The sequence below is a fragment of the Ananas comosus genome, linkage group 4 (genome assembly GCF_001540865.1).
Source record: "Ananas comosus cultivar F153 linkage group 4, ASM154086v1, whole genome shotgun sequence".
NCBI classification, from domain to species: domain Eukaryota; kingdom Viridiplantae; phylum Streptophyta; class Magnoliopsida; order Poales; family Bromeliaceae; genus Ananas; species Ananas comosus.
This window is the reverse complement of record NC_033624.1, coordinates 11,761,426-11,823,411: the sequence shown is the minus strand read 5'-3', so window position 1 is coordinate 11,823,411 and position 61,986 is coordinate 11,761,426. Positions and strand designations below refer to the sequence as shown.

Here is a 61,986-nt window from a genome sequence, read left to right as displayed (position 1 = left end):
GGTCCAGGTCCAGGTCCCGGCTTTTGAGTTCGATCCGTTGCCGAGTTTCCCCACTTTGGAATCGTGGGGCGTCATGTAATTAATTACCTACAAGGTAATTTTTTATTTTAAAGAAAAAAAGGGGTGTTTTAGCGGCGGTGTGATCGGGATCGGACGGATGCGGCGGCGGCGGCGGCGGCGGCGGTGAACAGCGCATGATCTGGAACTGTGTCATCATGTGGTGTACATGCGGAGTAGCTATTTTGTCAAATTTTGTTTTTTTGTTATTTTTATTTTCTTTAATTTCTGCGTTGTAGTTGTACTCTTTTTATGAGTTGCTTGAGAAATTCCCCGTGCTTATATCTGAGAGAGGAGAATGTTTTCTTTTTTAGCAAAAATAAAATAGAGCTTAAAAACTTCCCAAAAATTTCCAATTAAAAAAAAAAAAAAAACAGAGCCACCAAACTTTGATAAAATACAATATTTTAGTTAGAAGATAATTTATTTTATTGGAAAAAATAGTAATTTCCACACAAAATTAATCTGAGTAAATTTTTTTTAAATATAAAGTTTTTAAAAATCTGTTAAAATCCTCAAGTGGGGCCCGGGCAGTTGTGAGGACCTGGGGCGTCCGTTGACTGCGGTAGTCAACAGTCCTCTGCTGCCTCGATGTCTGCGCTTAAACTCGACTACTTAAGTCGTCGGTCGCTTGGTGGTGGGACCCACGACCCAGGCGTATTCCAGTAAACAGATATTTTAAACACATGACGTCACGCTTGCGGGAGAATGACGTTGGAAATTTTTTTTTTTACTATTCAATTTTATTTTTAAGTTGTTTGATTCCAACAACTTAAAAGTATTTTGGCTTCAAAATTTGAATATATGTTTTATTTTTACGAATTTAGTTAGTATATTTCATGCAGTTTTTCTAACTAGTTAGTTTAAAATTTGACGTTAAAATTATATTCACTGATTCAAATCAAACAAGTTAAAAAATTAGATAATAAAATTAAAATTTTGATAGGGTAGTTGACTCAGAATAGACCGTAGTTTAGATAAATTTTGTATGTTTTTACGGTAGCTTTTTCAAGGAAGTTAATACTGCTTGGATTTTGTATAATGCTTCTCTTTGTGGAGTTAGTCTTGTACATTGTAGTCAAATAATTAGCATTAACATATTCTTTAAAATTCTATAAGGTGCAAAATTTATGAGCAAGTACTTATAAAAAAATGTATTTTGATACAAAACTTTATTTTACGTTTTTCTTTAAAAAAAAAAAGTATGTGAGGCAAAATGATCATTTGCAAAAGTAGTTTATAAAAGGCCTTTATCAAAACAGGTGCGCTAATAGAACTAGTTAAAAAGTAAAAAAAATATATAAAGATATGTATTCTTTTATATAACTTTATGGCCAGACCACATAAATTATATCGCAACTAATGATGTGATTCATTTTACAGAGACTAAGGTTTAGTTTGGCATTGAGGCCTATCTAACGCTATTAGATAGAATGGAGTTGAGAAAAAAATATATAGGGATGTGTTTCTGTGTTCTCCGTTGGGACCGTATAAAATATATTGTAACCGATTCATCGCGATATGTGGAACGCAATATTAGATATGGAAACAAACATGCTATTTTTCCAATGCACTTTCTCACCGCACGTAACACAATATCCCTGCAATCCCAAATGAAGCCTAATTGGTTTAGATTATGAATTGGTTTTCTTTTTTTTTTAGTTCTAAATTGCTAAATTCTTTATTTCAAGATGGAGAAGTGTTGGATTTGAAAGGCTAGAGCTGATATCATGTTGGGTGGATCCTGCAAGCTGGGCCACTAAAAGCCCAATCCAATATAATAAGTGGGACAATGTTTATGTAGCCCAATAGGGCTTTTTTTTTTTTTTAATATTTCAAGTGCAAAGTGAATGTCAAGGTTAAATTGTTGCCAACACTGAGATTGATTGTCTTAGGACTAGTACTTTAAAAACGCCTTGTAATTTTATTTTCCTCTAATACATTAAATTGCAGTTGCAACCGTTATTGAAAAAGCATGTGGCATGCACTGTTACATGCTTCTCTCGTGATTATTACAATCATAATTTTATAATAGAAAATAAGAGAATAGAAAGCACTTTTGAAATTTCGGACATTCTAGGCCTAATTTGGTAATGCGTGGCTAAAAGTACCATTTTTATACTACGAAGGATCCAAAAAATTCAGAAGCTTTTACAATCTTTTCTTTCTTTATACTATAAAATTACGGTTATGACCGCCACAAAAATATTGTTAACGGATGCAATTGTAATTTTAAAGTACCGTATGAGAAAAATTATAAGCAGCTTCAAATATTCTTGATGTCGGATCGTTAGCGCTAACCATTAATCCCAAAAGTTCGAGCTGTAAGAAATACGCAACCAATTCACTTAAACCATATAGATACAGCGCCCATAGATCTCGATTATCACTCGGTCCAACCAGCCTCACGTCACTTCGAATATGGCGCCGCCCAACCTAGCCTCACGCCATTTCGGACATGAGTCTACCCATATGGACTCCCATCATAGGGCAGGATTCTGGCCCATTTAAGCCAAAACTTGAAACCTTTGATAATATAAAAATAGTGTTTATAGTCACCACATTATAAAACTAAATCTATTAGTATAAAAAATAGTGTTTTTAGCCACCATATTACCAAACTAGGTTTTAGAGTTGTATAATACAAAATACATAATATCATATTTTAATAATTTTTTTGTGAAATAATATTAATTTGTAATTGTTAGACCGGTAGAAACAGGTGAAAAAAGTACTAGAGAGTTAGCCTAGGCTTTGTGGTGAATCGCAGTATATTTATTTTTCAAATAAATTTTTGATACTCCAAAACTCAGACAACGAATCGCAATTCGGACAAAATTTAGACTCACAGTTACAAGGCTTTTTTATTTTTATTTTTATTTTTCTTATTGTTTTTTTTGGGGGGAGGTGAAAGGAGAGAGTCAAGTATGAAGAATTTTTGGTCCGATTCAGATCTGATCAAAGATGGGGCGAACCCAACACCGATTTTGGATCCAAAACCTTAGCCCAAACAACATCCGGATAGGCCTTAGACTAATAGATTATTATCATTCCAGTATCCAATTTTTGAATGAGCATGTTTGAATGTATGAATATTTTATTCGATATATATTTTTTATTTATGCGAAAAGTATATTGTAATTGAAGGACTAGAAGTATAATAAATAATAAGTTCTCCATAAAAATTTACTAGGTTTAGCATGCATCAACGAACATCCCTGCTTGTTATGCTATCATACATGTATCTTGGTCAAAGTATTGACCTTCCGACATGTGCTTTCCATGTTTCTTTTGATGCTTATAATATATATATATATATCTGTGTGTGTAGAGCTACTATACTATCGAAAGTATAGAGAATCTAATGCTTTCAACTTTTTGACTATTGGATCAAAAAGTATACGGTTGGGATGATTGCGGTCCCCCAAGAATTGAGTAGTATCCCGAGGGTTGAGTGATCCCCACAGGTTAATAGTATTAATCTAAAAGTTAAAAATGATTAAAGGGGTTGATCTAAGTGTTAAAAAATCGAAAGCACCGGATCCTCTATACTTCCGACAGCATAGTAGTTCTACTATATATATATATATATATATATATATATATATATATAGAGTTAGGCTCCTATGCTTTCGAAAGTACGGGGGTCTCCGTACTTGTAAGTTGTTTTCGATGATGGGACGTCCGATTCGGCGATCGGTTCCGTTAGACATAATCTACGCTATTTGAATTATTTAGAAATCAAATTTCATAATTTTTTGATTTCGTTTGCCTAATGAACAAATAGCCTCAAAATAAATGGCTGAAAATAAAAATCGCATAAAAAACAATAATAAAGGACTCAAATTTCAAATCGAAAGCACGGAGGTCCCGATACTTTCGAAGTATAATAGACGCACTATATATATATATATATATATATATATAAAAGAAGGATAGCTTGCTACGTTTCTTCTACACATCTAATTTAGTGGAGTTGTCAAGTTGCTTAATCCGTGGGTGTCTTCCATGTTTTGACGTGAATAGCTTAGACCGCAACCAAGCGATCGAACGGTGGGGGAATTTAGGACTAGTTCTGATACCATCTTATTTAAAAGATTGATATATATGACAGAAATGGATAACTCAATAAGCAATGGATGGGAAAAAATTGAACCCACGAGCTCTTCGTACTGAGGGACATAGGACTGACACTGATGCCATGTTGTCTAGACAATCGCTTTATTGGAAACAGTTCAGGAATCGTTTTAATATCATCGAGATTTTAAATCAATTAAACATGAACTTGTCGGATCGTTGACATTAATTATTAATTCGAAAGCTCGAACTGTTATAAAAATATAACAAATTCACTTAAAGTATATAGACACAGCGCCCACGAGTCTCAATTGTGATTCGACCTAGCCAGCCTCACTCCATTCGAACATGACTCGGCCTAACTCGACTTCCCACCATTTCGAACGTAATTCGACCAAACTCAACCTTTCATCACATGACAGGATGCTAGCCCCTTTACGCCAACAGACTTAACGGTTCAAATGGGCAAATTCAAAACCTCACTAGTTGGGATTACAAGTCAATTAAGTTATTTTAGTGTTAGGGAATGAATTGCAGGGTAAAGAAGTTTGGATAGAAGCAACTTAATCTTGCTTGCACGTTTGTAGTTTCTCAAACTTACTTCGCACGTTCTATTTATTGTTTTTTTTTTTTAAGATATACATTTTTTTTTTTTTGTAGGACCTCTTTAAGACGCAATTTTTTAGCTTCACCCCCGCAAACATCGACATAAGTTTCTAATTACACTAAATCATAAAATTGATCAGCAATTTTTGAATCAATACACAAGGATTTAACCAAATTAAGTCGGTAAGTTTTCATGCACGCACTTTAGTAATTTGGCCGTGATAATGAAGACATGTTTAAAAACAAAATTAACTCAATGTAGCTGTTATGAGGAATTAAGCTATAATATTTTAGAAGCACCAACTCCTTGGTGCTTCTAAGTTTCTAGCCTTTAGATCTACTTCTTGATTACTAATAGCCTTTGGATCAAACATAATTCCACCTACCACCACCTACCACCATCATCCCAACCCTACATTTCTCCATCCAAAGGCTAAAAACTCAAATGCACCACTCTGATGGTGCTTTTGGGAGTATTCTAGCTCAACTCCTGTTATGAGCTGGACCTAAGGCGAGGCAATGTTACAGTAAAGCTAATCTATGATATAATAATAATTATTATTATATGGGATAGAGTAATGTTTGATGTGGTTAATAAACCTTATATTGGTCCACATATAGTTGAATTTGTATGAAATAAAAGAAAAAAAATGCATTACTACATTTTATTTAGCATGAAAAATAGATGATTCATTGCAGGTTCTCTGCACATAAAGCATTGGAAAAATCTTTAAACTTGGTGGTAAGGCACTACATCAGGCACGAAGTAGGAGATTTTCGGTTCTGAGCCTTAGCTGGCGAGAAATAGAACTTGTTTATTTTTTAGGATTTTGGAATTTAATTTCGTGACTTTGAGAAAGTTATATACATTTATGCTTATTTTGGTACTGAGATTATTCAAATTCCCACTCACAATTATACATAAATCTATCTTTTTAACTTAGATTTGATGGGGTGCGAAGTCGAGTTCGTGAACCTCGCAAACTCTTTGGTGTTAGCAAATACTTTGTCTCTGTTACACTACAAACTTTAGATTTGTAAAGGATTTTGAAAGCAACAAAATTATAGCTTTGCTTTCTTATAATATATAAATATACATATATATAGAGTCCAGTTATCGTATAGTATTAAGCACTTGGGATTATCGAGTCTTTCGCTATTAGATCTGTCTCTTTGATCATTTTCATCCGTTAAATCATATTATTTAACCAACTATCCGCTCAACCCTAGAGGATCACTATTATTTTTACCGGAGACTACTATGATTCTAATCGCATATCTCTTTATTCAAGAGCCGAAAATCTAATAGCATAACATACTTGTATTAATAATAATATAATAGCCTAATTCTCTCTCTCTCTCTCTCTCTATATATATATAGAGAGAGAGTTTGACTACTATATAATCGATAGTATCAAGCTCTTGATACTATCAAGATTTCTGCTGTTAGATCTACTCTTTAATCATTTCACTTGTTAAATTATACTATTTAACCAACCACCCGTCAACTCTAGGGGACCACTATCATTCTAATTGGGGACCACTATTATCCTAACCATACATTATTATTTCATTTAATGGCCAAAAATGGTCGGTACTATCGATAGTTGCAGCATAATTCTCTCTCTCCTCTATATATATATATGGGGAAACTTCAAAACCACCCCCCCCTGTGATTTTACATTTTTATTTTAATACCTTGTGATTTAAAGTGTATCAAGTTAGTACCCTGTGGTTTCTCACTTTCTCACTTTAGTACCCTGTGGTTTAAAGTGTATCAAGTTAGTACCCTGTGGTTTTATTTTCGTATCAAGTTAGTACCCTGTGATTTTTAAACCACAAGGTACTAAAGTAAGAACGTGCGAAACCACAGGGTCTCCTACCCGGATTTTGACACGTGCCCCTACCAATTATAACCTTCCAATTGGGCCCGGCTCTTTTCACACTTGTAAAGGAGAGTACGTGATCTACAAAGCGGAGTTACTCATCCAACCCTTCATTTCCCTTTCAACGGTCATGATGGTGCGGCTTGCGATACAAGAAACGAATATAGTAAAGAGGCCGGGAATCTATCGTGAGAAATGTATTAGCCAATTTGGAAAATAATCCCTTCAATTTTATGTTTTTTTGTTAACACCCTGTTACTGTTTAGTTGATTAACTTATGCTCTTGTTTTTTTCAGATTGAAATAGGAATTTCGTTCAAATTAACGGCCCCAAACAGAGACACTATTAGTTTTTTCTCTTAACAAATTGCTTTATTTAATAAAAATAACTTAAACCCAAATGATCAAAAAAATAGAAAAATATCACTAAAAGAAAAAAAGGGTAAACTTCAATTTACATGACTGTAGTTTAGCGTATTTTCATCTGTCACCCCCTTATTCAAAAAATTATATTTAATTATTTTGTAATTAAATATATTTTCAGTTAACAATCCCTGATTCAAAAAATAATACTTAATTATCATATAGTTCTATTTATGCTAAATGTTTTAATATTAGGATCAATTTATATACTTGAACTATCTTGTGGTTTTAATTTTTTTTGATTGTTTATCTTTTTTGAATAAAATGGCATAATTGTTAAGTGTATTTTTTAATTATAAAATAAAAAAAATACAAATATGCTAAATGATAGGGGTCAAATTAGAATTTACCCCAAGGGCCTTTTTTACATTGTAACTCAAAAAACGTGAAAACCCTAAATCTGGAAATCTCTAGACGCGAGCGCAGATAAAGTCCACCGTCGCGCAGGAAAAATTCTAGAATACAACGAGTATATTAGTGGCGTGGTATAATAAATTAATAAAAAATTTTCTTTTAGAGATATATGTTCCATCATGATTATAAAAAAATATTTTTATTATACTTTTATTTAAAAAGAAAAAGATGATTGACTTGGTATTGATGACGTGGTGCAAGTGTGATAGTAGTATAAAATTCCTTCTCGCGGGGAGGAGGATACAGTAACTGATTAAATACCTCCAAACATCGCCAAATTTACGCCCCAATGCCCCTCTCCGCTCCTCCCCCACCTGATTCGGGCCTTTATTAATCCTCTCACATAGAGAGATAGAGAGAGAGAGAGGAAGGGTGGAAGAGAGAGAAAGTAGAGAGAGAGAGAGAAAGAGGGTGTCGCGGAACCGAAGGTATCTCTCCCTCCCCAAACCGATCCCCGCACCTTTTGTTTACATGTAATCGCACTGTTTTAGGGTTTTGTTGGGGAGATTCGATGCGGGTTTCGACGGATCTCGGATCGAATTCTCGCTCGATTTCGGCGTTTCTTGGATTTGAGCTTGCCTCGATCGGTCCGGGCGCGGGAATTTGATCTTTTGGGGGAGTTTTTGGGATCTTTAATGGTGGATGATGCTGTGAAGGGAGGTCGTTGGATTCGAGGGCTTCGATTTGAAGTTCTTGTTCCGGATTTGTGTTGTGTTGAATCGGTTTGATTGGGGGATCGGTGCTTTGGGGATTCTTGAGGTATTTTTTTTGTGCATATGATCGGTAATGTGGGTGAATGGGTTTGTTCTTTATGTTGGTGTTGCGGCTTGAGGTCTAAGAAAGAGGCGATGAAGTATAGATTTGATCTTAGAAGCAACTTTGATGGAAAATCGTAGGATTTGAGGATCTATAGCTGCACAATACGAGAAGTATAATTAATGGGAAGCATTAATGGGAATGATGCGAATAATGGCATTGATTAACGTGGTAAAGAAACGGCATATTTGCCCGCGACCAAATGAGAATTTTTCTTGATTCACCTTTTGTGAACGCGCTAATAATAAAAGTGGGATATATAAGAGCCTCTTAGGCAGCTAGGCTGTATCGGTTTGGCATTCACTTTTCCAAATTAATCGAAGGAAGAAAATAGTAGCACAAAGAGTCCAAGAGAATGTTACAAAACAGAGTTTGGTTCCATGCTGTGATTAAGTATCTTGTTAGCACTTCCCTTTCTGAACCATCTAAAAGTATATAAACGGGCAGTTTAAGATACTATCCAAGGAGAGTTTGTAATTAGCCAAAGATTGATTTGTTGAGATAGTAAGAGATCGTAATTAGCCCAAAGATTGATTTCTTTGCAAAATAATGAGTGACAGCATTATATTGCAGTAAGAAGGGCAAATATTGATTAGGAGAAACATGCCAAAAGAATGAGGAGATGGAACTTTCTCTAAGCCCGAGGAAGGCTCTTTTAACTTTCGTGGCCAATTAGGCTTCTATGTGTTTATATCTTTTCAAATTGACAACTCCTAATAAACTTGCTCTGGTGTTTCAAAATGTTTGGATGAATCAATTAAATCGAAGCACTATCATGGACAATCTTATATTTGATATCATATCTTGGAACCATTATGTTAGTTTGAAATGTTTGTAGCGTTTATTGTCTGTCACTGTACTGTTAAACTTACTTTTTTTTTTTTTCAGATATATGAATGAGAAACCATCGTACATGTATTTATTAAGGTTTCTTGACTTCTCGCTAATTAATGTCAGGTTGGAATTTTTCATTTTGCAGATTTGGTGCTTCCTTCAGGCTCCAAGTTGTAGCTGAATTGGGGATAAACCCACTTGATCAGAGTTTTCTCTTGTGTCATTTAGCTTTGAACTTCTCTTCACAATGTGTATTATCGGCAAATATTGAACTGGAACTTTTATATTGTACTAATATATGTAATGCAACAGTGAAGTGGTACTATCATTTATTTCAACTTCTAAACTTTGTTGGTACTCTGATATTGTGTATGTGAACCAAGATTAACTTGGCCCTTCATGCTTTCTCGCTGAATTTGTGACAGCAATTTTGGAAATCGGTTGATCTTTATTCAATATTACGTGGGACGGAGGATCAGCTTGTGACATTTTTCTTGGGTTCTTGATCATCCAAAAGTTTGGTTATACTGGTTGTTTTCTCATCAATGGAGAGCTTAGCGCAATTGGAAGCCTTGTGTGAAAGGCTTTACACTTCTCAAGACTCAGCTGAACGAGCACACGCAGAAAATACCTTGAAATGCTTTTCTGCAAACTCTGATTACATTGTGCAATGCCAATACATTTTGGACAATGCGATGAACCCCTATGCTTTGATGCTGGCTAGTTCAAGTTTGTTGAAGCAAGTGACAGACCGCAGTCTTTCTTTACAATTGCGGCTTGATATCCGTAATATTCTATTTCTAGTTGTAGAAAGTAGCGTTGGATTTTATGTAAATCAATGCTTAGATTTTTGCCAATGTAGTTCGTTCATATATGCATATATACACATACATATAAATAGGTATATGCACCGTTCCTCCTATATATTTGGTTATTTGTTAATTTACATGCTATATTTTTCATTTCATAGTCTAGTAGCTTGTGCACTTTGTTCTCTTTATATTTTATGTTGCGTTGATGTAAATATTGTAGATAGTATGAACTATACATTATTGCTGTCTAATTCAATATCTTTAGACTTAAAATAGTTGGAATTTTAGCTGTTTGTTTTTATTCCTCTTGTCGATATTATAAAGTGTGAGCAGATTATGCCAACAATATTTTATTTCACCTAAATCTGCTCTTACGTTGCACGCCTGCGCCTATTTTTGTTTTCATTGATCCTTTCATCATTTAAATGAGAATCTCTTGCAGGAAAGCATCTTTTCAGTTCTTTTTCTATCTTCTAAATTGACCTATTTGTGATCTGTATGAAGGGAATTATGTGATAAATTATCTAGCTACGAGAGGGCCTGAATTGCAGAACTTTGTAACTGGATCTCTAATTCAGCTATTATGTCGAATTACAAAATTTGGGTGGTTTGATGATGACAGATTTAAAGATGTTGTGAAGGAGGCAATCAGCTTCTTGAGTCAGGTTAGCTCGATCTTTAACAATCAAGATTCTTTATGCTTTGTATTTTCAAATCTGTGTACATCTTGCGTCTATGAAGAATGCAAAATAATAAAGGTTTCCACTTTATTATATATTTACTCTATCTAGGTAATTCAAGTGTTTTTTTTTTATAACGTCTCTTTTACTATTTTTACATATGCATGTCATTCTCAAATATGAATAACTCATAATTGTAATTTTGCATAATTCATTCATTAACTGGCTATTCCGTAGTGTAGAACGAATACGGAAAAGCTTATAGTTCTGCTTTATTACCTCCTCCTTTTGTAAACCTATATTTTAACCAGCCAATTTTAAACTCTTGTAGTCATATCTTTGCTCTACACTTCATTGCTTTCAGCCGTAAAATAGATGTCTTCTTTTCTAGCTTCCTGCCTCCTGTCTTATCAACCAATGAGTGATTCTCTTCACTTTGCGCTTAAAAGGCTTGGTTCAACAATGCTTGGGTTAGGATGAGATGATTTGATCCTCACCGGTAAGGAGGTTTCATGTTTCTCTTGTTCACAGCCAAGTGTAGTAATGTGCTGGAACTTTTGATTGTATTAAGTTCAAGAGAGGAAATTGATGAAAGTCAAGTGAAAAGGCTTTAGGATCTGAAACTGAAACAAATTGCCTTGCAATGCACTGGGTGACCTGGATCCATCTTAGAGTAGCAAGTTGTTCTATGCTCAAATTTCTGGCGGTTCACTCTATAGCATTCCTAATTTCAGTTCAGAAATTGCACCATTTTTGCTTCCCGAGTTCAAGAGGTTCTTGATGAATCTCGTTCTGTATTATAAGAACCTGCCTAAGTTAACATGACTTGTCTTATCATTATGGTAAAATCGTAAGGAACTAGTTGAATTGAAAGCCGAGGTTTTAGAATCTTTTTCAAACTCACTGTGAACTTCTTCTTCTAGATCTTTCAGTCAAGGATTTAAGTGCCGCGGCACGGGGTCTTGTTGGAAACTTGCTGGCATGGTGCGTGCCGGGCTCTGCCGGTGTGTGCCGGTAACAAAAAATACATGGGTGCCGATACATAATGACATAAAATATTTTTTTTTTTACAAATAAAATATTCTAAACTGTTTATTATGTATCGCTATCAAATCTATTGAATTTTATTGAGAAAATTACTTACTAATTCAAAAAATAGAGGGTTTCAAGCCGTGTCATTGGCATGGGGGTTGTATCGTGCCGATATCTTGTTGGCACGATACAGCATAGTAGATACGGTCCGTGCCGATAGACACTTCAATCCTTATTTTCAGGTATAAAGTATAATGTGGCTCTTATGTTTTTTTTTCCCTTATGTTTTTCTCTTCTTGTTGCCAAATTCTTTTCCTTTTTTTGGTTTCAGTAGTTGCGTGTTTATCTTTAGTTTTCATGTATATTTTATTGCTACCAGGAGGTCTTCTATGCCCTCTTTATCTTCTCCTTTTTTTTGGAATAAATTGCACTTGTCCCCAAACTTCAACCAACCTTTACTTTTGTTCTCAAACTTGTAAGTTGGACATTCGGCAGCCCAAACTTTTGAAAGTATTTCACTTTACTCCTTTTCCTCATTTAGACATTTACTATTAGAGAAAGAATAATTGTCTATGGTGGGTGGATCCGTGTGTCCACGCACCACACTTCTATTGGTCACCGATCCAATCTCATATGTAGTTCTGTACCACCCTCTCAGTTGTAGCCTTGTCTCCGGTTAGAAATTGAGCATGGTAGGGATGGATGGAGGGCCATGCAATAGGTGTAGGGAATAAATTCCTCTAAGACCAGGAGAAAAATGATGCACTTCAAAAAATTTGGTGTCAAATGTCCAACCTAAGAGTTCAAGGACCGGAGTGGAAACAGTGAAACCTTAATATAAGTTCAGGGGCTAGTAGTGCACTGTAATCCCTTTTTTGGCTTGTATGTGTTTTACTTACTATTATATCACCATTTTTTTCCTGCTTGATCTGGAAGTGGTCTTAAAATTGCTTATTCCATGAGGGATTGTTAAATTTGAACTCTACTTGGTGAATTCTAGTTATCGTTGTACTATTGCAAAACTTTGGATTATCATCATCGTCACGGTATTATCAAGGATTAGTGTGCCTGATATCTTTAACATGCTGATAAATAGGAGGTATAACATCAAACTTTGTGTGATAGAATAAACATGAAAATGCATGACTACAGGGAAAGCTAATTATGGCTTTGTAAAACCAAACTATAGTTTGTGAGATATATCTGTCAGCTTCATGTATGAACTGTCTTGTACCCATAACCTGTCTTTTATTGATAAAAAAAAATGTTTCTTATATGACTATTGAATGCCCATGCATGTTTCTATTTGTTTCTTAATGTTCTGTTTGGACAGAGAAAAAAAGAAAGGGAGAAAAAAGGAAGTTGGGAGAGAAGATCGAGTTCTTTCAATTTGACTTGAACTTTAGGGTAGAAAGGAAGAGAAGAGGAGAAAAATTTGAGCCCCATTATATTTCCTCTCTGAATGTGAAGAGAAAGGAAGAAAATAAAATAACAGTATGAAAGCTCATTTTTTTCTTCTTTTCTCTTCGATATTGGTAAGGATCTTGATAATGCCATTGAGTGTGGGTCAATCTGAGTCTGAATTAAGTGTGGTTATGTCAGTTCCTTTCTAGTCTCCATTTCTAATAGATTGTGTAATAAATAGCAATTGGATGTCTAGAATAATTGGTATTTTGATGATTTCTTGCCCTGTTTTTTGTACATTGCCCTATATTTTGTACAATTTGCCTTCCAGAACTAACTCTATGGTGGCTTTGCAGTTTTTTATTATGTAAGAGATCAAACGGTAATATTTGTGCTAACTTTTATGTCTTTGTTGATTTCATTATCAGGCAAGTCCAAATCATTATTCCATTGGTTTGAAGATATTAAATCAGCTGGTATCTGAAATGAACCAGGTTAGCCTTACTGAAATATCATGAGTTCAATTTACTTTACCTCTTGGAGGCGCTTGATATTATTATTATCAGATAAATGTAGTGCATCTTGTGTGCACACGCACCATTGTCCACATGTGCTTGCCTGGGTGTGTAGGTGTGTGTTTGTGGGGAGGCATGTGCATTGGGATGGCTGTGGGGTCATGAGTTATGAATTATTTGTTTATTTATTTTAATGGATCAGGCTGTATATTACATATAGGGTCAGACAAATTACGTGCAATTTTTAGCTTGTAGTTTTCCTCTAGCTTGAACTTATGTTATTCATTATAATGCTTGTCAATTAACGCATCACTTGTCAATTAACGCATCACTTACATGGTCTTTCACTTGCCAGCCAAATCCAGGAATGCCTTTGACACTCCATCGGAAGGTTGCTTGCAGTTTCAGGGATCAGTCGCTTTACCAGATCTTCCAAATTTCTCTAACTTCACTGCATCAACTTAAAAGTGATGGGACTATGCAAGGTTTTGTATATGGTCTACTATGTTAGATTGTTACACTTTAGGGCCTTTAGGGCATCTTTCCTGATGATCATTGCAATATTATTATATATGCTTTATCCATGCCAACGCAGTTCCTGATCTGTTAAGGCAGTATATTCTTTCACTTGCTTTGCGGTGTTTGTCTTTCGATTTCATTGGAACCTCATTAGATGAAAGCTCTGAAGAATTTGGTACTGTGCAGGTACTCTATTGTTTCATGCTCTTTATCTAAATCAATTATGGCTTTACTTTTTCCTTTTTTTTTTCTTTTTTTTTTCCATTTTTGTTCGTACATATTTCTGGTTTCGTGCAGATACCATCTTCGTGGAGACCACTCTTACAAGATCCTTCCACCCTTCAGATTTTCTTTGATTTCTATAGAATCTCCGAGCCTCCACTCTCTAAAGAGGTATATATTGTTAGAATTTTAAGATGATTACTACTTTGTGGAGAAATTTTGACCAGTGAAGTTGATCGACTACATATTCTGTGATATCGTTTAGCCTGGGTGATAATTTGTCGTCATATTTGACGTTATATCTCTTCATTCCTGATTTGATTGGAATTTCTATGAAATTTAGGATATCATATGGCTTATTAAATGTTATCACTCATTTCCCATTCTTTTGCATTTTCTTGAGTACTTTGTATTTCTTGAAAATCTGATTTCACATATTTATCTTTTTTTTTTAAGGCTTTGGAATGTTTGGTGAGACTTGCTTCAGTAAGGCGGTCCATATTTGCGGATGATCCTGCAAGGTCTCAATTTCTGTCTCATCTAATGGCTGGCACCAAGGAGATACTCCAAACAGGCCAAGGTTTACCTTTTGTGGGAACTTATTCCCTATTTTCTCCAGCAGCTGCTAGGACTAGATTAGTTAGTTCAGTGTTGCTAGATAATCTTGGAAATATAGATCCTGCCAAAAAGTTTTGCAAATGAATGTGGCACTGTGGCATTTGTACCTTGGGTTGTTCAGTATGACTGCAATGAATAGTATACATGTGACATGATTTTCCTGATCATGAGTTATTGGTAGCTGTAGATTAATCTGTGCATTTACTGCTTTTCTTTGACCAAATGGCTGCTATTTTCTCTTTGTAAATACGAGACCTGCGTCTATTAAAGAGTTAGCTTTCTACATTTGCTTCCATCAGAAAGAACGCAAACTGATGTTGTGAAACCTGTTCCACTATGATAGCTTTACTATGAATCTTGGGCGAATAGTTTGCACTGCATGGAAAAGCAGAAAAGCAGAACGTGACTTCGGTATGCTAACTATTGGGCCATAGAATCTGCCAATTTAACTACCACCCAAATTGCTCCTTGAAGTGCTTGCGTGATTTCATTTGTTTGTCATAATTGCCCTTTGGATATAAAGTCTAGGTAATTGAGTTTTTTACTAAAGCTTTTAAGAATGAAGTGCGCGTGCACACCTCTGTTTTCTGGTATCCCTGCCATATCATATTCTTCTCAAGTTTTGCCCTACCTTTCCATACTTAGTAGTGTCAATTCTTTGTAGTTTTGCTAAAACTTTTCTAACACTTATAAACAAGATATGAGAGAATTACTGCCTGAAACTGTAGGATTGAAGTTTTATTATGTACATAAGAGCTGTTAAATATTAGAGCTGTTGCATATTAGATGCTTATGTTGTTTGTTATATGAATTATATGTACTTTTTTGTGCCACTTACCAATTCTTTTCAATCTAACAACGTACACAATCTCTTTTCTTAGGCCTTGCTGATCATGACAACTACCACGAATTTTGTCGCCTGTTAGGGCGTTTCAAAGTGAATTATCAGGTGATCTGTTGTTATACTTCACCAAATAAACTTTTGTCTTTTTGCAGAGTATAATTATTTTGATATTCTTAATCACGTAAATTTCCTTATAAGTTGGCAAAAATAATCACAATAAAGTGCAAGGTAATTTCTTGTGGTCAATATTTTGGAAGGTTAATTATACAAATGTGTCAATCAATAGGTGATGTGCAAGATATAACTTAAGTACGTTCTTGATAATAATTAAAATTAAAATTTATATTTTTATTTATTTTATGTCTCCTATTCTTAGTTACATTAACATAAACTTCGTCTAGTGAGGACTACAATAATTTATGTGGTAATTTTTCCTGTAAGTTGCGCCCAAGGTTTTAAGTACCCGCCGGCACGGGCCGTATCCACCGTGCCGTACCATGCCAACAAGATACCAGCACGATACAAACCCCGTGCCGATGGCACAGCTCAAGACCCTCTATTCTTCAAATTAGTAAGTAATTTCCTCAATAAGGTTCAAAAGATATGATAAAAAGACATAATAAATAGTTAGAATATTTTGTTGCTAAAGAAAATAAATATTTCATGCTATTATGTTTCGGCACACAAGAATTTTTTTGACCGGCACGCCTCGACACGGCACGACTCGGCACGCACCGTGCCGTATCGTGCAGGCAAGTTTCCGGCACGACCCCGTGCCACGGTACTTAAATCCTTGGTTGCGCCTATATGTCTATATGCACATCGCAAAAGTAGGGATTTGCACTGAAGTACTTCGTAACTATGAGATTTACCTATAAATCCATATAGAAGTTTGGAATTCATCTGAACTCTCTAAAATTGTGATACTGCTTATGGATTAAATATTGCATATGGATTAGATACATCATCTATCTGGAAGGTTAGACATATAATTTCACTTTCTGAGAATCTCTAGCGCATTTTGGGGGGCATGCCTTTTAAGGTACCTCTCTAGTTCAATGCTAGACAGGAAATTCTGTACCTTTGTGCTTTCAGCATACAAAATGTTAATATTGTAGAAGTACATCAATATATTATCATCAAGCCATTTATTCTTTTGTTGCAGAATTACTTTTCTAGTTTCCTTGCACCATTATTGTAAGTGTAAAACCTTTGGACAAATGTGTTCTAACATTCCTGATGCAATAATGATTTCCTGTACTTTGGTTTAATTTTTTAATTGATGTTGGTCATTTAAAATCTGGTATTTTCTTTCTTTACACACTTTCTTTGATTAAGGCCTTCCTTTGAAGGAGTTCACATGTTCTTGCTAAGCAATGAGAATTATATCCACTCACAGAATCGAATCTTGTCTGGTTTTTCTTTTTCTTTTTGTTGTGTATAGAGCAAAAATGATGTAAGTTTCTGTTTGAGAAATCGACGACTTATTCCTATCTCTTTTACATGCATGCTTTGTTGATTGCTTGATTGTGACGTTCAATGTCTTTGAGTTACTCTGTTTCATGTTCTCTTCTTCCAGTCGATAAATAAAAAGAATGGCAACAATAATAGTGCATTAGAACTATTAGCTAGAGGTCTTTTGGCTTTTATTTACGCCGTGATGGCTGGTGCTCCTAAGATCATAACAGCAATGCTGTGAGTCCGTGACAAAAACAAGATATGTTGCATGTACCTCCTTAGCAATCAACAAAAGGAACATGCAGCATATTTACAGAAATAGATAATTTTAGGCGCAATAGAACGGAATGTTGTTGCTGGAGTGTGTGAACCTTCATAGATACTAGGACCGCACATATGGAGTCAAAAGATTGGTTGACTCAGAGGATTAGAGGGGTTTTCTTTGCAGCCCGAGAGATTGAATAGATAGGGCCCCACAAATTGTTAATTCACTGTGAAGTCTAGTTTGGAGCTTCTTGGGTGGGACAAAATACTCTATTAGAATCCTTAGTGACATTAGCTTACAGTTACCACCAGGAATTTGTCGAAGTTGCTATACTCCATTAATTTGTATATCATTTTAACAGATTAATGCCAGTCAAATTTAACTGCTGTTGTGAAGCTCTTATTCAGCTGCAACGCTGTAGTCTTGCAGCAGCATGAGTGATATAAAATATCAGAATGCTGGCTATGCACTTATGCTTATAATTGGTGGATATTTTGAATTGTATGTTCAGTTGTCAGAGCTTTTGAGTGTTGAAATATATGGTGAATGGATACGCTTAGTAGCAGAGTTCACAACAACATCGTTGCAGTCTTGGCAGGTTTGTTTCGAACTTTTTAATGCATATATCTTCAGTGTTTCACTGGAGCTGTTTTTTTTTCTCGTCTTTAGATTTCCTTTCAGCTGATGCCTTCTTACTTGCCTGTTTCTAGTGGGCCAGCAGTAGCATCTATTACCTTCTAGGTCTATGGTCAAGGTTGGTAACGTCCGTGCCTTATTTAAAGGGTGATACCCCAAGCTTGCTAGATGAAACGGTGCCTAAGATCACTGAGGGATTTATCACCTCTAGGTTCAATTCTGTTCAGGTATGAGCTTGTCCGTTATGTCGTACATGGGAAACAGTAAAGAATGGTGGTGGTTCTAACTATATTGGCCCTTGTCATTTCAGGCTGGTTATCAAGAAGACCTCTCAGAGAATCCTCTGGATAATGTTGAGCTTCTCCAGGATCAGCTGGAGTGCTTTCCTTATCTCTGCAGATTCCAGGTAGGCATTTCTTCGTTGTCTCACTGTTATATATACAGTATCTACCATGTATGTATTATTGGGTTTTCGACTGAAATTTTAAGATACTATCACCGATGTTTATTTTACTCATAATATTTTTTGTCATCTGTATTGCAGTATCAAAGCAGTAGTTTGTACATCATAAATATAATGGAGCCTATTCTGCAGGCTTACACGGTATACTATTGTTGTTCATACGGATGTCTAAATTGTCGAGTTCTTTTATTATAGTCTGGCCAGAAGTGCTTTTCTCAATGAAAGTGTCCCATTTCCCATTTCATTTCAGTTTTTTCTTTTTTGTTTTCTGTTGGGAGAGGGGAGTCAACTTCTGGAGCTACACTCTTGTTTCATCGAGTTTCTCACAAGTTAACTTTCCCTTACATTGAAGTTTATTATGAGCATCAAAATTTTTGGTACTTGCAGGAAAGGGCAAGGTCACAAGCTCCTGGGAATGTAAATGATCTTTCCGTGATTGAAGGGCAAATTGCATGGCTAGTTCATATAATCGCTGCTATTCTCAAGATCAGGCAGACTACTGGCTGTAGGTATGTAAAGATATTCTCGTCTGTTTCTATTAGTGACTATTGTGCATAACACAGAGCTATTTGTCTTAATTGCTTTGTAGCCTGGAGTCACAAGAGTTAATAGATGCAGAACTTGCTGCGCGAGTTCTACAGTTAATAAGTATAACTGACAGCGGATTGCATTCCCAGGTAAGAATGGAGCTTCTTTCATAGTGGCTACTACAAATTTAAGAATGAACTCTTGCGGTTATAATATTTCTGATAGTATTGTTTATTTGAGCTTTACGAAATGCATTCCTTATTTAATATTTTTTTCCCTCTGAAAAAAAGTAGATATGCAAATAACTCACAGGAACCGTAGTGCATATTGAAGGGTTCTGATATTGATTGTTAATGTCTTATTCACAGAGATATAATGAGATAAGCAAGCAAAGACTTGATCGGGCTATTATCACCTTTTTCCAGAACTTCAGGAAGTCTTATATTGGGGATCAAGCTATACATTCATCCAAGGTAGGTAGCATGAAGTGAAAAAAAAAGAAGTTTGATATTGTGTTTACATTTGAAATTTATTACATATATAGTATGATGCATTCTGTTTCTGTTGCAGCAGTTATATTTGAGATTATCTGAGCTTCTTGGGCTCCATGATCATTTAGTTCTACTCAATGTAATAGTTGGAAAAATTGCTACAAATCTGAAGTGTTATACCGAGGTGACAATTGCTATTTTGTCTTTGGATCTGTTTTCTAGCTTTGTGAGCTATTATTAAACTTCTTATAATTGCTTTTTAGTGTGAGGAGGTTATTGATCACACTTTGTCCCTTTTTCTGGAGCTTGCTTCTGGGTAAATAGTTGTCATTGATATTTTACCCTCAATGTTGTCTTTTTATTTGGTGTGTTACAATTCTAATTCCATAAAGTTGCTTGTAGTTATATGACTGGAAAGCTGCTGCTTAAGTTGGATAGTATAAAGTTCATCATTGGAAACCATACGGTAATTCCTTTTGCTCCTGATAATTTTTTCTATGTTGTTTCATCGTTATTTTTAATATACTTTGATAGGTTATAATTTTGATCTTCAAATGCAGAGGGAAAATTTTCTTTTTCTGGAAGAATACAGATGCTCTCGAAGTAGAACCACCTTTTACTACACTCTTGGGTATTTGATCTTTATGGAGGATAGCCCGGTTAAGTTTAAAACATCCATGGAGCCGCTTTTGCAGGTGCTCTATCAGATTGTTCATTGCTGTCAGATTGTTTCAAAAGGGGCCCTTCATTTGGACTCTGTTATTTCTTCCAATTCAAGTTATTTAAACATCTCTTGTGCTATTTCAGGTTATGATTAGATTGGAAGCAACTCCTGATGCTGCTTTCCGCACTGATGCTGTGAAATATGCGTTCATTGGTTTGATGAGGGATCTAAGAGGGATTGCAATGGCAACTAATAGGTACTTATTCTTGGTGTTTCTATAACAGTTTTAATGGAGTATGTTAGTGATGTTTTTATTTTTGGTTCAGTCGTAGGACGTATGGACTCCTTTTTGACTGGTTGTACCCAGCACATATGCCGCTACTCTTGAAAGCCATCTCACATTGGTCTGATGTACCAGAGGTAATTCTCATAATCTTGTCAAAGCAATTTGTCCTTGATTAGTTTTTCTTCTTAGTTTCTATTTAATCATTTCTTGCAGGTCACAACACCATTGCTGAAGTTCATGGCAGAATTTGTTCTAAACAAAGCTCAGAGGTTGACTTTCGATTCATCATCCCCTAATGGGATTCTTTTGTTCCGGGAAGTGAGCAAATTAGTTGTGGCTTATGGCTCAAGGATTCTATCTCTTCCAAATAGTCCAGATATCTATGCAACTAAATACAAAGGAATCTGGATCTCACTACTAATTCTTTCAAGGGGTAAGTCTAATATGTTACTTGTGCATGCATAATGTGAATTTTTCAATCACTGCATTTCAGTTAACCTGTGCTGTTTATCTTGTTGCACTAAATTCTCTGTATCTGACTGATGACCTGTGCCATTTGCATGTAATAATCCTATGAAATTTGTGTATGTTCATCTTTCCATTTTTGCATGGTTGCTTCTTTATTGACAATGTTTTACTAATGGGATGTATATTTATTTGTGATTTTTGCGGATATTCCGGTAATAATACCTATAGTTGTTGATATACTCCAAAAAGAAAATTTGTTTATAACTAGGACTGTCAACGAGTTGAACACGAGCGAGCTGGGACAAGCTCGTGTTCGGCTTGTTTAATAAACGAGTCGAACACGAGCTGACTCGTTATCGAGCTGAAAACTCTAGCACGTGTTCAACTTGTTTATTAATGAGCCGAACACGAGCTGGCTCTCGAACAACAAGTTAGATTGCCAGTCCTACTATTAGGTGAAAAGTTGGAGGAAAATTCAAAAACTAGAATCTTAATTTAATAATTGAAATTCACAAAACATAGGTTTCTTTACACTTGGATTGGCCTAAAATCTTAGTAAAAATTTGTAATATATATATATATATATACATATATATATATATATGTATATATATGTAGAGCAGGGCTGCTGTGCTCTCAGGAGCACAGAGCCCTTCGTGCTCCTGAGCCATTTTCGATGATGGGACTCCTGAATCGACAATCGGCTCCGTTAGACTTGATCTAGCGTATTTGAAGTTTCTAGAAAATAATTTTTGCGATTTTTCGATATCATTTTCCTAGCAATCGAAAGAATTCAAAATCAATAATTTTTAACGGCTGGAAATAAAAATCTTATAAAAAGTGGTGATATAGCACTAAAATTTTCGATTAGAAATATTGATTTTGTTGTAGATAGTATAAAGAATTTTCTATCAAAATTTCATCTGATTTGAATACTTCTACACCGTTAAAGTTGAAAACGGCAGATATCAACCATTAAAAATTATTGATTTTGAATCCTTTCGATCACTAGGTAAATGATATCCAAAAATCGCAAAATATATTTTCTAGAAACTTCAAATACGCTAGATCAAGTCTAACGGAGCCGATCGTCGATTCGAAAATTTCATCATCGAAAACGGCTGAGGAGCACGGAGGCCTCTGTGCTCCTGAGAGCACAGCAGCCCTGCTCTATATATATATGTATATATATATGTATATATACATATGTATATATATATGTATATATACATATGTATATATAGAGTCCGGCTACTATACTTTTATGAGTATTGGCTCCCTTATACTCATAAATTTCGGCCCTTAGATTTATTCCATTGATCATTTCCACCCGTTAGATCATACTATTCAACCAACTACCCACTCAACCCTAGGGATCACTATCATTCTAAGTAGGGACCACCATCATCCTAACCACACATCCCATCAATCAACAATTAAAAATTTATAAGTATAAGGGGGACTATACTCATAAGAGTATAGTAGCCCCGTCTATATATATATGGGGTAAATTGCATTGTTGCCCCCTGAACTTTTGGCGAAGTTTCACTTTACCCCTCGAACTCCTAAAATGGACATCTAACACCCTAAACTTTAATATTTCGTTCATGTTACCCCTTCTGTCAGTTTTCCGTCAAGCTCCGTTAACCGGAAACTAACGGAAGGGGTAAAACGAATGAAATATTAGAGTTTAGGGTGTTAGATGTCTATTTTAGGAGTTCGGGTGGTTAAGTAAAACTCGCCAAAAGTTCAGGAGGTAGCAGTGCAATTTACCCCGTAGGACTCTTGACTATAAATTATTTTATTACAATATGTTACTTATGGATTGACTACTAACCCTCAAGTTAGTGATCATGCTTGATTTTGAATTTATATATATTTTTTATCCTACAATAAATTATACCATAATTTATCCTACATTTTATTGTAATAAAATAAAAGCGAAAGAAATGAATTAGAGTGGCTTAAAGATAAGAAAAGTGTGATACTAACTACCTACGATGCTCGAACACTCTACTGTCCTGGTGTACTCGCTAAGATGATTGATTTACAATAGGTGTCCTCATTCAGATATAGAGATTTTAATTCTCAGTTAATTTTCTGTAGTACTCGTTTGTCCCGTTTATCTTTAGAAGCATTGTTCTAAAAAATACACTTATTTCCTATGAAATTATGCAATGTAATTTTATTGTAGCCTAAAATAAAATTTTTGTACTTTATTTCAGTCAATTAGAAATTTTTAATATAAAAATATAAAATAATATTTTATAATCCTTTAGAACAATGCTTCTAAAGTATGATAAATTATAGTATGATTTATTTTAGAATAAAAAATATATATAAATTCAAAATCAAGCATGATCACTAACTTGAGGTTTAGTAGTCAATCCATAAGTAACATATTATAATAAAATAATTTATAGTTGGGGTAAATTTCATTGTTACGTTACACCCTGAAATTTTGGCGAGTTTCACTTAACCCCCCAAACTCCTAAAATAGACATTTAACATTCTAAACTCTAATATTTCATTTCTTTTACCTCTTCCGTCAGTTTTCGGTTAACGGAGCTTGACGGAAAACTGACGGAAGGGGTAACATGAACGAAATATTAGAGTTTAGGGTGTTAGATGTCCATTTTAGGAGTTCGAGTGGTAAAGTAAAACTTCGTCAAAAGTGCAGGGGGTAACAATGCAATTTACCCTATATATATGTATATAGTAGGTCTTGTGTGCTGTTGGGAGCACGGAGGCCTTCGTGCTCCTGAGCCATTTTCGATGATGGAGCTTCCGAATCGACTTGATCTAGCATATTTGAAGTATCTAGAAAATAAATTTTGCAATTTTTCGATATCATTTACCTAGCGATCAAAAGGGTTCAAAATCAACCATGTTTAATGGTTGATATATATCGTTTGCAAGTTTAACGATGTAGAAGTATTCAAATTCGATGAAATTTTGATAGAAAATTTTTTATACTATTTTCTGCAGATCAATATCTCTGATTGAAAATTTTAGTACTATATCACCACTTTTTGTGAGATTTTTATTTTCAGCCGTTGATTTTGAACCCTTTCGATCACTAGGTAAATGATATCGAAAAATTGTAACATTTATTTTCTAGATACTTCAAATACGCTAGATCAAGTCTAACGGAGCCGATCGTTGATTCGGAAGCTCCATCATCGAAAATGGCTTAGGAGCACGGAGGCCTCCGTGTTTCTAATAGCGCACAAGACCAACTCTCTCTCTCTCTCTCTCTTTCTATATATATATATATATATAGTCCGGCTATGGTGCTTGCAAAAGCACCAAGCACTTGGTGCTTGTAAATTTTTTACCGTTGGATCTACCTCTTTGATCATTTTCACCCATTAGATCATGCTATTCAACCAACCACCCACTCAACCCTAGGGGTCCCACATCATCCTAACCGCACATCCCTTAATCCAATAGCCAAAAATCTACAAGCACCAATAACTTGGTACTTTTAAAAGCATAGGAGCTCAATTCTCTCTCTCTCTCTCTCTCTATATATATATATATATATATATATAGAACTATGCTAGAATACTATTAATAGCTCCAAGTAATTGGTGCTATTAGGTTTCCAATCCTTGGACGAAGGGATGTGTGGTTAAGATTATAGTGGTCCCCTAGGGTTTAGTGGATGGTTGGTGGAATAGTATGATCTAAGGGGTGAAAATGGTCAAAGTAGTATATCTAACGACAGAAAACTTGGTAGCACCAAGTGCTTGGTGCTATTGATAGCATTGTAATGGACTCTCTCTCTCTCTCTCTCTCTATATATCTATATATATAAGGAAGAGAAGAGAGAGAGAGAGGAGAGAGAGAGAGAAGAGAGAGACTAGCTGGAGTGCTATTGAAAGCACCAAGGTGTTGGTGCTATAACATTTTTGGCTATTGAATCAACCCTAGTGATTCTTGCATCATCACAATGGTGAGTCCAACTAGTAATCATCATTATTGATTTTTGATTCAATGGCAAAAGGGTAGATTCGAGGGCTAAAAAATTTTGGTGCTTTTAGAAGCATTCTAGCTATATATTATATATATATATATTATATATATATATATATCCTAGCATAATGGTGCTTTTAAAAGCACCAAGCATTTGGTGCTTGTAAGTTTTTCACTGTTAGATCTATCCCTTTGACCAATTTCACCTCTTTGCTTACGCTATTCCACTAACCACCCACTCAACCCTAGGGGACCACTATCATCCTAACTGCACATCCCTTCACCCAAGGGCCGAAAACTACAAGCACCAATGACTTGGTGCTTTTAGAAGCATAGGAGTTCAATTCTCTCTCTTTCCCTCTCTCTATATATATATATATCACAGGAGTTCAACTCTCTCTCTCTTTATATATATATATATATAGGAGTTCAACACTCTCTCTCTCTCTCTCTCTCTCTCTCTCTCTCTCTCTCTATATATATATATATATATATATATATATATATATACACACACACACTATCAATAGCACCAAGCTATTGGTGCTATTAGTTTTTTAGCCCTTGGATTGAGAAATGTGTGGTTAAGATGATGTGGGCCCCCTATGGTTGAGTGAGTGGTTGGTTGAATAGTATAATCTAACAGGTAAAAATAATCAAATGGTTAAATCTAACGGTGGAAAACTTGATAGCACCAAATCCTTGGTGCTATCGATAGTATCCCAGATGGACTATATATATATATATAGAGTCCGGCTACTATACTCTTATGAGTATAGAGCCTCTTGTACTCATAAGTTTTTGGCTGTTAGATCTACCATTTAATTATTTTCATCCGTTAGATTATACTATTCAACCAACCACCCACTCAACCCTAGGGGGCCAACTATCAAACTAACCGTAACCACTCATCCTAACCGCACATTTTTTCATCTGAACGGCCGAAAAGTTATGAGTATAAAGAGCTCTATACTCATATGAGTATAGTAGCCCCAGCCTATATATATATATATATATATNATGTACATGAACACAGATGCCCTCTCTCTCTCTCTCTCTTCTATTCTGTTCTTATTTTAAAGAAAAAATATATTTTTTTTTTACTTTGTTAATATATATATATATATTATTCATTTTGTTTAACATAGATATAAATATGAAATAATTAAATTTTAAATTTAATTAACAAATTTATTATTATTTGTGCTAGAACCGATCGATTCTCCACTTTTATCAGTGATCACTGTATGCGCATCATGTATCATGCATACACGTTTACACCGAAGAGCACCATCAGTATACTCCATTCCTACAATAATTTTTTTTTTCAAAAAAAAAAACAATATTGTTCTAGCTAGCTAGCTAGGTGTTGACGTGTGGTTCTATGCTAGCTGTACGTACCTAGTCCTCTCATTGTCGGGGAAGGTCATTTAGGATTAATTAGCTAGTACTAGTACTTTAGCTCCGTTGTTGGGGATACTGTTACCTACGTAGAATCTATCAAAGTTTAAATTGAGAGTTCTATAACTTTTTATATCTCAAAACATTATTTATCCTTTTTTGATAGTGTTTTATATCATGTTGCTATGTGCCGCTGAGTGTGAGGATCCAAGGCCTATATATATATATATATATATATATATATATATATATATATTCGAGCTATATCGAGATGAGCACGAGCGAGCTATATCGAGCCGAACACGAGCGAGCTGACCCCAACTCGTGTTCATCTTGTTAAGATTTTCAGCTGAAAAATTCAGCTTGTGTTCAGCTCGTTTATTAAACGAGCGATTGATCTCGAGCTCGAGCTGAACAATGAGTTGGATTGTCAGCCCTATTTATAACCCTATAAATAGCCTACATCTGTGCTGATGCCCCTTTGATCACATTCTGTAACAGAACATAAGTATATTATCTAAGTGAAATGATCAATCTGTGCCAGCGCATGTTTGTCTGTATGTGTTTCTCATTGTTATTTTCCCCTTGGTTGGGGGGGTTGGGGGTTGAGTATCAGCAAATTCAATGTTTTTATGGCTATGTCGACTCAATGAATAACAAGCTTCAGTTGGAACTCTGTCTTTTCTGCACTCTCGTTGAGAATCAAAAGTGGTTCAAGCGATACTCTTTCTTCATTTTTGGTGCCGATATGCCCAAAAGGGTAAACGTATATGTTTTGCTAATTAGATGGCTGCATCATCTTATCTGGTTGAGTGGCTTGTTTGCATTCAATGTCTTGCTCCTCTGTTTTTGCATTTCTATTTTAAACTTTGTTACTTGATGTGATCTTTTCCCCTTACTATCTTTGATTATATTTCAGCTTTTATCTAATACTATGCATCCAACACAGCTTTCTCTGGGAATTACGCCAATTTTGGTGTTTTTGAACTATATGGTGATAGAGCGCTAGCAGATGCCCTTGATATCTCTCTAAAGATGACACTTTCGATTCCTCTATCTGATATTTTTGCATTCCGTAAGGTAATATGGGATTTAATTTGCATGAATTTATCGGTTTAATAGATTTTTTGATGGTTTTGTTAATAAAATAATGTAGAAGTGACTTTCTTCCCTAGGCTTTTAGGAGTCAGATTGGCTAAACTCCATGCATGTTGATAGCTATCTAGAAGATGCTTGTTACACTCTAAGCTATTTAGATTTCAGTTATAATTAGTTTTATATGGTTGCATCCTTTGATGTTCTGATGAGTGGTTACATTTTTTACGGTAAGGAGTGTACATACATGAATTCATATGTCATATGGAAAAATAGTTAGATTATAATTGTGCATGTAAGTGATGATATGCTCTAGAGTACATGTCCGTAATGCACAGAATTTTTCTATAAATCAGTCACAGCGGTTTGCCAAATGCTCAGATATTTGCAGTCTTCTTGTCTTATCAACTTTTTAGGTGTGTGCAAGTATTATTATTGCCAAATTGACCTGAATTCCGAAACATATGTACGCTGGTGTAGCACTTCTCTAGCAGTTTGATGAGCTTCCGGAACCATGTAGTGCTGTTAATTTGTATCCTCTTATCAGTTCACATGTCTTCAACATATTTCAAAGTAAAATATGTTCTTGTTGTATGTTGACCTTGGGCTCTGCTTTGTTTCTGTTAAAGTTCTCGAATGGACTAACTGATACATTTGTTTCTAATATCGAAACTATGTATGAGTTTCCTGTACTAGTCACCTCTATTCCATGTGCGGGCCATATCTTGGCAACTTTAAGGGTCATCAGGACTTGTCTTATCACTTATATCCTAGTTCTTTGACCTTCTGCTATCTTGAGCCCATCAAAATGAAATAGATTGTTTTTCTTGTGTCATATTTGTATTTTATTCTGTAGGCGTGATAGTATTTCATATGTGAACTAAAATTTCTATGGTTATGAATACCTTAGTTTTTTTTTTAAAAAAAAATCTATAGTTGGTTGCGTACATATACACTTCTTTTTGCATTTTGTTGCAATAGTTTTTTTTTTTTCCTGTTCTGTTGTTTTTTAGTCACAACTTTCAGAGTCGCCTATAAGATAATTTAAAAGACATCATTAAAGTTTTAAGTGGTTTAATTTCGCGCCCTTGTTTGTGGAAGAGAGTGGCAAGCTTGTGCCTAGCTGGCCTTTTGATGTCAGTATTGTTCATGTATTACTCTGTTGCATCTCTCTTCTACATTGTGATGAGGAGTGAGATACAATTATGTAGGCACTACAGAATGCGCTTTCTCTTGTTCAAACAACTTTATACTTTGTCGATATGAAATCATTGATAAGTAGTTACTCGTGACTCATTTGTCCTGTGGAGAGTAAGGCAAATCTTTGCTTAATAATGAGCTAAGATTATCATGCCTAGATGGCTCATTTGTCCTGTGGAGAGTAAAGCAACTTTATATTTGATTTCTGCTTTTTGTACATGAGATCGATCAGTTTGTATTTAACACCGCTCTCTCTTTGTCAGCTTACAAAAGCTTACTTCGCTTTTATGGAAGTTCTATTCAGCAACCATATTACTTTTATTCTAAATCTGGATACAAGCACTTTCATGCATATTGTTGGATCACTTGAATCTGGCTTAAAGGGTCTGGATACGGGTATTTCTTCGCAGGTATGTGGGTGCTGAATCTCACAATGCTGAAGCTAGTATTGTAATTATAGTCTTTAAAGATCGATTTTTTCTCATTATTTATATATGCATCAGGTTAGCTTTCCTTAGGAATGACTATAATGATTTTCAGAATACCAAGAGAAATTTATCTTTTTTTACTTTATTCGAGCTGTGCCTTATATTAGTAAACCTCGCCTGTAGTGTGCATCTGCTGTTGACAACCTGGCTGCGTATTATTTCAACAATATTACGGTAGGAGAGGGTAACCCATCAACAGCTGCAATGAATCTCGCTCGACATATCGTAGAGTGCCCCAATTTATTTCCTGAGGTTGGTGTCCTCATACCTATTATTCATATGGCTTAGTGCTACAATTTTAATTCATGAGAAATTAAATTTCTTCTGTGTTATTTTTTCTTTTTTTTTTGTTTACAATTTTGATGCCAGTGTAAAATGTTGTCTTCAATTATTCTTTATTCAACAAATGTGCAGAGGCTTGAGAACCGAGCTGTGATACTTAAATTCTTGATATTAAATGATTCCTTTTGGATTAGACTCATTTTGCTGTTTGTAGTTTTCTGTTGAGTTGTTTGAAGTTTTTCTGGAGTAGAGTAGAGCTTAACAACCTTAATCGTTTTCCGAGCATCCGATATTGATCAGCCTTACACACGAGAATCATCAGCCCTCCATTTTTCTTTCCTTCTCTTTTTTTTTATTTTTTTCTCCTTTTTCTCGTCCAATTAGGAGTTTATAAACATGTCACCCTTGTTACTTTAGCGACTAAATTAGCATCAGCTTGCCTTTTCTATGGATACAAATTAATTGCAAATATCTTATTTGCTATCTTCTACCATGTTATCATTTGGTCAACTAACTAAAACTGTTAAAAATGACCATCAAGAAACTAAATGTAGCTGATTTATTTATGGGAGACAGGTTTTGCAGTTTCAAATACCAATAACAAGATGTGTTTTGGCCATATAATGTTCAACTACATTAAATTGCCTTGTGGACTTCATTTACTTCCTAGAGAAGGGGAATGCCTTTCCGGATCTTGTGTAGGATTGCATGTATAAGAAACAAATCTACAATGTTGAAAATATCTCCTTCAACACCCCCCCCCCNCCTCCCTTTCAGCAGTATTTTTGTGCTTTTCTTCTTTGTCCTTTGTTCTTATCAAGTATTAACTGCAAGATTTTGCGACAGATACTCAAGACCCTGTTTGAGATAGTCTTATTTGAAGACTCAGGGAATCAATGGAGTCTTAGCAGACCTACGTTGAGCTTGATTCTCATCAGTGAACAGGTAAGAGTTCATTGCTGTATAGCTTGCACCAACTATCATGAAATAGATGGCCTACAAATTACAATCAATAATCTCCCTGTCAAATATGGAGAACTTTTGCTCTTAGTTTTATTTTGTTGCCTTACTTCATTGCTATCTTGGTAGTAATAATATGACCCTGCGTGACCAATAATGATCCATGGACGTACCAAAATTCTTACTATCTTAGTGTTGATGTCATGTGGAAGACATTTTCTACTTAAAACTCTTTATGGACATGTGTCTGTCGCGTATTCAGATGATATATACATACATTGCTTGCACTAAACAGCGACTAGGAAAGATCTCTTTTGTACTCGGCCAACCTTCTAGGATTCATAAGAATTTGATAAACATGGATTGTTATGTTATTTATTTGTTTCGTAGTTTTGTTGGCCACCTTTACTAATACGATGATTTGGTAGGATATGGAGGTTCATGTCTTCTTTTTCTACTTTAATCCCTGGTTTTGATCTCTTAATAAATCCCTAGTAATAACCTCCATTCATCCATAACATAACCGCATGGATGGGGGACCTCTAGACTCTAGAGGCTATCTGCTAGTACCCTGAGAAAATGTAAGTAAGTATGGTACCTTCTACAGGTGATAAAATATTAAAAAAAAAATACTGTAGAGAAGAATACATCCTTGTTTTATCAGAGTTGCGAACGCTCCATCTCCGAGTTGTATCTTGTTCGTGTTTGGTATCGTGTGTCCATTCAACATAGTTGAACAATGTAGGATCCAGGCTCAAATGAGAAAGGAAAGAAAACTTACTTGCATGGATTTAAGTACCATGGCACAGGATCGTGCCGGAAACTTGCTTGCACGGCACGGCACGGTGTGTGCTGGGCCGTGCTGATGCGTGCCGGTCACAAAAAATACATGTGTGCCGACACATAATGGCATGAAATATTTATTTTTCTGTAGCAACAAAATATTCTAATGGCTTATTATGTATCTTTATCAAATCTTTTGAACTTTATTGAGAAAATTACTTACTAATTTGAAGAATAGAGGGTTTTGAGCTATGCCATCGGCATGGGAGCTGTATCGTGCCGATATCTTATTGACACGATACGGCACGGTAGATACGGCCCGGCCGATGGGCATTTATATTCTTGCTTACTTGCCTCTTTTCTACATTGGGAGATTCTCTTTTATGGGAAAGTGATAATATTTTGCACAAAACGTCAGAGGCTTAGTATTTTGCAAGAAGCACCCATGGTTTTTGTCGCCTGTTTTGTGGAAATTAGTTTCTACTGTGTTATCTTCATATAAGCTGTTTGAAGATGGCCTTTTTTCTTTTCTTTTCTTTTTTTTTGTAATCTTGTCAATATTCTGCTTTAGTTCCATGAAAGTGTAGAACATTTTTTTGCCACTTGTCCTTGTTGCGATTTACGTTGATGACTCCTTCAACGATTTCCCGCTCTATTACTATGGGAAGTAGAAGAAAAGGGATACAACACCTTGTTTAACTCAAGTTATCCTCTTTTTGTAGGAAATGAAAAGCTAATATGAAGAACATCTTATGTTCCATCACTTTTTCTCGACGTTTTTTGGTTGCATCATTGTTACATGTCCTGTATATGCAAGCTGTGCAATCCTTTTATCAATGCCTTCCTATTATGTTTCTTATGAAACCATCGTCTCAAACAATGTCCTTGTATGCTCTTCCAAGTACTTTGCTTCTTCTTTCACCTATATCTTCTTATTAACTTTTTGTTTGCTGCTGCAGATGTTTAGTGATATAAGAGCTCAAATTTTGGCTTCTCAGGTTAGCACAAACTTCAACCTTCTTTTTCGTGCCCCTTTTCTATCTTGGGGTACAAAGGCTTTTTTTCTTTTTTTTTTTTTCTTTTTTTAAATACAAATTCTAGGTGAGTGGATGCGTTGGTAGAGAGACTTTTTTATTTTTGTCATTGTCGATTAGCTCTTTGATGTGCTCTAGCCGCATGAGAAATGGCATCTTCTGCAAAAAAAAGCTAAGAACTCATTTCTTTGTTGGCAAACGATCCCCGTAGATGTATAGATTGCTAGTAATCCATAAATCTACTGATGGGTCCACCAGGACACTGTCGCATTGTATTTGTGTTTAATGAAAAACATAAAAAAAAACAGTAGCAATACCTAATGAGGCCTATATATCCAATATCTTTAGCCTTTTGCTCAAGTATAACTGGAAGTTCCTGTGGAATCAGGTGCCATCTAAGATATTTTTGATGAATTGCCTTTTTGCTGAATGTCGCTATTCCAGATGCTGACTTATTTCTTGACAACTTGCAGCCTGCAGACCAACAACAACGTCTCTCACTATGCTTCGATAAACTGATGGCTGATGTTACGAGGAGTTTGGAATCGAAGAACAGAGACAAATTCACTCAGAACCTCACAGTTTTTAAACATGAATTCCGTGTCAAATAGTGCTACCGAACCTGGCATGATCTTTGCCTTTGATTTGTAAATACCCAGCCTCGTTCCATTTTTTGACTCCTGAAGGGGACAGCACTTTGTTATACTAACAGTTCATGATGCTTTGACTGGGATTGGATTTTTGTTGGAGGAATGGTTTTGGGAGTGGTCGATTGCTGTGATCGAGGAGAAAAAGGAAAATAGATTGGTGACTTAGTGATGTTGCTGAGAGGTGTTTTTGTTGTTAAAAATCTCTCTCATCATTTGTTGTGGTTTTTTTCCAGTGGGAATGAATATATGCTGGGGAGCATACATTGTTAGTTTGTACAGCAAGATTCTAAAAGTTGCTGAAGGTGGGATAGCTGTTTGTTCCTCTGGTTCTAATTATGAGGAAAATGGCCATATCCCAGCTGTCTTGATTCTTTTTCTTAGATAGGGAAACGGTGTAAAAGAAGCAAAGGTGTAAATTGATACTCCCATGGTTGTGTCTCAATTGTGTACATTAACTGTGTCGTTTTTAGCTCTGTTATTTTGTATTTGTTAATTGAGTATTATTTTTTTTTTTGATATGGGCAACCTCTACCTGTTTCTCTCTTGCTTTCTTGGTAATCTTGGAATTATGTTTATTTGGGTGAAAATGTGCAGCATAGTTTTTTTTCCGTTTAATCTTAATTCTGTTAGAAGTTCTTCACCATATTCATGTATCAGCTTTGTCGGAGGCTAAACTGTATCATTACACAGCTTGCATTTCTTGTATCATGCCCTTTCTTTTGTTTCTCTCCTTTCTATGAAGTTGAGAAGATTCTCTCTTAAATTTGGAAAAACTGCCTTTAGGTTAATCTTACTGTTTTTAAGGTTGGCTCCTAATCTGTATCTTACTGTTTTTAACCTTGGTTCCTAGCTATTTAGTTTCAGCAATATATGTTAGTTTTGTCAATTATGTCCATTTTTGTTTCAAATTTTGTTAACCCAGACAAAACTGTGGAAAGGTCTGATGTCTGATGCTGACGCGACAAATGTGGTTCGCCACTTACTTCCGTCGACGTATAGTTGAGGGGGGTCCTTGTGTATTTTTAGCAAAGAAGGTTTAGGAAAGGCATTTTTTTGATCTATTAATTTTGATACAAGAGATCCTCTCTTTTACCAGTCATGTTTACACTGATCGCTTGATTTTATAGCATCGCAATGTTCTGCAGCATCCATGTATTACTTGAATCTTTTGTAGTGGAATTTTACCCTTTATTCTTGTTTATCACTTATTTCCTCATTACTATTAGTAATGAATATTTATTGTAGATTTCAATCTATTGTAAATGGAACATGCTTCTTGTACAGCCACAAAGGGTTGTAGATTTTATATCCTTCATCCTATAATTGATAAAAATTCAAATAAAATTATTTGAATTTTTATCAATCCTAGAAGGAGGGGTATAAGATCTAAAAATTTTAAAAAATGATGTGACAAGGAAAATATTAATGTTTTGGAATGAAGTGAGTGTAAAATGTATATCCTATTTTGAAGTGTACATATAGTATTGCTCTTGTAAATATAGACTCTTGTAAATGTACACCCTACTTCAGTGACTTTGCAAAACTACTCTTTTCTGTTAATTTGCAAATAGACTTCTTAACAGTAAATATTATAAATTTGTAAAAAAAATATTTTTTAATATTGCATATTTTAAATATAGATTTTTGCCGCAAGAAATAATTATTTCGGATTTGAAGTATTTGGTCGGATCTAGTTTTGAATGCAGATTTTCGGAATCTGTCGTATTCAAGTTCAGGCTCGCATTTTGAGTTCGGTTGTGGGGTTTGGGTTCACATTTTTAGAAATTCGCTGCCAATCCGGCCCTTGACATTTCCATCTCGTCACCTCCGTCCGTCCCCTTCAAACTCCCGTCCAAGTCCTCTTCAATGTCCCTCTCTCTCTCTCTCTCTCTCTCCTCTCTCTCTCTCTCAATAAAACAGCTTCCTTAGATTAGCCTGTGGAGTCTTTTTTTGGCCCCCAAAATCCCAATCCAAAGGCTTCAGGTTTGCGTTTTCCTTCTTTTTCTTTTTTTCTTTTTTTTTGTTTAATTACTTCTTAATTTCATATTTGCGTAACGTCTCAATGTAAATATTCGATCAAACGACGAGTCCCGAGTCCGAACTTGAATTCTAATGGTTTTGCGCCGGTTTTAGAGATTAAAAGCTGCCGAATAAGTTCTTTCTTAGGAATTGCGTGCCGAACAAGACCTGCTTTTGTGATTTGAGTAGTTTCCGCCACCATTTTATAGCATCATTTAATTTTTTTTTTTCTTTTTATAGGCTCATCAAAATATAGAAGCAGTAGTTTTCAGAAACTGCAATCCCACAATGCTCAAAACCCAATTGGATTCAAAGCAGGACTGACAGATAGCACGTGTTTATTACCACTCTTGGACACGCACCACGTGACTATCTGCGAAAGGACATATGTTTAAAGATTTAGATCTAATTTGGTAACGTTGTGGCTGAAAACACTATTTTTATATTATAAAAAAAGTAAAAAGAAAAATTCTAAAAAAGGAAAAATTGAATATGCTTTTAAACGTTTTAGTCTTTCTATTGTATAAAAGTAATATTTTTAGCCACCATATTACCAAATTGGGCCTTTAGTAGTTTGTTGCAGACTAGCAGTTACCTCCTATCTTTATGGAGAGAGCTTCACAAAAAGTGATTTTGTAAAATAATTATTTTCACTAATCTCATAAATGTTTCATTATTTTTCTTTCGATAATGTGTACAGATATACTATCAAAAGGGACGTTGCATAATATTGAGGGTAAATCACACTTTTGCTCCTCAAACTATGAGGCGGGTGACACGCTGGTCCTCAGATTTTAATTTGTTGTAATTTCTAACTTGAACTTTATAAATTATTGCAAATAAGTCCCATGACCCAATTTATTTGATTAAATATTGATGAATCGCTGATGCAGAAGTGATGTAGCATTTTAATTATTGTGGCATTATCTAACATAACGCTGTTGCATTACTTCCATATTAGCCACATGTCCAGCTAATTGGGTTGCGGACTTGATTGCAATAATTAAGAAAGATCGGACTAGAAATTGTAACAAATTAAAGTTTGAGGACCAAAATGTCACGCGCCTCATAGTTTGAGAACCAAAAGTGTAATTTATCCTCATATTTATGCAGCAATTATTGAATGCTTTGTAGTTTCCTACATACCTTAGCTTTCGTATACTTAAGATTACTGAACATGTATTTAAGGATTGTGCAGACAAACTATAGCAAAATACACTATAAATCTTACCTTTGAATTTCGACCTACCTTTAATTTTTTTTGATGCAGTGGCATAAAAAGTTGATAAAATGTTGCATTCGAATTTTTTTACCAAGTCTGATCTGATGAATTTCGATATGCAGTTTGTCAGACATACAGAATCCAATCAATGTTCAGTTATAGCACAAAAGAAATGCTTAACCGTATTTTGTAGGCTTTTCTTTTTCTTGTTTTTTGGTTAAAATTGAATTGATTATGTGTATGTCGGATGCTCAGCGTTCGACAAATGAAAACTTTCTTTTGATCTTTCCGTTGCAGCAATAAATGGAAAGACAAGGAGGGGAAGCGGAGACGATTGATGCGGAATTACCAAATTATAGACTTGGGAAAATACTGGGGATTGGTTCATTTAGTAAGGTTAAAGTTGCAAATCATGCATTGACAGGGAATGTTGTTGCTGTCAAAATTGTCAGCCGCCAAAAGCTGAGAAACATGGACTTAGAAGAAAATGGTAATTTAAAAGTTCAGGAATGAGAAACACTTAAGTTTCTGAGTTTTATCTATCAGATTTTTCCTTTTTCTCGATATGTTTAACTCAACAAACTGTGGGACCTGTGGAAATGGGATAATAAAGCGTGGTTCATTTGTTTCATCACCTGTCGAAGTTGTGTGGAAAGTGGAAACTGTGAGGAAGATGTGTTGAAAGCGAACAATTTGGCAGTTGCTGGAAATGGAGAAGAGTTTTTCTTTTATGTGCTCATCTCATTCTAGTCTTTCACTAGATATTCAGTGATTGGTTTTTGAGTTTTACGTCTCTATATGACTCATGTTTTATTAGTACAATACTAGTGCTATATGTTTGCAATACATTTTGTCAAAAGATTTCAGAGCAATAATATAGTTACCTACATCTTTGGAATGCAGCGAGGCGAGAAATTGAGATCCTAAAATTGTTGCAACATCCTCACGTTATTCAATTTTGTGAGGTCGTAGAAATGCATGCAAATATATATATTGTAATGGAGCATGCTGAATCAGGGGAGCTTTTTGATCATCTTGTAGAAAAGGGCAGATTGCAGGAGTGCGAGGCTCGCCATTTTTTCCAGCAGGTCTGTGAATTCTTTTCATCATAAAGTTGTTGATAGCCTGATACATAGCAGTAATATCTTATTCATAAAGAACTTTATAGAAAAGGGTAAAGAAATTGCAGCAGAGAATCAAGTTTTCTTATTTGTCTCAAATAATTGCAGCAGAAGTGCATCACTAATTTTAACAATTGTGTTGACTACATTTTTAAGGTGTTTATTTCTTTTTTGATAATTATTTGAATGAAAAGTATTTTTGTTCTTTCACATGGCACAGTTTGATAAGAAGAGTTATCTCAGTTCAGACGGGAATTATCACCAATTACATGGATATATTCATTTAAGAATTGAGAGTTTCTCTTAATTTGATATTTTCCATTTATTCTTAGTTATCGTTGTTGGAAACAGATTATTTCTGGTGTTGAACATTGCCACAGAAATATGGTCATACATCGAGATCTAAGGCTAGAGAACCTGCTTTTAGATTCAAAATATAACATCAAAATTATTGACTTCGGCATGAGTAATACATTTTGGGACGGTCAACTTCCGAGGACTAGCTTTCTGAATCCATATTCAGCACCGGAGGTAAATATTCTTCCAAATGACAAGAAGTCTGTCACAATGAATGCCATATTTTGGATGTAAATTTGCTCTCATGTATTACGTGTTCTGACAAATTACCAATTGAGCAGCTAATTTCCCGTAAACCGCATAATGGGCCTGAAGTTGATGTTTGGAGCTGTGGTGTTATCCTTTATGCTCTTATATGTGGGCATCTTCCCTTTATGGATGAGAACATACCCAACTTGCATAAGAAAATAAGGGTAAAACATGGTTTTTTTTTTTTTTTTATTAATTGTCCTGTCAGTTTGTGCAAAACTGAATCACACAGCAATGTTTCTTAGGGTGGAATATATGATCTTCCTGAAAATGTGTCTGATGGAGCAAGATATTTGATTTTAAGGATGCTAGAAATTGATCCTACAAAGCGAATCACCATTGCTGAAATTCGCCAGCATCCTTGGTTTCAATGTAAGCTTCCTTGCTAATCGTTTTCCTCTCCACCGGATTTGACGCAGTATGTGAGATGGTACGTTACTAGTCTCATGCTTTTGGGCTCTCTTTTCACTTTTTTCAAATGAAAGCTTATATTATTGTCAAGTGTTGTTTCTTCAGTTATTTAAAAATTTAAACTTGGTTCTGATTGTCCATTTGCTACTACTAGAAATTGTTTTATGTATCTTCACTTGATATGGTCGAACCTGATTTTCTTTTCTTTTTGAGAAGCACGACTGATTACTTTTTGCTGTTATCGCTTTAAATAGCTCATGAAAGTTCATAGGCCTTAAGAGCAGTTGGTATTTCCATCGAATTTAGTTCAATTGAATTAACTAATGGGGATGACCCATCAGATTTTCATCATTTGGTTAAAGGCACAAAGTTCGAGCTATTAATTGTGAGAAATGAGAACTTGAAAAGAAGTGAATTTTCGTTTGTAGTTTTCCAGGATATCTGGGGCAACTTATCTCTCTCTTTCTGGTAGGCCTTCTAGAAGGTTGGTCCTCTGCGCAAATAAAGTTTGTGTTAGTGCAGTTCAGAGCTCATCCTTTTGACATGATGATGGCCTTCATTGAAACGTTACAAAACTTGAGAAATTTTTGGATAAAAGTGGATGCTAGAAGATGAAATGCACATAGTTTCCTGGCTAAGGTCACCACTCTAAATGCATGCCCGATAACTTTTTTCGTCTTTGTACAATTGGTGATGAAATATTAATAGTTGAAAAACTTTGATGATCTGGAATTGGAAGGTCGCCTAATATGGTTAGATTGGAAGTTCAAGTATCATTGCTATTAGTTTGGTACTTCATGACATGAGAAGTTTGGATCAATATCCGTGCAAAAACAATAAACTTGTCTCCTTTTCTTCATTTTTCTGTATTTTATTGTAATTTGTATCAGAAAATTTGGTGCCTTTTGAGTTAAAACAAAGAAATGTCAATTTACAACAGAAATTTCAGAGGACATAGTCCCTAGTACATACAGTGCTGGAAATTATGTTGTTTTCTCACATTTACATATCCTTCTGTCCTCGAATGTTCCAATATAGGCACAAAATAGATAAATGATTTTGAAGTAGTTGCATAAACTTGAACTAAAAACAGTGAAAAGACCAAACACTGAAAATTATAATGTCAAAATGGTTTATTACCTTTTCTGCATACATCAGATGAAAAGAAACATTACAGAACTATCACCTTAAAATTTTATAGCAAACTCGAATCATAACTATTATTACACCCTTTCTGTGAAAAACATGGCGTAAATTATAAAGAACAACTTGAAGGAAACAGTATAAGGAAAATCCCCACAAAGACATCTGTTCTAATTAGAAAATTTGAAAAGAATTTCTTTTTTTTAAAAAAAAAGCAAAGACAAAAGCCGAAGCAAAAAGCAAGTCATATAACATTAACTGCAAAGACGGTTCGAACCACGTGTGCCCCATCGGACCACATCACGGACCCAAACCGGTAACCCTTATTTGCATCCATAGCACTGAAAGTGATCTCATAAGATGCCTTCATCCCTCTTCTATTAAATACCAATCTGTCAGGTGAAACCTTGACCATTAGTCCGTCTGGTGCATCAACACTTGCAATATAGGTTGCGTTTGATGGCCCAACATTTGTTGCAGTTCTACTAACAATGACTACTTTTTTACTATCAAGCTGCGCAATAGAGATCGAAGGGTAGTTGATGTTGGTGATGAGTTGAGGTGATGGACTGAATGAGCAGCTGAAATTGGTGCCTGAGATTTTCCTGATGATCTGATTCTTGTAGCCGTAGTAGCAGAGGAAATGCAGGTAATCATCTACTGTGGTTTCAAAGACTAGGCCTGGGCTCAGGGCTCGGAGCGGACTTATTTCTCCTGCACCCATGTCATGATAGTTTGCATCGGATCCCGTGCTACTTGTTAGGGGCTTTCCAAGATTGTTGACTGTGATAGCTGTGATGAGGAACAAGCATGGTTAATCTACAAGATTCATACTCTTCTCTTGCAGGAATTTGTTAAGTTTATATGATGGAAAACTACGTGTGAGAAGAAACACTGGGATGATAAATTATCTATTATTTCCGTAAGATACAATAAATGTGAATTTCTCTGTTAACTGATATTGTTGATTTTATTTCCTTTTAAAATTTTTGTCTCTCGGGAATAATTAGACTCATTTTTTAGCTGTTCATTAGTAACTATTAGAAAAAAGCAAGCAATTTTGTAAAAAAGAAGCACGAAGTTTGTCTTTGTTGTTTGAATGTGTTTTCTGTTGTCTTAGTATTTCGTGTCTCAATTCTTGGGATTGGAGGTTGCTGCAAAATTTGCTGTCTAAGGCAAGTTTACATAAAGGGACAAACTTATACGTACAAATACTATATTAATATCTGCCCAGGAGAAAAGAAAAAATTTGATGCAGAAACAAACCATAGTGTGAGCAACATCAAAAAGCCATTTATTAATACATTCCATGTTTAGAAAATTAGCGCACCTGTAGCTGTCTCATAAACTTCAGTAATTTTAACTTCCTAAGTGTTTTGTGTTTAGTTTCTTGATCCATTCGACGACAAGTATCAAGTGTATACATATATCTAATATGCGAAATATCATGGAAGAGTCAGATTTTACTTCTTGAATGTTACCTGTTGTCATGAGTGCTGATCTTATCATAGAAGGAGACCATCTTGGGTGAGCCGATCTCACAAAGGCTGCGGCGCCTGCAACATGCGGGCAAGCCATCGACGTCCCGGATTTTATAGCGAAGTCTGATGGCTTCTTTCCTTCTGGAACGGCTCCAATGTCAACTGCAGGAATTGATGCTGCAAGAATGCTCACTCCCGGAGCCATAATATCAGGCTGTCAAACAAAAGAAACGAAACACTATCAATTACGTATATTAGGAGCTTTAACATATATACCATTGTAAAGTTTAAATTTCCATTTATATGCCTTCCAACTGCAGCTTCTTGTGAAAACTAACAGCACTTTTGCTAGTACAAGGGAATATTATAAGTGATAAAATTAGATTTTGAAGGGCATAGTTGAAATTTCAAATTTCACTGCTATGCTAGTAGATAATTTTGTAAGGTTGTGAAATATTTCTACAGATTAAATCATGAGTTTGTGCTCTTGGAAAGATTCTTGATAAAATTAGACCTTTAGGATGGCTTCTGTGAGTCCTCCTGGTCCTCGAGCAGAGAAGTATGCGACGACTGGCGCTGGTTTGAACTCCTTGAAATCCTCGGTCGGGAGAATTGTAGCTGTTGGCTTCCTGTTTTCAATGATTCAAATCAAGGTTTGAGTTTTCAATGGCCAAGTTAATTTTATCCGGTAGTGCATGTCGATATTGTTTTCTTCCGCCCCTCAAATTCTATGTGGTTGAATGCACCTAGGATGGCCTTTTCAGCTGTTGTTGTTGTCAGATTTGTTTGCAAATTCTATATTTACTTACAAAAAATGTGATTTTAACCATTTTTTGTTACATGAATTTGAGGAGAAAAAAAAAAGCATTAGCAATGCCGAATGTTGTTGTCTTTTTTCTAGGTACTGCTGTGGTAGATGTTTTCTCAACTTACTTGGTAGAGTTTATGTACTGCAGTATCTGAGCCCCTGCATCATTACTGAGTTGGGAGAAAGGGAAGCTTCCAGAATCAAATGGCACTCCTTTCTCAACCTCATCTATCAAGATCAGACCTTTTGCGCGAGCCCCTTCAGCCACCAACTTCTTCACTTTCCTCGAAACAGTTGGATCGGTATCCACACAAACTACTATTTTTCCGGCAGTTTTATCATCATCCAGTGATCCAGGATAGCAGTTACTGTTATCAAAATAACGTAATGAGAGAATAATCTCAAAGCAAAATTCTAGGAATCAGCAACAATGAAAGGAAAAAACCTTGCTTCTGATACTGGTGTGAATTCTGCTGCTACATCTGCCCCAAAGACAAGTGGGTGCTGTTCATACCGACTAAGGTTAGAGAAGTTTATCGCCGATCCCTGAGGTGAGAAACACTCTTGATATATTACAGAAGAACATTTATCTCTGCAATCTAAAAGGAAAAGAAAAGTAAAAAAAAAAAAGAAGTTTTGTACCTTCAAAACACTTCCATTGCCAAGAACAATAGTGGACTGAAAAGCTCTATCAATGCTTGAGGCCGCCACGGTTAAAATCCATGGAGCTGAATTAACCACAGTAAAAGGGTCTGGTCCATCATTTCCGCCCGAGCAAACCACCAAAACCCCCTTTTGATTTGCATGGAAGGCTCCAACAGCTATAGGATCACTAAGAAAATCCGACTGGAAAATGGAGCTCATTCCTATCGATATCGAGATAATGTCAACTCCGTCGTTTATCGCATCGTCGATGGCTTTTAGTACAGTGGAGCCTGCGCATCCGCCAAGAGAGCATGCCTTGTACATTGCAATTCTGCTCGACGGAGAGCCGCCCTTTGCTACTCCTTGTGCGAGACCGTAGTAGCTGGCATTCGTTACAATTGAACCCGCAGCAGTGGATGAGGTATGTGTTCCGTGGCCGACCGAGTCCCTTGGTGATCCAAATGAAGTGATTTCAGGAATTTGGGACTTGTTTGTAGGTGGTTGTGTTGATTCGGCTAGGTTGTTGTAGTATCTTGCACCTATGAGCTTCCTAGTATAGATTGAGTAAAAGAGAGAATCCATTTAGAAAGAAAATGAATAAAATTGTTCTTCTTTCCACATGCCAAAATATATGATGGAAAACAGAAATTCAAGGATGTATTATGTATATTATATATTAGCTTTTAGGGGCATCCTAAGTTTCTGAAAGTAAAAATTTTCTCAGAAACTTCACTTGTAGTGCAATATTTTACCTATTACAGTCAGTTTTTTTGAAATCAGATCCTTCCATACATACGCCTTTCCACCTTGAAGGGACCTCACCTAACCCTGCATCATTAAAACTAGGCGACTCGGGCCATATACCTGAAATAGCAAAAAAAAAAAAAAAAAAAAAAGAGCTTGGCAAAGTTAATCGCACTCGTTATACGTTGTGAGTAGTTGGCATTTGTATTTTTCTTGTTCTTTATTGTATAACTAATTGGTGATTATGCTATATTAATCATCTGGTGCAGGTTCCATCATTCATGGTTGAAGAAGTAGAAAAATCTCTCTTTTAGTTACGTAAATGTTAAGAAATCTCTGCATGAAAGAATTACCGGTATCGATGATGCCAATGATGACATCATTAGATGCTCGGCGATTTAGCCGCTGTGATCGCAGGCCCGATTCCGTCTCTAGGAAATCCCAGGAGCGCGTGGTATGGAGTTGAAGAAATCGGTCATGGAACACTGATACCACTTCACTGTGGCCTGCTTTCATGCGTCATGCATATGCGCATTACAGATGAGAAATAAAATTTCCTTGCAGATTAATTTGCAAAGCTAGAAGGTCAAAATAACCATAAGAAGGAGATTCTACCTGATAGTTGAGCAGCTTCTTTTTCGGTAAGCATGGCAGAGAAGCCCTCAAATACATGATGATAACTTTGTGTTAGATATACTCTTTCTTGCTCTTCACTGTTGCAATCAAAGATCGATTCATGATAAGAAGCTTTCTTTTTTTAATATATTTGTGAAATTTTTATGAGAGTTTAGAAGTATACTCTGGTAATTGTTAGAAAAGAGTACAACCTTGGAATAACTGATGACAGTATTTGCAAGTGCGCTGCTTGTATAGCCTCTGGGTTTCTATTTTGTGAAAAGCTCCCCATATAGATTACATAAGACTGTCATTGAATAATATGAAGATTAGCAGATTAGAAATATTCAAAGACAATGATAAATAGCCCACAACAAAAGCTAAATAATGCTGTACCTTTGATTCTCAAAAACATTAGCAATGCGAAACCATCAGAAGTTTCACTTGATTCAAAAGAAAGGAAAGATTGTTTTGAGCATGTCACACTGACAATTATTACTGAGATACAATTATTATGGTTTTCTCTTTTCCTTCTGTTTTGAGGACATAATTGTGAAGGAAATTTTTATTTAATTAAAAAGCAAGTGGTATAAGCTCAAAGTTTGCAGAGAAATTTTCGTTAGATAATAAGCATATTAAGACAAACTGTGCTTTACCTCTTTAATCTGGTTTGAAGTAGCATGGAGAAAATGGGAGACGAAAATGAGAAAGACGAAATGCACGAGGTTGGCCATGGAGGGTAACATCATTGTGTGTGTTTCTTAGTAGGTAATGAAGCTAAACATAGCAACAGAAGTGTAATGAATTGGCTTACATGGCCCTATTTGTAGCTTTTCCTTTGGCAACCTTTTTGTAATGAAGGGAATCTGATTCGTCTGAGCCCCTTTGAATTGTTTAATTCTCTTGTTTGTTCTTTAATCTTTGTTTACGATCTATAACACGGATAGAAACTTTTCCTTTCATTTATCTATTTGTCGATGCTTAACTTTTTGATATGTTGGTATGTCAGGGTGCAAGTAGGAGAATCAAACCATAATTGCGTTGATTGCTATGGAGGCTTCTTCTCAAGGAGGAATGGAATAAGAACTCTCTCTCATATCCGCGTCCAGTGTTACTAGTTCTAGCCATTCTTACACAGTACATTGCTATTATGGTTTAGTCTCAGTATAACAAACCAATCTAATTTGAATCAATGATCGACCGGCTTGGTTATTAAACATTAGTGTCTTGGTCTACCAATAAATAATTAGGGTTGTAGATTAAACTGAATATTAATATTTTCAATTTATTGTCCACAGAAAGAAATTCAACTCCTATATATGTATTGTTCTTGGTTCTATTCTGATTAGACAATTCATATTGTCATTTATGAAATGTAAATTTGCTAATGAACTTTGTATCATCGGTTCCTACTTCTTAGGTAAGTTTTTGATCATAAAGCAGGTTTTTGCTTTAGTTTTATTGTCCAAATTCAGTTGCAATGTGCAGGAAACTTGGTATGCAAGTAGTTCCTTAAGGAAACAACACTCTTACATGGCACCATCTACTCCTTTATCCTTTACTCTGTACTATGGGATCCAATCACACTACCTTTGTTTAACTAGATCCAAGATATTGATCAAAGTGAGTTAGAAGAGTGAGTTAAAAAAAGAAAAAGCCATTCAAAATGTCAACAATACTCATCAATGTCACACATAAAGATCTCTCTATAGATTCCCCCTACTCCCCTTTATTGCCTTTGTAAATCTCATTCATCTTCTCCTTTATTGCTGGAAAAATGCATGTTCTTAACCCTTTATTCCATCACAAGCCATCAGAAACCACCCATTTTATGCTCTCTCTCTCTCTCTCTCTCTCACTCTTTCATTCTCACTCTAACCCAGCAATGATTTGGACATGTTGAGAGGGAGGCAAAGCCAACCCCTAAAGAAGTGCTTAAGAAGCTTCTCTCTTAGCTTTTCTAGTCTTAGCTATTTAACAGTATCTGCTGCTGTTGTATGTGAAAGTAGTTTTGCTGGATTTGGATAAACTGGAAAGGGGATATTATTGAGTTATTGAGATCTTCTTCTATTACTGTAGTTATGCTTCTTCCTTTTTGGTGTTAATGGCACTGCAAGAGATTTTTAGGGCATGTGTCATATTGTTCCTTACTTAAGTCTCAAGGCAGTAAAAGAAGCATCACTTTGAGCTTTTAAAGGTAGCTTAAACATTGCGTAAGCCAATGTTGTTGTTTATTACATATGAAAGCAATGCGATTCTTTCTTTTTTTTCTTTTTTTTTTTTTTTGAGAGAAAGATACTATGTCATCTGCTTTGTTTCGTTTATTTCTTTTCGTTCATTTTTTTGTTTAGAAATAAATTAGCTGGAAACACGAAGTAATTAGGTTTCGAATTTGGAATCTCGGGTACTAACTACCAAATTCTTTACCACTTGCGTTAGAGACGGTCAGTGCAATGTGATTCTTGGGAGCAAAGATTATATCCTATTGACTTTTTTTTTTCTTTTTTTCTTTTTTTTTTCATGTCAGTTCCTCAAATCTTTGTTTTTGGACTATAAGCCCCCTTGTAGTGAGTGCGAAGTGGGGAACAAAACTAGGGTAAATTGATTAGTGCTGCATTTTTATTTTTTATTTTTTATTTTTCAGAAGAGCTTTTGTAGGATTATAAAATACAACAAATCAAATTTATTTCTATGTAATTACGGGATCGAGTATAAAAAAAGCTGAATTAAAATTTATAATCCTACAACAAAGAAAAAACTCCACAGATTACACATGTGATTGAGCTCAAATCAAGCATAATTTGGTGTAATTTTTTTTTTAAAAAAGGAAACTCTAGTTCCTGCCTCCACCAATTGTCCCCTTTAAAAATGGAAATAAATTAAAGTAGGGCTATAAATGGGTTGGGCCGGCCCATCTGGCCTGATGGTTTGAACTTGGGCCAACGATGCTCGAGCAAAATATACTCCGGCCCAAATTGTAAATAAGGAAAACTTCAAATACCACCCCGTGGTTTCACACTTTCTCATTTTAGTACTCTGTGGTTTAAAATGTATCAATTTAGTGTTCTGTGGTTTTATTTTTATCTTTTTACTATCGATTTCACTAATTATTTTAGTTAAATCAGTGACAAAGTTAAAACTAAAGGGTACTAAAGTGAATATTTGATAAATCTAGGTATGATATCTGAAGTATTTTGTAAATAATTTAACAAAATATTAACGGAAAAGCTGACGAAAAAATAAAAATGAAACCACAGGACACTAACTTGATACACTTTAAATCATAGGGTACTAAAGTGAGAAATTGCGAAACCACATGGGTGGTATTTGAAGTTTACCCTTATAAATAATATTAGTTTCCGCATATTGTAACGAATCGGTTAAAATATAATTTCTGCAATCCACATAATTTTTCAGCGGCGACACCTCAAAACCAGATGAACCTATAGTAGGAAAAAGTTTAGAATGCGATTGTCATATTGCTGACGTGGTGTCTCCAGCCAATTTAAATGCACCCATGGAGTTTACTCATCCCATCATAATTTTTAGAAAAATATTTTTGATGTACTTTTATCTCAAAAGAAGAGATATGTTTAGCTGGTTATAGATGTAGTGTTCCTATTATAAATACCTATTTGTTGGTGTAATTATAAATCATAACGTACTAAATTTGGTTGTCAAAATCTCAATGGACCTTACAATTATTTTTTTATAATTACATTATAAAAGTTCTATTAATTTCAATTATTATCTTTGTTTGCCTTTTTTTCCTCTCTCTTGTCAAATTCTCTCAACTTCTTTTCCTTTCTCTCTTCTTTCTTTCTATCCAAAAGGAGTGTAGTACTAAGTCATTTTCAATTAGATTCATCATTTTGTAACATGTTTTGGTAAACATGCTATTAGAGCCTGTCCTAAGCTCCTTTCCTTCGAAAGAGAATTTTAGTTCAATTTCCCGCATTTCCCATTCTATGGCAATTTTTTTACGTATTTTTTAATTATTTTTTAATATTTTTTTAATTAGTTATATACAATATGCATTAGACATTTATCATGCACGTGAGTGGGATGTTAAGATTAACACTAAACTATTTTTTACTAGATTGATCTTTCAGATAAGATCTTATATAATCACAATTTATTAGTATTTTCTCCTCTTTTTAACGAGTAAAGATTGAGTCGTCTCACATAGCTTTTCTTTCTTATTATTAAATTTTTTTTTGGGTCTTTTTTTTTTGTTGAAAAGTAACTCATAGAGCTTATGAAGTTTCCACCAAAGTGAGGTTGGGCCAATTTTTGTTAATTATTGACTTGAATAAAAGTTGACTTGAGTCAATGGAACAAATGAATCCCTTCCTTGATCTTTCCCTACTTGCCTTTACCATATACTTGGTTTGGATTGCATTAATGGACTAACTAATAAGAGAACTCTAAAAAGGAAAAATTAAAAAGGGACAGTAAGAGAACTAAATTTTGTAGCAACTGCTTGATGGGGAACCTCTGTGGGAGATCTGCTGAGTGCTCAGTTGCTGCTTCTTCCTCTTTTCATGCTTCTTCCTCTTTTCATGCAGGTACACAGATTTTTTGCATTTAACATTAAGCCCTTTAATTTCTTTTTCCTGTGTTTTCCAAACACTAATGTTGTCTTAGATAGTTGTTGAATCAAACCATGTTGTATGATTTTTTTTTTTTTTTTGGTCATGTTTTGCATGTATCTGATTGAGTTTATTGCCAGTTTATGTACTTTTCTGGATATGACTCTAAAAAATGTAAAACCTAATAAATAAATAAATAAATAATTAGCTGCTAACTTCTTAGGAATCGGAGCGTGCGCCGCACAAATATATTCGGAGATTTAGATTGATCAAGTTTACTGTTCAATCAAACTTAAAATCATTCTCCTTAATCACTTTGATAATATTATTAGCCTCCTTGATGCCTCCAAGTTTTGTTGTGTCCAAGTTTATATCTAATTCTCTCACATTTCATAGTTCAAGTTGTATATAAATTTTAAGATAAATCTTTAAGTTTCTTTGAGTCGAAACCGATAACAACAGTTCAGCAAATCTCCCTTTACCATTCCCAGATGAAACATCACCTGCTGCGAATTTGAACTCCTTCAGCTTGAATGATCTCAAGTTAGCCACCGAAAACTTCGACTGGAATTCACTTCTCGGCAAAGGGTCGTTCGGGCGTGTCTACAAAGGGTGGATTGATGAGGAAACTTTTGCCCCTACAAAACCAGGAGTCGGTATCGCTGTCGCCGTTAAGAAACATAAATCAGAAAGTCATTGGGGGCGTAACGAATGGCAGGTACGGCTTTTATTTACGCTTAAAAATGACTTTTTGCGGGATAATTTGGAATCAGTTTCTGATTTTTTACCTGTAAAATTGTGCTTGCAGGCAGAAGTCACTTACTTGGGCCGTCTTCACCACGAAAATATTATAAAACTTGTCGGTTACTGCGCAGAATCTGACAGCAAAATTCTTGTGTATGAGTATATGCCTGGAGGCAGCTTGGCAAACCATTTATTCAGTAAGTGATCACCCTTCTATGCTTTAAAGACCTGCATGTATGTTTCCAAAATACAATGTAAGAGGGGGCTCTTTTAGTTTCTCCTCCATCGATCGATGTGCGAAAATATGTATGTAACTGTATTTGCATGTTAGTTACCTATCTATAAATTGTCGATCTCATCGTATGTAGGAGAGGCACAGCCGATTTCTTGGGAAATGCGTATCAGCATTGCGGTCGATGTCGCTCGAGCACTATCATTCTTACATAGCTTGGAAACTCAAGTGATCTACCGCGATTTGAAGTCCTCCCATGTTCTCCTTGACTCGGTACGATTTCACTCATACAACATTAAAAAAAAAAAAAACAAGTTCAAAAAAAGAAAATTCGAAAAGATCAATAAGATGAGTAACAGCCGAGAATTGCAATCACATTGATGGTGGCGTGCGTATGAGGGTATGAACCCTCATCCTCGTGGGGCTGAAAGGGTTGAAGGTTGACTCTAATATCATATTATTCAAAAGATCAATCTGATAGAAAACAATCTCGAAATATTTTTAAACAACATTAATATTATATTATTCAAAAGATCAATATGATAGAAAACCACCTAGAAATTCTTAAACAACATTAACATCTTTTTGAACATCACTATTCTTTGTTCCTTCATTTGAAAGCTTCAATTGATAATTTGCAGGACTTCAGAGCAAAACTGTCAGATTTCGGTCTGGCACGGAACGGTCCAACTGGGGATGAAACACATGTTTCGACTTGCGTTGTTGGAACCGTTGGTTTTGCTGCTCCAGAGTATATTACAACAGGTATGTCTAATCTAGATTCAGTTTCACAAACCTGAAAATATATCTTAAAAAAAGTGCAACTAGCTTAGAATCTGCAATTGTTGACAACTTTGTTTCTCTTTAATCTCCCTTTTGAGTTTGGATAGTCTCAGTGAAATTTTTACCACTAGTTGCATTAGTAGCAATTTTATCCTTCTTCCAAACATATTGATGTTCTTTTACAAGGCTGTGTATGCTTTTCTTGTTCCAGGTCACTTAACTGCGAAATGCGACGTATACAACTTCGGGGTGTTATTGTTAGAACTCATATCTGGAAGGAAAGCAGGGTCACATTTACATGAGAAAAGAGAGATACCTAGAATGATGGACGCGAGGCTCGAGGGTCGGTACCCGAGGAAAGAAGCCAAAGCTGTTGCTGCTCTTGCTTTCAGGTGCACACATGCTGATCCGAGAAAGCGGCCGAACATGGCAGAGGTGCTGACAGCATTAGAAGAGATCAAACAATCTAAAGATACTTCAATTGCTCAAGCACACTGAAGGAAGATTTCGGCCCTCGGGAGACTCTTAGCTCTTATGTTCTTGTTGCTCTATCCCCCTTACTAATATAAACTCATACACAGAATGATTGGCTTAAAGCAATACTAAATAAATGAAATAAATGGGTTTTTCTCTTTTTAACTTCTAGTTATTTCAAATACATGTTATCGTATCGGACAATCGGAATATAAAATGTAAGCAACATGGATATGCACTTAACAACACTCCCACAAAATTAGCCATAAATTGGTACCAAGAGCATTCCACAATTTATAGTCTATAACCACATGCTAATGATACAAAATATTGTACCCTTATATTTCTCAAAGATACTCAAGTACAATACAATAAAGCGGCAAAATGTGCAACTGTTAACCTTCACTCGTACTCTTCAGAGGAGAGGAATTTAACTAAAGATAGTTCAAAATAGATCTAAGACTTAGAGAGAGAGCTTGAAGCTATAGCAACAAAACATCCTTAAGGCGCCATACAACATCCAAAAGACGAAAAAAAAGGAAGCAAGAATTCCACCAGTGTTTACAACAGACACCTGTTTCTGAGAGATTCATCTCAGAAGCACTAGTGTGATTCTTTACTCATCAGATGCCTTTGGAGAGTTCTCAGGTGTCTTCAGTACCAGACCCTTCTCACCCTTGTGCGCCGCCACAGCTACACGGAACTCTTCTCTTATACCGCTATCCTTAAACTTCAAAGCAAATGTATTGAGCCCTTCCTTCCCTTCTCCCGCACTATTCAGACACGCAAAAGTGACCCCTCTCTTGTCCATATCCTTCAGTGACATGTCAGGGTAGAGACTCGCATTAAGTATAAGCTTGTAAATACCCTTCGCCCTCATAACAAGCCTCGCCTTTTCATCGCTTGATTTAGATACGTTCAATTTGAGCTCACCCTTTCCTTTTTCCTTCCACCCTCCCTCCAAATACTCGAATAATACAGCATCTGCAGTAAATACTGCTTTTTCATTCTCTTCACCGGTTTCAACAGGTACTTGCTGCATAGAGACCGTGCTGCTTTTATTTGGTTCAGAAATACTATTGTTTAAAGTACCTGAACCAAAAGAAAAAGAAGATGCATTATCTTTCTGAAGGCCAAAGAGAGGTCCAGAACCCGCAAATGTCGATCCTTCACCGGAAACTGATCCAAAGGAGAATGCAGATGCCGAAAATCCAGTTCCCGCAAAGCCAGTGAAGGCATTTTGGCTACTTGACATTTCTTTAAAAGAACTAAACGGCGTTGCTGACGCAGATTTCTCTTTCTGTTCGCTTTCTTTCTTTTCTTCTTGATTATCCTTCTTTTCGTCTTCATCTACCTTTGTCCCTTCTTCGTCTTCCTTCTTTTCTTCTTCATCTTTCTTTTCTTCCTCAGCTTCCCTCTTTTCTGCTTCAGTTTTTTCTAGTTCTGTTCTCTCAGCCTTAGTCTCCTCACCTGCTTCTTCTTCAGCTTCATCAACAGTCTCTTTCGCTCCATTTTCCACTTCACCACCTTCTGCAAGTCGAGTACTATCACCTTTAGATGTTACTTCATTAGTTGTATCTTCCGACTGGCCACTGTTCTCTTCCTTCCCTTCCTTTTCATTCAACAAAGCACCACTTTCGGTTCCATTTGCCTCACTCCCTGTATCATTCTTTACTTTATTTTGTTCTTCTAGGTTAGGCGGCACAAATTTGATGGTGGCGAAAGGGTTCGACGAGGGAGCGGACGGCTGTTGATGACGGCGGACCTTCACTATCCTTCTTGTCGCCATCACTTCCTCGCTAGCTCTTTGAAAAGTCCCCATTTCGGTCTCGGAAGTATCGTCATCAACCTCAGGATTATCCTTGGAGAGTTGTACCCCGGCAACCCTCTTCTTAGATGCAGGGGCTGCGTTTTCTCCATCCGCCATTTAGATTATATTGTTAGGAATCCTGATGACAATAAATATGCACTTAGGTGTCGTAGTTATTGTAAAAGGACATAGTTGATAATCAGTAGCGCATAGAACACAAATTAAAAACCTGCTTTATTCATTGAATGATCTCGTATCTTAGAGAAATTTGAATACATCCCGACTTATTTTTCTTCATGAACCACTACCACAGAAAAAGCTCCAAGAATCAAACTGCTTCCACATCAAATTATCAGGGTTTGTTCGCTCCTTAACGGCCGCCACAATTCTTCAAGGGATCGCAATGCCTCGATTAAGTTATCACTACTCCTACAATTTACCCTAAATTCTCTCCACTTAATTAATCTCTATGTCACGCCTATTTACAAGGCATGTAGTGCAATATTAGGTATGTAAGAGAATTAGAAACGTCGACAAATAGAAACCTAAAAACACGGGCGCGCCATACTAGATTCGGCTTGTACTTGGATCAAAGCGAGACAACAGAGTAATTAATATACGAAACAAAACTTTACAGTCCGAGATTAAGCCGATCAGATAAATGAGCCGAGGCTCTCAAAACTGGCGTGCGATGCGCGGGCGATCAAGGCATATATGCAGGTCCTTGTATTTAAAGTATGTTAAAATGATTGATAAATTCAGAGCGAGAAACAAATTAATAATTAGCCGAAGCGGAACTATGCTATTCTTGATAGCCATTCAACTAACAAACAACAATCAATATTCTCTAATAAAACCATTGCCCGAATTGCAGTTCGCCACCGAAACAATAAAAGATCGAAATTTACGACCTAAAAATGTTCAATTCTGTCGCAGAACCCATCACCGAGCACGCAAAAGGGCAAGATGGTCATTTCAGCAAAAAAAAATTATCAGAAACGGGGACTGTATGGTGAGCTTCAATAAAACCACTGTTCGGGGGGTAAAAATTTCAGGGTTTCAAAGTTCAGGGCGTAAATTGCAATTCGCGCAAACTTCATGTAGTTCGATTACTTCTTTTCCTGTGACTTTTAACAATCAATCAATTATCTAAGCAGCTAAAAACACAAATGATACGATATCGTAAATCCAATTTAGACAATAAATCAATAATAAGCAACAACAAAAAAAAAAAATTCATTAGTATATTAGAGAAATAATCTTAAAGATTAGAGAGAGAGAGAGAGACCTGTGGGGGAGAGAGACGAGGTGGAAGCTTCTAGAGAGAGAAAGATAGAGAGAGAGAGACTCAGCCTCTCACCGTATGATGCTCGGCGAAGAGCGAGCGAGCGAGAGAGAGAGAGAGAGAGAGAGGGGTGAGGAATGGGGAATTAGGGCAAAAATGCGTGACGGGGTTAGGGTTTCGTGGCTTATTGGTTACTATGACCGACTCTGTTGCTCACCCGTACCCGATAAGAGGTCGGAATCCGACCGCATACTCGGGCCTCTCCTCTCCCCGTATGCGCCCGCTCCGCATAATAGACCCGCAGGGAACAGCAAACAACTCCGGCCCATAACTAAAAAAAAAATAATAAAAACAAGGCTAAATTACAGTAAACTTCTTGTCAAAATTTATTTTTTACTTTTCCTCCCCAATTTTTAAAAATCTATATTTTACTCTCTCGAAAATTGAAAATTATTCATAGGAATACGGTGTTAATTGTGATGAAAAAATGATCAAAATATCCTCATCTTCTTCGCCTTCTCCCCAACCCTCCTTCATCCGTAGCACTTTCTCCTTCCTTCTCTATGCCCCTCTTGACCCTACTCTGACTATGCTTGGTCCACTTGCTTCTCTTCCTCTTTCTGCAACCCTATAGCCCTTCCATTTGGCTAAAGTGGGGCGCAAGATTGAGGTAGACGCGGACTGAGAGATAGGCGACGGCGAGGTGGCGGAGAAGGACGAGGGCGTGGGTGTGGGCGGGGGACTTGAACTTGCACAAAGGGAGGCGAGTAGTGAGATGGTGCTACTGAGTACCTCAGCGAGGAGGGAGGAGGCGGCTGCGGGGAGAGATATAAGGATATTTTGAATATAAAAAAATATATAATAATAGAAGATGAACAACCCTAATAGAATCTTGACGCGGTGGCCAAAATAGACATTTTTCAATTTTTGAGGGTGTAAAATATAGGTTTTTAAAAATCAGGGAGAAAACGTGAAAAAACAAGTTTTAACAGGAGTTTTCTGTAATTTAGCTTAAAAACAATAAGTGAAAACATATAAAATTTAACTAAACAATGGGCCATTTTGAGTTGACTATCTAAATTTTTAAAATTTGATACTATTCAATTTTTCAATTTGTTTTATTTGAGTCAATCAACAATACTTTAATCTCAAAATTTAAACTAATTATTTATTTTAATAAATTTATAGTTATGAGAATTGTACAAAAATATATTAACTAAACAATAAAAATAAATGATGTACTAAAATTTCCGGTTTTGTAATATTGAAGAATTTATATGATGCTTTTAAATTATTTTTTTTAATTATTAATTGATTGGAGCTTCCCAACGACGTGACACCTTATTAGGGATCTTTTGATCCGCTATTATATGTTAATTTTGTCTTATCTAAAAATTCATTAAGTATTTTTTATACTAAAATTCAAAAAATTAAATTTTTTTTTGAGAAAAGGTAACATGCTACCGCTTCATTCATTTAGAGGATAAACTTAGCTATAAAAGAAGGCATCCAAGGCCTCGTGACATTAAAAAAAAAAAAAAAAAAAAAAAAAAAAAAAAAAAGAACTTCAACTAATAAGAATGGTTTCAACCGTGTTACTACACGGACCTCGGCACCATAACTCCTTGAGTGATCTAATCTCCGACGGCAGGGACCCTATCGATCGTTTTGTCTTCTCAAAAATTCTTCTGTTGTGCTCTAACCAGACAACCCACTACGTTGCGGATATAAGCGCCAAATCTCTATCCCCCTGCACTCCCCGCTTACTATATGTCGCTTCCCAAATTTCTTTAACAGACAAGTAGTAACGATAGCGACGCTTGTTTGGTAGGAGTCCTTCGAACATAGCCGTGGTACCCGAACACACGGCGAAAAGGTGGTTGACAGTCTCCGTGTCCTCTAAGCAGAAAACACAACTCTCGTCACCACTCCAGCCCCTTTTCATGAGATTGTCCATAGTGAGAACCTTATTCTTCAGAACTAGCCACACGAAGATTTTGACTTTGAGCGGTGATCTCATCTTCCACATCCGATCATACCTTTTAACAACTACTCCACCATCTTGAAGAAAAAGATACAGCGATTTCACCGAAAACACTTCTGAACGCGCCCACCTCCATCTAACTTCATCTTGACGGTTAGTAAGGGCCATGGCGTCGACCGATTCCATCAAATGTTGGACTAGGGTATTATCATTTTGCGAAGAGCAGGAGAACCCTGCCATTATTTTACGCCACTTCTACCCATTCCCATTCCAACACTCATGTACTCTTAGATTTCTGTTAGTGACTCTGTCGAAGATTCCCGAGTGTCTAGAGCAGAGGGAAAGGTGATCACACCAGATGTCGTTCTAGAAATCTACCCCTTTCCGTCGCCAATTGAGAATGATATTCCACACTTAAAGATATCTCTGGTCGTGAGAACACTCCACCACCAGGACAAGTAAGGTTTGAACGATTGACCTTCCGAAGTGGTTTTCTTCTATGGTAATATAATGCATTGAGAAGAGCACCCTACTGATGATTTCTTTTGGAAAAGAACCTCCACCACTATTTAACCAGTAGTGCAATGTTCATGGTTTCAAGATCCTTCATCCCCAATCTTCCCTCATTCCTGTTCCTGCACACAGTTTTCCACTATACAAGGCATTGACCCCCCACGACTGTTGTAGTCCCTCTACAGAAGAAAGCCCTTCGCAATCCTTCAAGTCGACGCAAAACCCATTTCGGTGCTTTGAAAATTGAGAAGAAGTATAGAGCCAAATTCGAAAGGACTGAATTACCAAGTACCAGCCGACCTCCTTGTGAAAGGAGTTTAGATTGCCATCCTTCGATCCTTTTCTCCATTTTACCTATAATGGCCCACCAGTCCTCCTTTTTTAGGCGGCCGATTTGCAGTGGTAGCCCTAGATAACGCATCGGTAAGACCTCTAATTTACATCCTAGTATCATCGCAAGTCTGCTGCCCAGATTGGTATTCTCACCCATATATAATAGTTCCGACTTACAACGATTGATCTTTAGTCCCGATGCCCATTCTAAGGCTTGCCAGATGAATAAGAGATTTCACACTTGCTTTCTTTTGGCCTCACAAAAGAAAATGGTGTCATCGGCGTATTGGAGGATAGATATCTTAGTGTTTTCATTTGGTCCTACACCTCGCAACAATCCGTTTCGAACAGCTTGTTCTGTCATTCTGGCCAGACCTTTCGCTATCAGTAGGAAAAGGTACGAGGATAAGGGATCACCTTGTCGCAGTCCCCATTTAGTCTTAATCCGTTCAGTCGGTTCTCCGTTGACCAAGACCGCTACCTTAGCCTTGGTAACGCAAAGATCAATCCACTCGCACCATTTATGGTTTGCCTCGAGCCATACGTGCACTTTTCTTAGGAAAGCCCAACTCACTCGGTCGTAAGCTTTTTCTAAGTCCACTTTAATCCCAACACTCTCCACGCCCGTTTTAGAACACCAGCATGCAATTTCATTGACGGTGACAAAGGAATCCAAAATACACCGTCTTTTAAGAAAAGTTGACTACGTGGGGTAGATAATATCATTCATAATCTCTTCTAACCTATTTGCAAGCACCTTAGAAATAACTTTTTGCACGCTGTTCATAAGGCTGATAGGTCGAAAATCATTCACAGATTTTTCTCCTTTTTTGGGAATAAGACAAATGTACGAATAATCCAGGAGGCTAGTGTTTAATATGTGCCATCAGATAGGTCGCGGAATATGTTAAAAAGATCATCTTTAACCACGTCCCAGAATTTCTGGAAGAACCTCAAATTGAACCCATCCGGTCCCGGAGCTTTGTCCGCACCAAGTTGGAAGGTAGCCTTCTTAATCTCATCCAAAGAGAAAGGTAGAGTAAGATGGTCAGGGTTAGGAATGGTTCTGTCCATATAAAGACTGCTCCAATCCCCAGTCATACCGTTGTAACCTGTATCCGGGGTATATATCTCTTTGAACTTATTATAGAAATACTCTCGCTTTTCCTCTTCCCTGTAAATTGTCCGTCCGGCATCTTCGACTGCAAAAATAGAATTTTCTCGTCTTCTCCCGTTGGCCATCGCATGGAAAAATTTTGTGTTACCATCACCTTCCTTCAGCCACTGTTGTCTAGCTCGAGTTTTCCATAAAAGCTCCTCCTCTGCAACTACTTTTTGGAGTTGCTTCTTAAGCAATTTACGCTTCTCTAACTGGTTAAGAGTGAGGTTTTGACTTTCTTCTAAGATGTCCAAGTGAAGAATCTCATCCGATATGTCGTTCTTTAATCTTTACAATACTGTAAAAATTCGTTGCGCACCACTCTTTGATTCTCTTGCGGCAATGTCGTAATTTAGCAACCACGGTGAGTATACTAGAGCCCTTATCCGACACCTCCCTCCACCAGGTTGGTAGAGCATTGCAGAAATCTTCTCTAGTTAACCAGACTTCTTCGAATCTGAAACTTCGTTTAGGCAGTCTGTCGCTGGTGGTAAGGAGGATAGGGCAGCGGTCGGAAGTTATTTTAGGTAAAGCCACCACTTTAGACAGTGGAAAGATTTGATCCCATTCCGTAGAAATTAAAAATCGGTCCAACTTTGCAAGAGTGGGGTCGGGTTGCATATTAGACCAAGTAAAAATTTTGATTCCCCAAGGGTAGCTCAATCATTCCCAGGTCGATCAGCAAATCCGAGAATAGAGTCATAAGCCGCGAACACCAAGATCTACCTCTTCTCTCCTGTAGATTCTTGGTGAGGTTAAAGTCCCCACACATTACCCACATGCTACCACAGACCCCCTTGAGATTCGCCAACTCAGCACAAAACTCGTCCTTACCGTCCCACGAGGGTGGACCGTAAACGTTTGTGACGTAGAAAAGCAAGCTGCTATCTAAATGTTTTTTTTTTTTGAGTAAACAGGGATATACCCTATTTGGGTAACAACAAAGCGAACGAAACAGCTATCTAAATGTTTCATCCTGATAGTAAGCGAGAATTTACGCACAAGGACCTCGTGACATCTCAATTCCTTTTGTTTTTGAGTTTCTTTTGTTTTTGGTTTTGTTTTTGTTGTAATTTCCATTTTCTTTTTCTTCTTTCTTTTTATTTATTTATTTATTTATTTTGTGAACAAGTACACAAAGAACTTTGTTAAAATGAGGGATAACGCTAGTGATTCATGAGGATAACTGGGGTGGTACAAGTAAAGAAGATCCAAAATTTTATGCATTAATATGTGTATAATAAGCACAATTTGAGATGTGCGGATAATAATAAAAAGACACAGATATGACGTAAATGTCTAATGATAAATTACGAGGAGAATGGCATGAAAGTTTTTGCTGTCGTGGGACGATACAACCATCTCCTGAAATTAAATTGCGAAATAACTATAAATTGGATTTAGTGCCACTTGCGAAGTGATACTTCATTGCTTAAATTTATATTTAGATAGTATTTTGAAGGATTATAATAAGATCTTTTTTGTCTTGCATTTTGCAGCACATAATTCGCTTTTAATATCTCCGTAGCTTGTCATATTCTGGTGGGTTTCTACATATTGCAGAACATTGAGAAATGCGAGAAATACTGAGTGATTCTGCGTGTTGGATCAGCGGGAGTAGTTAATTTATCGGTTTCATTAACCAAATCTGACGGATTGCAAAACCTGGCTTTTGGTAACATTATGTGCGAAATATTTTTCATATTATACAATTCGAAGAGTTCAATGGGAAATAGTGTTTTCAATTCCTCAAGTTTTTCATTTCAATTCCTTCCGATTCGTGTTTCCTGTTCTTGTAGAGCTGATAATTTAAACATGTCACGAAGGTCCAAGGTTCAGTTTCGTTTTGAATCCGCTGGAAAGGATGCCAATTAAAGACTACAGCTGACAATTAAGTGTCGATTATGCCATCGCAACATGAGGGACGTATTATGTAGCATTGTCTTATTGATCTTTTCTAATTTGAGGGAACGAAATTAATCTGTTCTGTAAGATAGTGGTTAGTATGTTGCTTTAAGACTAACTAATGCTTTAAATCACTAGGTTTTCAATGATAGCAAATCTGAAGCTGAGGTCTATGAGATTTCCAGGTTCATACTACTCACTTTGTGACGAATTTGTCAGATTCTTACATATTGTAATTCAAACTAGGTGAAAGCTATCGCCGCAGAGAGAACAATGTTGTATGCATTGATATCATGATTGATTGGTCTAATTATGGCCCACTAAACCCTGATCAGCAACTATTTCCTTCATTTCGTCTAGTTGGTTCTTTTTTTCATTATCTTTCATAAGTCTAATACTCTAATATTGATAATATGCTTCATCTGACAATTACAGTCGGTATGACAGTGTGCAGATGGCTAATCAAGTTAGCCTTCAATTATCATTGGTTTCTGCGAACTTATCAAACATTTGGTGATGGATATTTCATGAAATTGTAACTTAACACTTCTAGTTGAATTATGAAATTCCGTAATTGATTTCCTAAAATGAATTTAAGTATATCTCTTCAATATGTTCGAAATTATCATAGAGTACTTCATTGCACCCAAATGCTTAGCATAATTTGGTATTTGCTGGATCTTCGTTACATGTTAAATACTTCTTATTGTTATATATACTTCAGGATGTTCTCGATGGTATTGAGTTTGGTAAAGAAGCCTCAAACTCGCAGAACCTTGTAAGCTCAACCACATTGCTGTCGGGAATGAGGATTGCGAGGACGAAGATTATAGGAGTCCGTTCAAGTGATTGAAATGCCGGATTCATGTATCTCCTCGTATTATATTCCCGAACAACAACATGTAAGTTGGTTGTCCTTTCAAGAGAAGATTATCCAATTTCTTAATGCGCAGTTTGATTTGTACAGGCGAAATAGGCTAATCTTTATTCTTCTTTTTCTCTGAGATAGGAAACTGCATGAAGTTCTACTCCGCAAAAATATTCCAATTATTTTGTACATTTTGTCGATTGGCTTTTACGCTGGATTAAAAGAAGATCGCTTATACTGCAGACCTATGACTCTGCTAATAAGATAGTTTCGTCAGTTGATTGCAACTTCTACCGTGTTTTCTAAAATGGAGTATAACTTACTGTCATGAAATTCCAGGCTTTTGTTAGTGAATCTGCTGAAAGATGCGGGAAATGTTAAGTCTTTTAGCAGCATTAGCCGAAGCAGCATTTCTTATCGAACTGGAAAGGAATAGGTGAGTTGGTTCATCTTCGTGTGAGGATTTGTTTGTACAGGAATCGTGCTTGTTTCGATGCTATGCCAGTAAAAATAAGTCCTCTCAAGTAAACTAAGAACTTTGGTCCCTTTTGATGTTTCTCAAGGCATTACTAAAGTGAGTGTTAGTATTTTAGTACTTCATCGTCGTAACTGATTTGCTTTGCCTGATTCTTTTCTGTGTAGCGATGTCGTTGCGCTGGCGAGCTATGCAACGGTAAGAATCTAAACTATAACTACCCACTAATTGCTTGAGAAATTCGTAGAGTTGTATATATCATTTTAGATGCAGTACATGTTCAAGGAGACAATACATGACTTGAAAGTGTAACTCAAATAAGTTCCCAGGTTGGTTAGAGAAAGTTCATCAAAGGGGGTCACTTTCATAAGGAAAAGGATACATATGTGTGGATGAAACTGAGTTCTCGAAAGACAGATACAAAAATTCAGATTACATATATGTTACAGTAGTACTTTAATGAGCTTTTTAACATTTAATCTACCACATGCCAGTGTTAAAACACAACAGTGTACGCATGTTACATGTCGACTTCCATTAGGAAGTGCTTGAAACTTCATCTGCTGGTTTCGTAATCCACAATCGCACTTATTTAAACCTCTTAACACACATTACCGCATTCTCGAATTGAAACAACATCCCCATACGCATGTTAGATTTCGACTTCAATTAGAAAGTGCATGAAAATAACATGATTAACCATATTTATATTTCTATCTTTGGTTGATTGGTTATTTACTCTTTTCATTTTCAGTTCTCTTAATTTGATATACAGGGCAAAACCTATATGCTTGAAATACCCTGTTTTTAAGTTAAACAAAAACAGAAGATACATCTAAAAGTTTCAATTTTTTTTCTTTTCTTTTTCTTTTTTAAAGATTAAACTGTTTAAGAACATGTTTTAATTCGAAGTTCGCACCATGGTGCGCAGTTGTACTGATGCATAGTAATAATTTGCCCCACATAGGACTTGTGCTTGATTTATGTGCAAGGACAAGTGAGTTTTAACTGCTGCTACAAACCAGAGGTTGATCACGTATCATATGGTCCTGTAAAATTTTAAAGCAAAATTAAATACTTTGCCTAGTAATTATACTTTGACCATGAATAAAAATTGAATTGAACT

At 36.0% G+C, this 61,986-nt stretch overlaps 5 protein-coding genes across 18 annotated transcripts; 3 read left to right on the top strand and 2 right to left on the bottom strand.

Annotated features, from left to right (window-relative positions):
* Positions 7,719–33,400, top strand: LOC109708866 (exportin-7). Of its 6 annotated transcripts, none has more exons than XM_020230756.1 (30): positions 7,719–7,890; positions 7,954–8,221; positions 9,258–9,898; positions 10,429–10,589; positions 13,469–13,534; positions 13,911–14,040; positions 14,151–14,260; positions 14,372–14,467; positions 14,753–14,876; positions 15,796–15,863; positions 17,993–18,079; positions 18,192–18,344; positions 18,428–18,523; positions 18,662–18,721; positions 18,968–19,089; positions 19,170–19,257; positions 19,477–19,581; positions 19,679–19,783; positions 19,863–19,915; positions 20,002–20,065; positions 20,160–20,294; positions 20,407–20,519; positions 20,590–20,683; positions 20,763–20,982; positions 27,346–27,476; positions 28,955–29,101; positions 29,303–29,431; positions 30,308–30,406; positions 32,164–32,202; positions 32,712–32,849. In XM_020230756.1, the coding sequence occupies exons 3-30, from the start codon at positions 9,658–9,660 to the stop codon at positions 32,847–32,849; spliced, it is 3,174 nt and encodes a 1,057-aa protein (XP_020086345.1). In that variant the 5' UTR covers positions 7,719–7,890; positions 7,954–8,221; positions 9,258–9,657. The 6 variants fall into 6 exon arrangements, with proteins under 6 accessions (XP_020086345.1, XP_020086347.1, XP_020086346.1 ...); XM_020230758.1 differs by having other exon boundaries at positions 7,719–8,221; positions 9,258–9,412; positions 9,538–9,898; XM_020230757.1 differs by having other exon boundaries at positions 7,719–8,221; positions 9,258–9,431; positions 9,538–9,898.
* LOC109708873 (SNF1-related protein kinase catalytic subunit alpha KIN10-like) lies at positions 34,724–45,142 on the top strand. Of its 7 annotated transcripts, XR_002215835.1 has the most exons (11): positions 34,724–34,871; positions 36,427–36,619; positions 37,033–37,217; positions 37,602–37,781; positions 37,889–38,020; positions 38,102–38,286; positions 40,922–41,544; positions 41,848–42,001; positions 42,118–42,765; positions 43,358–43,729; positions 44,713–45,142. XR_002215835.1 is itself a non-coding variant. In XM_020230772.1 (7 exons), exons 2-6 carry the CDS (start codon positions 36,433–36,435, stop codon positions 38,243–38,245), a joined length of 828 nt encoding a protein of 275 aa, XP_020086361.1. In that variant the 5' UTR covers positions 34,727–34,871; positions 36,427–36,432; the 3' UTR covers positions 38,246–38,286; positions 39,925–40,060. The 7 variants fall into 7 exon arrangements, 2 of the variants coding, with proteins under 2 accessions (XP_020086362.1, XP_020086361.1); XR_002215834.1 differs by having other exon boundaries at positions 41,357–41,544; positions 41,848–42,765; XR_002215832.1 differs by having other exon boundaries at positions 41,848–42,765.
* LOC109708870 (CO(2)-response secreted protease-like) lies at positions 39,619–44,675 on the bottom strand. The gene is made up of 11 exons (XM_020230766.1): positions 44,360–44,675; positions 43,916–44,010; positions 43,704–43,801; positions 43,442–43,594; positions 43,097–43,208; positions 42,342–42,894; positions 42,145–42,245; positions 41,825–42,067; positions 41,406–41,520; positions 40,892–41,105; positions 39,619–40,202 (listed from the first exon to the last, which is right to left on the bottom strand). The coding sequence occupies exons 1-11, from the start codon at positions 44,450–44,452 to the stop codon at positions 39,655–39,657; spliced, it is 2,325 nt and encodes a 774-aa protein (XP_020086355.1). The 5' UTR covers positions 44,453–44,675; the 3' UTR covers positions 39,619–39,654.
* Positions 48,053–50,693, top strand: LOC109708872 (probable serine/threonine-protein kinase PBL18). Of its 2 annotated transcripts, none has more exons than XM_020230771.1 (6): positions 48,053–48,250; positions 48,784–49,013; positions 49,104–49,236; positions 49,408–49,544; positions 49,913–50,036; positions 50,266–50,693. In XM_020230771.1, the coding sequence occupies exons 1-6, from the start codon at positions 48,190–48,192 to the stop codon at positions 50,550–50,552; spliced, it is 972 nt and encodes a 323-aa protein (XP_020086360.1). In that variant the 5' UTR covers positions 48,053–48,189; the 3' UTR covers positions 50,553–50,693. The 2 variants fall into 2 exon arrangements, with proteins under 2 accessions (XP_020086360.1, XP_020086359.1); XM_020230770.1 differs by having other exon boundaries at positions 48,055–48,271; positions 48,787–49,013.
* LOC109708871 (nuclear pore complex protein NUP50B-like) lies at positions 50,814–53,785 on the bottom strand. Of its 2 annotated transcripts, XM_020230768.1 has the most exons (3): positions 53,627–53,780; positions 52,568–52,767; positions 50,814–52,477 (listed from the first exon to the last, which is right to left on the bottom strand). In XM_020230768.1, exon 3 carries the CDS (start codon positions 52,453–52,455, stop codon positions 51,145–51,147), a length of 1,311 nt encoding a protein of 436 aa, XP_020086357.1. In that variant the 5' UTR covers positions 52,456–52,477; positions 52,568–52,767; positions 53,627–53,780; the 3' UTR covers positions 50,814–51,144. The 2 variants fall into 2 exon arrangements, with proteins under 2 accessions (XP_020086357.1, XP_020086356.1); XM_020230767.1 differs by lacking the exon at positions 52,568–52,767 and having other exon boundaries at positions 53,627–53,785.

Bases quoted from the DNA above. Each gene is read 5' to 3' on its own strand.
- LOC109708866 (XM_020230754.1), top strand. From the start codon at position 9,658: ATGGAGAGCTTAGCGCAATTGGAAGCCTTGTGTGAAAGGCTTTACACT. The intron at 15,864-17,992 runs GTGATCTGTTGT...TTGTATGTTCAG, and splicing joins GTTTCAAAGTGAATTATCAG to TTGTCAGAGCTTTTGAGTGT. The intron at 19,090-19,169 runs GTATGTAAAGAT...ATTGCTTTGTAG, and splicing joins AGGCAGACTACTGGCTGTAG to CCTGGAGTCACAAGAGTTAA.
- LOC109708873 (XM_020230772.1), top strand. From the start codon at position 36,433: ATGGAAAGACAAGGAGGGGAAGCGGAGACGATTGATGCGGAATTACCA. The intron at 37,218-37,601 runs GTCTGTGAATTC...TGTTGGAAACAG, and splicing joins CTCGCCATTTTTTCCAGCAG to ATTATTTCTGGTGTTGAACA. The intron at 37,782-37,888 runs GTAAATATTCTT...CCAATTGAGCAG, and splicing joins ATCCATATTCAGCACCGGAG to CTAATTTCCCGTAAACCGCA.
- LOC109708870 (XM_020230766.1), bottom strand. From the start codon at position 44,452: ATGATGTTACCCTCCATGGCCAACCTCGTGCATTTCGTCTTTCTCATT. The intron at 42,895-43,096 runs GTAAAATATTGC...AATCTATACTAG, and splicing joins AAAAAAACTGACTGTAATAG to GAAGCTCATAGGTGCAAGAT. The intron at 42,246-42,341 runs GTACAAAACTTC...TTCTCACCTCAG, and splicing joins GCAATGGAAGTGTTTTGAAG to GGATCGGCGATAAACTTCTC.
- LOC109708871 (XM_020230767.1), bottom strand. From the start codon at position 52,455: ATGGCGGATGGAGAAAACGCAGCCCCTGCATCTAAGAAGAGGGTTGCC.
- LOC109708872 (XM_020230770.1), top strand. From the start codon at position 48,190: ATGGGGAACCTCTGTGGGAGATCTGCTGAGTGCTCAGTTGCTGCTTCT. The intron at 48,272-48,786 runs GTACACAGATTT...TACCATTCCCAG, and splicing joins TTCTTCCTCTTTTCATGCAG to ATGAAACATCACCTGCTGCG. The intron at 49,237-49,407 runs GTAAGTGATCAC...CATCGTATGTAG, and splicing joins CTTGGCAAACCATTTATTCA to GAGAGGCACAGCCGATTTCT.